At 45.8% G+C, this 66,927-nt stretch overlaps 2 protein-coding genes across 7 annotated transcripts; both read left to right on the top strand.

The window, feature by feature from the left end:
• Positions 1 to 16,580: 16,580 nt before the first annotated feature.
• On the top strand, positions 16,581 to 20,784 carry ITPRIPL1 (ITPRIP like 1). 4 transcript variants are annotated; one of them, XM_036302226.1, is made up of 3 exons: positions 16,590 to 16,717; positions 17,480 to 17,632; positions 17,757 to 20,784. In XM_036302226.1, the coding sequence occupies exons 2-3, from the start codon at positions 17,530 to 17,532 to the stop codon at positions 19,427 to 19,429; spliced, it is 1,776 nt and encodes a 591-aa protein (XP_036158119.1). In that variant the 5' UTR covers positions 16,590 to 16,717; positions 17,480 to 17,529; the 3' UTR covers positions 19,430 to 20,784. The 4 variants fall into 4 exon arrangements, with proteins under 4 accessions (XP_036158120.1, XP_036158119.1, XP_036158121.1 ...); XM_036302227.1 differs by lacking the exon at positions 17,480 to 17,632 and having other exon boundaries at positions 16,581 to 16,717; XM_036302228.1 differs by lacking the exon at positions 17,480 to 17,632 and having other exon boundaries at positions 16,639 to 16,777.
• NCAPH (non-SMC condensin I complex subunit H) lies at positions 16,609 to 64,803 on the top strand. 3 transcript variants are annotated; one of them, XM_036302223.1, is made up of 18 exons: positions 16,609 to 16,717; positions 32,302 to 32,518; positions 32,676 to 32,766; positions 33,432 to 33,524; positions 33,901 to 34,039; positions 34,376 to 34,500; positions 37,815 to 38,004; positions 39,006 to 39,097; positions 39,828 to 40,033; positions 44,977 to 45,125; positions 45,731 to 45,837; positions 46,172 to 46,294; positions 53,533 to 53,643; positions 57,119 to 57,301; positions 58,339 to 58,449; positions 60,541 to 60,632; positions 61,010 to 61,085; positions 64,294 to 64,353. In XM_036302223.1, exons 2-18 carry the CDS (start codon positions 32,352 to 32,354, stop codon positions 64,351 to 64,353), a joined length of 2,115 nt encoding a protein of 704 aa, XP_036158116.1. In that variant the 5' UTR covers positions 16,609 to 16,717; positions 32,302 to 32,351. The 3 variants fall into 3 exon arrangements, with proteins under 3 accessions (XP_036158116.1, XP_036158117.1, XP_036158115.1); XM_036302222.1 differs by lacking the exon at positions 16,609 to 16,717 and adding an exon at positions 26,165 to 26,183 and having other exon boundaries at positions 64,294 to 64,803; XM_036302224.1 differs by lacking the exons at positions 16,609 to 16,717; positions 53,533 to 53,643 and adding an exon at positions 26,067 to 26,183 and having other exon boundaries at positions 64,294 to 64,803.
• Positions 64,804 to 66,927: the final 2,124 nt, after the last annotated feature.

The raw sequence follows: 66,927 nt of genomic DNA, 5'->3' as shown, positions 1-66,927 counted from the left end.
TGGTACTCTAGGGAATGAAGGAATGAAGGTGGTGTTTAGGGAAAGGTAAAATGAAGAGAGAAAGTCTAGGTCATAGAAGACAAGACCCAGAGCTGAGAATTCAGTGAAAGCAAGAATTTGATACAAGAGGTAATGGAGGGACACACAGGGGTGGGCAAAAGTAGGCTAAATTACCAGTCATCATTACCTAAAAGATAAATCACAAGTTAGGACACAAAACAATAACAACAATAAGAAGACAAATAATACAATAATTAATAAATACATAATAATACAAGAATAAGCTCTGTTTCACATACCCACCCTGTATGTCCCGGAGAATTCCCAGACTTCTGACAGTGGAGAGATGTTGTCCTCATAACATGGAGAATGAAGTTTGAGCCAATTTATTGTAAGATTAAGAGATAAACAGCCCTCACCAGTGTGGCTCAGTGGATAGAGAGTTGGCCTGTGAGCAGAAGGGTCCCAGGTTCAATTCTGGTCAAGGGCACATACCTCGGTTGCAGGCTCGATCCCTGGCACGTGCAGGAGGTAACCAACTGATGTGTCTCTCTGTCCCTCTCCCTTCCACTCTCTCTGAAAATCAATGGAAAAATATACTAGGTGAGGATTAACAACAAAAGAGATAAGTCAATGGAATAGAATTGAGAGTCCAGAAATAAACCCATACATTTATGAGGAAATGATTTTTTAAATTGACTTGTAGAGAGAAAGTAAGAGAGAGAGAAACATCAATGTGAGAGGGAAACATCAACTGGTTACCAGGGACTCGAACCCACAACCTACGTATGTACCCTGACTGGGAATTGAACCCAAAACCTTTTGGTGTACCGGACAATGCTCCAACCAACTGAACCACCCAGCCAGGGGTGGGCAAATGATTTTTGACAAGGATACCAAGACAATGCAATGGGTAAAGAAAAGGGTTTTGTTTTGTTTTTGTCTTTTTGTTAATTCTTACTTGAGGATATTTTTTCCATTGCTTTTCAGAGAGAGTGCAAAAGAGGGAGGGAGGGGGAGAGAGAGAGAAACATTGTTGTGAGAGAGACACATCGATTGGTTGCCTCCCTCATCCATCTTTCAGGATGGGAAATGAACCCGAAACTCAGGTACATGCCCCGACTGAAAACAGAACCCTCAACCCTTTGGTGCAAGGGCCAGTGCTCTAACCACTGAGCAACACTGGCCAGGGCAAGAAGAGGTTTTTGTTTTGTATTTACCAAAAGGTTTTGGGACAACTGGATATTCACATGCAAAAGGATAAATCTACACCCCTACCACATACCATTCACAAAAATTAACTCAAAATGGATAATAAGCTTAATGTAAGAGATAAAATTGTAGAATTCTTATGAGAAGATGTAGGGGTTTAATCTTCACGACCTTGGGTTAGGCAATGGTTTCTTAGATATGAAACCAAAAGCACAAACAAAAGAAAAAATAGATAAATTAGGCTTCATCAAAATTTAAAATAGTTGTGTTTTAAAAAGCACCATCAGGAAAGTGAAAAGATTGATAAGAGACTAGTATCCAGAATATATAAAGAACTCTTACAGCTTAATAATAAGACATATAACCCAATTCTAAAATGGGCAAAGGATTTTAATAGTCCGCCAAAGGAAATACACAAATGGTCAATAAGCACATGAAAAGATGCTCAACATCATTAGTCATTGGGGAAATGCAAATCAAAACCACAATGAAACTCTACTTCACACCCACTAAGATTGCTACAATAAATATGGACAATAACAGTGTTGGCAGGGATATGGAGAAACTGGAACTCTCATACATTGCTCATGGGAATATAAATGGTACAGCCACCTTGGAAAATAATTTGGTAGCTCCTTCAAAAAGTTAAATATAGAGTTATCTGACCCAACAATTCCACTCCTAAGTGTTAGGTCTGATCCAATAATTGAATCAATACCCCATCCCCTGGGAATGGACCTTTAGGCCACTTAACAATGGACATTCCACTTGCTAAGACCATTATCTCTCCCCTCCAGAGTTTCCCAGAATCCCGACCCACCCAGAGAATTCTCCGCCCAGAAAAAGCCCGCTTAGAGTCCTTTAAAAACCTCTGACTTCCCGTCTTTGGGGGCTGGTGCCATTTTGAGGCTTAGCCCATCCAGGTTTCCAGATGACCTAGTAAATTCATAATTCTATACCCCCTGTGGCCTCGTGCATTCCTCCTTCGGCGACCCTAACACTAAGTATCTACCCATAGAATTGAATATATGTGTAACCATAAACTTGCACACTAATGTCCATTGAAGCACTATTCATTTTTTTTTCTTTTTTTTTATTTTTTAATTAAATCTTTATTGTTCAGATTATTACATTTGTTCCTCTTTTTTTCCCCCCATAACTCCCCTCATCCCAGTTCCCGCCCCACCCTCCGCCCTCACTCCCCACCCATTGTCCACATCCATAGGTGCACGATTTTTGTCCAGTCTCTTCCCGCATCTCCCACACCCCTTTTCCCCCCAGGAATAGTAAGTCCATTCCCTTTCTATGTCCCTGATTCTATTATAATCAACAGTTCATTCTGCTCATCAGATTATTTATTCACTTGATTCTTAGATTCACTTGTTGATAGATGCATATTTGTTGTTCATAATTTGTATCTTTACCTTTTTCTTCCTCTTCCTCTTCCTCTTCTTAAAGGATACCTTTCAGCATTTCATATAATCCTGGTTTGGTGGTGATGAACTCCTTTAGCTTTTCCTTATCTGTGAAGCTCCTTATCTGACCTTCAATTCTGAATGATAGCTTTGCTGGATAAAGTAATCTTGGTTGTAGGTTCTTGGTATTCATCACTTTGAATATTTCTTGCCACTCCCTTCTGGCCTGCAAAGTTTCTGTTGAGAAATCAGCTGACAGTCGTATGGGTATTCCCTTGTAGGTAACTGAGTTTCTTTCTCTTGCTGTTTTTAAGATTCTCTCTTTATCTTTTGCTCTTGGCATTTTAATGATGATGTGTCTTGGTGTGGTCCTCTTTGGATTCCTTTTGTTTGGGGTTCTCCGCGCTTCTTGGACCTGTAAGTCCATTTCTTGCACCAGGTGGGGGAAGTTTTCTGTCATTATTTCTTCAAATAGGTTTTCAATATCTTGCTCTCTCTCATCTTCTGGCACCCCTATAATTCTGATGTTGGTACACTTGAAGCTGTCCCAGAGGCTCCTTACACTATCCTCGCATTTTTGGATTCTTTTTTCATTTTGCTTTTCCGGTTGGGTGTTTTTTGCTTCCTCGCATTTCAAATCATTGACTTGATTCTTGCGCTCCTCTGGTCTGCTGTCGGGAGTCTGTATAATATTCGTTTTTTCAGTCCGTGTATGCTTAATTTCTAGTTGGTTCCCCAATATAACATCGAGGGTCTCATTAGTTTTCTTGTAGATCTCATGAAGTTTATCGGCGGCTTCTAAACAGTTCTTGAGAGACCTTAAAAGTGTGGTTCTGAACTCTATATCTTCCATTGACAATTTTGTCCTGTTTCTTTGTCTCCGCATTTTGTTATGCTTCCTTGGTGCACCCCCTAGTGGTCTTTGTGCGCAGTCTTATAGTTAAACCTTGATTGTTGGAGCTAATACCAGGGAGGGTTTGACCTCCAGGCCAAGTGGCTATGAGAATCAGCTGTGTCAGCAGTGAGAGAACTTCTGTCCTCTAGGGAGGTGCTAATCTAGCCTTTGCCTGAGGCTATCCGGCAAATGCCTGTGTGCAGGGCTTGGGCGGGCGGGTCGCACAGGATCAACAGGGTGGGCCGGAGAGAGCAGTTATGGCGGCTCTCAGTCCTGTCCCCAGGGGCTCTGCCTCTCTGAGTCCCAGCACCCGCTGCAAAGCTCAGAGAGAAAGCTGCACTCGCTCTGACCGAAGCCAGACAGTCCCGCTTCTCCCATTTGAGCCTGGGTCCCTAAAGACTCGCCCGGATCTGGAGCTCAGATTCTGCGACTCCCTCCCGATTGAAAACGCCAACCGCGCCCTCCGCCGCCAGCCCGCTCCGAGCACTCCGCACCTCAGAATTTGACTTCAGCACTGCGCCTCCTCTGAGTGTCCGTATGCGTTTCTCTTTCCTCCTAGTTGTAGGACTTCCACTCAGCCAGCGTTCCTGTGGTTCTGGGTGATGTCCGTTCCGTTTTTTGGTTTCACTTTTGAAGTAGTTGTTCAAAGCAGCAAACTCCGGCGTTAACCTATGCCGCCATCTTGGTTCTCCTCTCCATTTTTTAAAAATATTTTTTTTTATTGATTTCAGAGAGGAAGGGAGGGAAAGATAGAAATATCAATAATGAGAGAATCATTGATCGGCTGCCTCCTGCACACAGCCTACTGGAGATTGAGCCCACAACCCAGGCATGTGCCCTTGACCAGAATCGAACCCAGGATCTTTCAGTCCCCAGTCCTCTAGCCACTGAGCCAAACTGGCTAGGGCACTATTCATTTTTAAAAATATATATTTTTATTGATTTCAAAAAGGAAGGGAGAGGGAGAGAGATAGAAACATCAATGATGACAGAGAATAATAGATCGACTGCCTCCTGCACCCCCCACACTGGGGATAAAGCCCTCAACCCAGGCATATACCCTGACTGGGAATCGAAACATGACCTCCTGATACATAGGTCGATGCTTAATCACTGAGCCACACCTGCCGGACTGAAGCACTATTCATAATAGCCAAAAAGTGGAAACTACCCAAATTTCCATGAACTGATGAATGGATCACAAATTGTGGCACTTTAGATTTATATAATGGAACCAGGGTCCCAGTGCACAAATTCGTGCACTTTGAAAGGAACTGTGGGCCATGAGGCTGCAGTGGGCACAAGGGTGGGTCTCGGCCCATCCTCCGCACCCCTGCCTGGCCCCTCCTGCTATGGCCCCTGATCCCCTGTCTACCGGGAGCCCTGCTCCCACCGCCACCACTGCTCCCACGTGCTGACGGCTCGGCCCTGCTTGCACCTGCTGACGGCGTAGAGCGATTGGCAGAACAACCCGCCATTCAGTTATGCCCCGGTCGCCCCTCAGGAGCAGGGGGTGGTGGAGAAGCCCTCAGGGGCAATCGGGGCCAGCACCTTCGCAGGCAGTGGTGTGGGTGCAAGTGGCGGCTCCAACACTAGCAGCAAGTGCGAGAAGGGCCATCACCGGCAGTGGATGGGGGAGGCAGCTGCTGGCCCCGATAGCTCCTCGGGAGCAGGGGGAGGTGAAGAAGCCCTGAAGGGCAATTGGGGCTGCTTGCACCCTCTGACAGCGCTGAGTGATCGGGACCAGCGCCAGGCGCCGGCAGCGGGTGCAAGTAGGGCCAACACCAGCTGCAGGTGCGAGCACCTGGCAGGAACGTGGTGCACAGGAGGAAAGAATTTTCAGTAACCACCAGAGGCTCGCCCCGATGACAGTGACCAGTGCCCCACCTTGGTCGGGCATCCCCACTCACCTGTTCCACCATCCTGCCTGCTGCCGACGCCCGCCATGTTCCCCCACATGCCCCCTGGTGGTCAACACATGTCATAGTGACTAGTTGTTCTGTTGTTCAGCTGTTCAGTCTATTTGCATATTAGGGTTTTATAGAGAGATTATTCAGCCTCCAAAACCAGTGAAGTACTGATACATGCTACAACACAGATGAATCTCAAAAATACATTGTGTTAAAAGATAAAATGAGGCATATTGCATTTTTATATAAGTGTATTTGAGTAAAAGCAGATTCAAATTGGGCGGAACCAAACCATAAGTGGTTAGGAGTGCTCCACCTACAGGAGCTAGGAGAAAGACTTTTGTAGAGAAGATGAGGAAGCAAAGCAAGGAAATTATTTAATATGTAACTTACACTTTTGCCTTACTTGGAAAAGCTGTTTGATTGGCTCTTTAATTGGTTGTTGTTAGGTTTTGATTTTTTAATGTGCTTGAGGCATTTCAGGATTAGGTTTGGTTTGCTTACGTCGGCTGCTGAGCTATTAGAACCATCTCAGTTTAGGCCTCCTTGTTTGATTAATTTAACAAGTGAAAGAAGTCAAAGAAGTCAGTCACAAAAGAACATATATTTCATTATTTCATTTATATGAAATGTCAAAAATAGGCAAATCTATAGAGACAGAAAGTAGATTAGCAGTTGAAGGGGTGGTGTGGGGAGAGGAGAGATGGGGAGTGACTACAAATGGGAACAAGCTTTCTTGTTGGGGTGATGAAAATGTTCTAAAATTAGACTCTGGCGATTGGTGCACAATTATGAACGCAGACTAAAAATAATTGAACTGTAGATTTTAAATGGAAGAATCATATGATAGTCGAGGCCGCGTGGCTCAGTGGTTGAGTGTCGACTTATGAATCAAGAGGTCACGGTTCGATTCCCGGTCAGGCATATGCCTGGGTTGCCGGCTCGGTCCCCAGTTTGGGGTGTGCAGGAGGCAGCCGATCAATGATCTCTCTCATCATTGTCTCTCTCCCTCTCCCTTCCTCTCTGAAATCATAAAAATAAAAATTTTTTTAAAGAATCATATGGTATAAAAATTATATATTAAAAAAATAAACCAGCCTAAACCGGTTTGGCTCAGTAGATAGGGCGTCGGCCTGCGGACTGAAGGGTCCCGGGATCGATTCCGGTCAGGGGCATGTGCCTGGGTTGCGGGCACTTCCCCAGTGGGGGATGTGCAGGAGGCAGCTGATCGATGTTTCTAACTCTCTATCTCCCTCCCTTCCTCTCTGTAAAAAATCAATAAAATATATTTAAAAAAATAAAAATAAAAATAAACCAACAGGATCATCCCCAAGAAGCTGAAGAACCTGGGAGCACCCCAACAGAGGGAATATTAGTTACCAAATTGGGCTCAGATTTAGCTGTGTTCCAGTGTGCCCCATTGTGCTGTCTCTCTGCAAAGATGACCTTTAGAATTCACTACTCCCTAGCCCAGTGATGGCGAACCTATGAACTCATTTTTTTGGTTGATCTTTTTTTGTTAAATGGCATTTAAATATCCTATATAATAAAAGGCTAATATGCAAATAGACCGAATGGCGGAACAACCAGAACAACTAAACAACCGAACAACTGGACAACCAGTCACTATTACATGCGCTGACCACCAGGGGGGTTGTGCACGGAACATGGCGGGTGTTGGCTGCAGTGGGATGGTGGAGCAGGTGAGTGGAGGCGCCAGACCAAGGTGGGGCAGCAGTCACTGTCATCGGGGCAAGCCTCTGGTGGTTATTGAAAATTCTTTGCTCCGCATGCCACAATCCCACCTGGTGCTCACACCTGCTGCTGGTGCTGGCCCCGCTCACAGCCACAGCCAGCACTGGGCACTGGTCAGTGGAGAAGCCCTGAGGGGTGATTGGGGCCAGCAGCCACCGCTTGCACCCACTGATGGCACCAAGCAATCGGGACTGATGCCGGGTGCCGGCAGTGGGTGTGAGCAGGGCTGGCGCCATCAGCATGTGGGACCAGCAACAGTGGGATCAGGGCTGGTGGCAGAGAGGGGACCGGGAGTCACGGTGGGAGGGGCCGGGCGGAGGGCCGAGGATGGGCCGAGACCCACCCCTGTGCCCACTGCAGCTTCACAGCCCATAGTTCCTTTCCAGCTGCACGAATTCGTGCACTGGGCCCCTAGTATAAAATAAATATCAAAAATATAAGTCTTTGTTTTACTATGGTTGCAAATATCAAAAAATTTCTATATGTGACATGGCACCAGAGTTAAGTTAAGGTTTTTCAAAATGCTGACATGCTGCGCTCAAATGGTTTGCCATCACTGCCCTAGCCCCAAACTGACACAGGGTTGCCCAGAGTCTGGGCCTTGCATTTCTGTACCTGAAGACTTGTCACTTCATTTAGTTACCTCTCAAATATTTATCTGTGCACTAAACTCTGTGAGCACTTTTAGGGACTCGGAGAAACAAGGTGCAATTAGAACCCTTGAGAAGTTTCAGTCTTGTAGAAGAAATAAAACATACAAATAACTACAGTTAAAAAGCAGGATGCAGCCAGTGCCACAAGGGGGCATTGTGGGAGATCAGAGAAGTCACTTCGGATTTCGGAACCAGAGCGAAGCTTTGCAGATGTGTTATAAAGGCTGGCTAAGATTTTAGTAGAGGTGAAAATTTCAGGGGGATACAGAAAAACAAAAGTGTGAAGTTGGGAAGACAGACATATCTCAAGAACTGTTAAGAGCTCAATTCAGCTGAGTGTGGGGCAATGAGAAGAAAGGAATCATGGGATATAATTTAGAATCTCTCTCTTTTCTGTTTTTTAAATCCTCACCTGTGGATATTTTTAGAGAAAGGGAAAGACAGGAAAAAACATCGATGTGTGAGAAACACATCGATTGGTTGCCCCCTGTACCTGACCTGACCAGGGCCCGGGCAGGGAGGAGCCTGCAACCACAGTATGTGGCCTTGACTAGAATCGAACCCAGAATCCTTTGGGCCACATGCCAACACTCTATCCACTGAGCCAAACCAGCTAGGGCAATTTAGAATCTGTTGAAAAAATGACCCTAACCGATTTGGCTCAGTGGATAGAGCATAGCCTGCAGACTGAAGGGTCCCGGGTTCAATTCCAGTCAAGGGCATGTACCTTGGTTACGGGCACATCCCCAGTAGGGGGTGTGCTGGAGGCAGCTGATTGATGTTTCTCTCTCATCGATGTTTCTAACTCTCTATCCCTCTCCCTTCATCTCTGTAAAAAAATCAATAAAATATATTTTAAAAAATTAAATATGGAACTGCCATTTGACCGAGTATTCCCACTTCTAGGAATATATCCTAAGAAACCCGAAACACCAATCAGAAAGGATATATGCACCTCTATGTTCATAGCAGCACAATTTCCCTATGTTCATAACAGCACAATTTACAATAGCTAAGATCTGGAAACAGCCCAAGTGTCCATCAGTAGAGGAGTGGATAAACAAGCTGTGGTACATTTATACCATGGAATACTATGCAGCAGTAAAAAAGAAGAATCTCTCACCCTTTGAGACAGCGTGGAGAGACCTGGAGAGTATTATACTATGTGAAATAAGTCAGTCAGAAAAAGGCAAGTGTTACATGAACTCACTCATATGTGGAATCTAAGAAACAAACTGATGAAAGGAGTAGATCCAGAGACATGGGAGCGTGGAACAGAGTGTGGAATCTGGGAGGAAGGCAGGAGAGGGTGGGTGGGTGGGAGGTAACAAACCAAAGACCTTGTATGCATATATGCATAACCCATGGACACAGACAGTAGGGTGGTGTGGGTGGGGGTGGTGGGCGGCAGGGGGCAGGCTGTAGGGGGTTAATGGGGGGGGGGAATGGGACAATATGTAATACTTCCAACAATAAAGAATTATTAAATAAATAAAAGTTATTAATGAGGCAAAAAAGAATGTTTGTTTACAGTTCTGTTTGTTCTCCCCCCTATTTAACATGTTTTTGTTTTATTCATTTTTTTAAAAAAATTACCGAAGTAGAAATGAACATTGTAGCCAGTGAAGCAAGACAGAATATAAAAAGAAAAAAATAAAGTAAAAACATTTCTTCCTTCTCCCCATCTGGCCTCCATTACACCCTTTCACACCTTCCACTTTTCCAAGTCAGCTGAGATTGTGTGACCTTGGGCACAACATTTGTCGGGCTGGATCAACCATTTGTCCTTTTGAAATAAAATTTACATATAATGAACACACGAACCTTGAGTGTAAAATTCTCAGAGCTTTGATGAACTCATATATCTGTGTAAACTCAACACCTACTGCTGCAGAACATTATAGTTACCCCAGAAGTTTCCCTCCAGGCCCTTCTTAATCTCTGTACCTACGGCTAATCACTGTTCTGATGTTTTTCTACCATAGATTAGTTTTTCCTATTACAATATTTCAATTTTTTTTAAATAAGAGAAAAAATGTAATGTGCATATTGCCAGGCATTGTTCTAGGTGCTTTATAAATATTAACCTCCTCACTCTTCATGTCAACCTTTCAGCATGGTAGTATCTTTCCTCCGTTTTGCAGATGGAGAAATGAGACAGAAAGTGGCCAAACAGCCTGCCAAGGCCTCACAACTGAAGAGAGTGGGGCTGGGCTGCACAGCCCACTGTTACCCACTCTTCGGCATCTTTCTGACCTAAGTACACTCCAAAATGCCAGCAGCAGTTATCTTTGGGTAGCGGGGCTGTGATTATTTTTGTTTTCTTCCTTTATCTGTATTCATATGATCGGTCACTTCAGCAAAGAGCATGAAAGCATCCAGTGTCACATGGGTCCATGTCTGTTAGTTGACAGATCTCAACGTAGGCAGATGAAAGGCAGGAAGTGACTATTTCTCCATGGGTTTCTGAATGTTTACTCCTCTTGAAATCACCATAGACTTTGTCTAAAGTGTAACATGTTTGCTCTGTATTTTGAAACTAATGGAGTACTTTAAGGTGTTAATAAAGATAAAATTCCTTTTTCTTTTTTAAAATTTTATTTTGGCCCTGACTGGTTTGGCTCAGTGGATAGAGCATTAGCCTTCGGACTAAAGAGTCCCGGGTTCGATTCCAGTCAAGGGCATGTACCTTGGTTGCGGGCACATCCCCAGTGGGGGGGGTGCAGAAGGCAGCTGATATATGTTTCTCTCTCATCAATGTTTCTATCTCTCTATCCCTCTCCCTTCCTCTCTGTAAAAAATCAATAAAATATATTTTTAAAATCATTTTGAAGTAATTTCAAACTTATATGTACCCTTTATCCACATTCACCAATTATAGACATTTTGCCACATGTTTTTACCATTCTCTATTTCTCTAATGTTTTTTTCTGAAATAGTTTAAAGTTGTTATATACCATGCCTCTTTATTCCTTAATACTACCATGTGAATTTTTAAAGAATAAGGACATTTTCTTACCTAACAGTAACACTATTTCCACATTCTAAATTTTAACATTTATCTCAATGTCTTTTATAGAATTTTTAAATTGTCTTATGTCTTTACCTTTTTATTTATTTCAGAGAGAAAAAAAACACATCAATTTGTTGTTCCATTTATTTATGTACTTATTAGTTGCTTCTTTTTAAAAAAAAAAACTTTTTAATAATTTCAGAGAGAAAGGGAAAGGGAAAGAGAGATAAAAACATCAATGATGAGAATCATTGATTGACTGCCTCTTGCAGGCCCCACACAGGGGATCGAGCCCGCAACCTAGCCATGTGCCCCAAATGAGAATTTAACCATGACCTTCTGGTTCATAGGTCAACATTAACCATTGAGCAATGCCAGCCAGGCATTAGCTTCTTCTTATATGTTCCATGACCAGGGATGGAACCTGCAACCATGGTGTATCAGGACGATGTCCCAACCAACTGAGCTACCAGGCCAGGGCTTGTACTGTGTTTTCAGTCTCCTTATATCTGGAGCTATTCCTTCCCTACTCTACTTTTTTTTTGTCTTCTTTGTCACTGTCATTTTGAAGGGTATACACCAGTTGTTTTGTAAAATGTAATTTGTGAGAAGATAGAATGCCTTTATTACCATGTATTTATTTGATAAGTATGTTTATGCATTTTTGAATGTTTACTTTATTCAAAGGCTTAAATATTTAAGAAATATGTAAATAGCTAGGAATCTGTATAAGAATTCTAAAAACCTTTGGAAGAAAATGGTATTAACACATAAGGAGAACAAGTAAATAGACCAGAGTATGGAAAGGAAAATCCATAAGGATGAAGAACAGAACATTAAGAAGAGAGAAGAATGTTAGCAAACTGAGAACAAGAGAGGAGAAAAAAATAGGGGGAATGTGTGTTTAGTACTGTGATCCCTGTCAAGAATTTTGACCCTGTCCTCATACCTCTCATTATCTTGGTCCAAATATACCTTTCATGGTTATAAAAATGCTCAAATAAATATTTGTGCATAAACGAACAATTTGTCACAAGAGAATCTGCTTATATTTTTCAAGTATATATTTAATCATAAGCATCTATCGTTGTCCTACCCACAGTACAACTGCTAAGACTGAGAAGAAAGAAGCTATTAATTGTTTCTAAGAAGTATATGAGAAGTAAAGATGCTATTCAGATTTGGTGCATTCTGTGCACAGGTAGCAGCTCTTCTGTCATTAATCCTCCACAAAGCTCCTCTGGGTGATCGAGAACAATGTAACAATTTTCTACTTCCAAACAACTTTGACCGTACTTCCAAAAATATCGGCAAATGAAAAGTGTATTAAGCAGCTTGATATTACTTGTGATTTAAGGTTAGTTGTTGATATGATATCACAGTATAAATTTCACACATAAATGCCATTTTGCCCTGTGATTTTTAGGTTGAATTCATTAAGAAACAGTATTAAGTTTGCAAGAAAAGTTAATTTCTAAAGTCATTCAGTGTTTGAGCATAGTAGTTGAAGGCAGTTCTCATTTAGAAAAAAATTTTTGAAGTATGTTTTTTATTAATTTTTAGAGAGAAAAAGGGAGAGGCCTAGAGATAGAAACATCAATAAGAAAGAAACATCGTTGATTGGTTGCCTCTTGTACTCCCCCTACTGGGGATCGAGCCCAAAACCTGGGCATGTGCCTGACCAGGAACCATTGAGCCACACCAGCTGGGCTCATTTAGAAAAAATGTAATTTCAGCTCCAAGATAAAAAATTGCAATAAGACTTCACTGTCCCCAAGCCACCAAACTGATGTGTGGAAGGGCAAGTCGGGATATTGAGCTTCTATTTCTGATCCAAACTCACCAAACTAATGACTTAGAAAATTTTTTATGGATTATAGAGAGAGGAAGGTAGAGAGAAACACAGATCAGTTGCCTCCTACACATGTCCAGCTGGATCAAACCTGCAACCTGGATATGTTCCCTGACCAGGAATCAAATCTGCCACTTTTTAATGTGCAGGACAATGCTCCAACCAACTGAGCCACACCAGCCAGGGCTGAACTGATGAGTTTTAAGTCCATGAGAGTGAACAAAGTTCACTATTGACATTTGTTCACTAATACATATGGATTCAAATATTTTCCACAAAGTATCTGTTGATGATTAATACAATGAATAACCACAGGTTTTAATCATCTTACATTTTCACAGGCTTTGTAAACTTGTCTACCTCAACTTTTTTCTTTTTCACATATTTTTACCACCATTGGTTGCAACACATGTGCAGCTTTGTTGCAGGTTCCATTCAAGGTTGTACTGAATTAGTGATTTCTCAACTCCTTTGAAATATTCTTGCCTGTGGTTGTTTCATGCAAATTATTCATAAGTCTAATTCTTCAGTAACTACAAAGTCTACACTGGCTTCTGGAACAGCAATAACTGAGCTGTATCAGTAACTTCTGCCAATTCATCAAGAACCAAGGAAAACTACTGGAAATCACTTGCCTTTAAAAAAAAAATTGATTACTGATGTTTCTCCCAACATTCTCAAGTCTTTGAACAACCGTCCTCACCAAGAGGCTAATATAATACAGTGGGGCCTTGACTTACGAGTGTCCCGACCAACGAGTTTTTCGAGATACGAGCTGCCTCTTGGCCCACTTTTTGCTTTGAGTTGCGAGCTAAAATTTGGGTTACGAGCCAGCTTCAGATACCCCACCGCCAGTTGGTGCAGCGAACGCCACAGTGAACGCCACATCAGCCCAGCATCACGTGTCTCACTTGTTCACGATTGATTTGACATACGAGTAATTTGAGTTACGAGCTCCGTCACGGAACGAATTAAAATCGTAAGTCAAGGCCCCACTGTAGTCTTAAGCAAAGTTTAAGTGCTGTGGGCCAAGGCAGAATTGAGTAGATTATATAAGTACTTTCTATGTCCTTTATAATGTACTTTTTTAAATGATAAAAAACTATTTGGGTGGAAAACTACATGTTTCATTGCTTGACGAAGGTAAGTTCCACCACAGTGAGGTCTAACCACTGCTACAATTTACTCATACGTCATTTGTGCACAATAATCAATTAACATGACTGACAAGGTGACCCAATGACTTGATTTCCTATTAGTCCCATTGACTAAACCAACAGTCATATCACATCATGCTGAAGAAGAAAAAGCACCAAAAATACATGCTAACAAATGTCCAGTCTTTGAGGTTTTTTTGTGATTGAAATGTTTAATAGTTCTCTAGCTTGTGGTCTCTAATTCTGTTTAACAACTAACTTCATTTCCCGCCAAAACCGGTTTGGCTCAGTGGATAGAGTGTTGGCCTGTGGACTGAAAGGTCCCAGGTTCGGTTCCGGTCAAGGGCATGTACCTGGGTTGCGGGCATATCCCCAGTAGGAGATGTGCGGGAGGCAGCTGATCGATGTTTCTCTCTCATCGATGTTTCTAACTCTCTATCTCTCTCCCTTCCTCTCTGTAAAAAATCAATAAAATATATTTAAAAAAAACAAAAAAAAAACTAACTTCATTTCTGAATGAAGTTATTGCTGTTCCAGAAGCCAGTGTAGACTTTGTAGTTACTGAAGAATTAGACTTATGAATAATTTGCATGAAACAACCACAGGCAAGAATATTTCAAAGGAGTTGAGAAATCACTAATTCAGTACAACCTTAAATGGAACCTGCAACAACTAACTTCATTTGCAGATCACGAACTAGCAAATGTCTTCTAACCCCAAATACTTTTAAAACAAACCTGTATTTGACCACTTGGCTTTTAAAACCATTGGTTTGCACACTCTGAAATGTATTTTTTTCATTCCGACATTGTCATGTCATAAATTTTAAAATAATGGAGAATTTCATTATCATCACTTGAATGCTTAGTAGCAGCCTGTGGTCTGTTACTTTGCATTGCAAATTTATAAAGAGGGACTTTGGAACCTCAGTCATGGTCAGCCAGAAGGTAGTCTTTCCCTCCCTTGATTAAGCCAATGTTTTTGGAAGTAAGTCAAAGTTGTTTGGGGCCCCTTCTTCACTGCCACTGGGTAAGGAGGCCTGAAACTTGTTCTTTCAGCCAAAGAACTTCAGTTACTATCAAGAGATCACCCTTTCCTTTTCTCGTTGGGTGGTTGCCACAGGACAGAAGGCTGGGGCTCTTCCTGATATCTGAACATCCTTTTCAGGGAAATCCATTCTGTTGGTGTTTCTTTTTTGTTGTTGTTTCTTTAAAAAACAAAATTTATTGATTTCAGAGAGGAAGGGAAAGGGAGAGAGAGAAACATCAATGAGAGACGATCATTGATCGGCTGCCTCCTGCATGTCCCCTCCAGGGACTCACAACCCGGGCATGTGCCCTTGTCCGGGAATCAAACTGTGACCTCCTGGTTCACTGAGCCACACTGGCAGGGCCTATTGGTGTTTCTTAATGTTAATCCTAAGGCTTGTCCTACCTCCACGCTTTATAAATTTCTCTCTTATACACCCACCTCATAAGCAGAGCTACCATAGGTTTAGAATTCTTTTTTAAAAAAATATGTTTTTATTGATCTTAGGGAGAGGAGAAGGGAGAGGGATAGAGAGATAAAACATGGACTGCCTCCTGGAGCCCCCAACCGGGGCATGTGCCCTGACCTGGAATCAAATGGGTGACCTCTTGGTTCATGGGTCCACACTCAACCACTGAACCACCAGGCCAGAGGGGTTAGAATTCTTATTCCCAAAAGGGGAGGTGGGGGGGGGGGCGCGGAGAGCATGGGGGAGGAGGGGTTGGAAGAGGTTTTTTGGGAAAAAATTGGAGGACCTATGTAATACTTTCAACACTAAAGATCGAAAAGAATTATTATTCCCACATGGCTAGTGAGTGGCAAGCAAGGCCTCAAGCCAGGTCTTTGGGTGCTGTGTGGCGGGTCCAACATGAGAGCCAGGAGGAGCCGAGGAGAAGCTCCTGAGACTAGGGGTGGGCTGGGAGCGATGCTGACAACACACCTCATGTACCCTTCTGGGCAGGCCCCAAGTGGAAAGGAAGTTCCCCGCGTCGATTCCACCATCACCCTTACACCCTTACACCTCAATTCCTATGTTCTCCACGGAACCGAGCTGAGTGAAGCAGAGCCCCCTGGCGCCAGCTCAGGGGGCTGAGCAGCTGCGGCGTGAGCGCCCCTTAGTTATGGGTCTGGGGCCGCAGCTCTGCGCTCTGCGAGCAAATACTTGGCAGACGGGGCCCCGACAGAGGATGCGTGTGCGCTACGAAGGTCACCGCGGCCCCAAGGTGGGCTCAGGTGCACGCTCCGCGGCCAGGGTTGGTGGGCGAGGCTGGGCGGGGCGGGGCGGGGTCTGGAGGGAGCTGGCCTGAGCCGAGACGGCGCTGGGCGGGGCCTGCACGACGGGGCGGGGCGGGGCCTGAGGGGGCTGGACTGAGCCTAGACGGGGCGGGCTGGGCTGGGCCTAGAGGGCGCGGGGCGGAGCCTGGACGGCTGGGCGGAGCGAGGCGGGGCCTGAAGGGGGCTGGACTGAGCCTAGACGGGGTGGTACTGGGCTGGGCCTAGAGGGCGCGGGGCGGGGCCTAGGCGGCGGGAGTTGCTGGGCGGGGCCTGGGCGGCGGGAGTTGCTGGGCGGGGCCTGGGCGGCGGGAGTTGCTGGGCGGGGCTGGCGCCCTCGGAACCGCGCGCAGCACCTTGGGGTCTCAGCGGCTGGCTGCGCACAGACTCCCGGACACTCGGACAGACATGCTGGGCTCCCCGGGAGAAGGACATGGGGCCACTCCCGCGGGCGGACCCGGCGAGGAGCCAGGAGCCTCCACGCTGCCGGGAAGTAGGCGGGAGCGGTCAGGCCGCGCTGTCTCTTTGAGACCGTGTTCCCGCTGACACCGACGGTGAGGAACCCAGCCCCAGGTCCCGGGAAAACCCCAGAGGATGGGCATTTGAGTATTCAGGTCTCTGGGCGTGGGATTTTGGGAGGTTATGAATGGGCGGGGGGGCACCCTGCTTTGCGTGAAAGCCGCAGGTACCTTGTAAATTTTAACAGGGCTCAGGTGAGTCCGAGCAGGGCCAAGTTCCAAAGGGAGGAGAGGACCCCGTCCTCTCAGGGCCCACCCGGGGCTTGTCCTTCATGATCTTGGTAAGCCCAGCCAGCTTGTGAACTAGTGGGTGAATACAGGAAGCTCCAGGCCTCGGTGGTGGGTGGGGAGGCAGAGGAACCAACTACTGTCAGCTGTTCACGGTTTCCTGAGCTGCTGAGAGGTGCAGCCTTGCCTGCCTATGGGCCCCAATGAGGCAGCAGCACCCACCTTAGGACCTCAGAGCACAGCAGCAGGCAGTGGAGAGGTGGCTGAGCACTGTGCCTCCCTGGTACCCACTGGGAGTTGGGCCACTGGCACCAGGGAGAAGAGGCTGGGTTGTTTGATGACAGTGGGGGCAGAATTGAGGATTGTGAAGTCATAGTGTAATGGGATGCTACAGGTGGGGCCTGGGGCGGACTGCCTGGCAAGAGGAAAGGTACTGCCCAGGCAGGCCATTGCTTCTGCTGGTGGAAGGGAGCCTCTGGGATCAGCAGGGCACACCTGGTTCCCATGGTGGACTGATGAATTGGGTAAGGCCACCCTACCACAAAGATCCCTCTCCCCATCCTTACACAGGCAGGAAAGCAGTCCCATGCCAGTCTGGAAGCCTAAATACCACCCACGCCATGGGGAGGAAAGCAGTAGAGAGACTGAGTGGCATATCCTGCTGCCCCTTTCTCCCAAACCTCCTCCTGGGCAGACCCCCAGGCTCTGCCCAACCCCAGCTCTGTGAGTGTTCTGTTTGTCCTGGGTAGTTGGCTTCCAGGACTTAGGGTTCCAGGGCTCTGAGAATATGCAGTGGGGAGCAGATGAGTCCTGAGGATTACCACTGACCCCACCCCTACTTCTCCAGATGCAGAGGCCTCCATGGCTGTGCTAAGCCTTCTGTTCTTGGCAGTGATGTATGTTGTTCACCACCCCCTGATGGTCAGTGACCGGATGGACCTGGACACACTAGCCAGAAGTCGGCAGCTGGAGAAGCGCATGAGTGAGGAGATGCGCCAGTTAGAGATAGAGTTTGAAGAGAGAAAGCGAGTCGCTGACCAGAAGCAGAAGGCAGAGAACTTCTGGAGAGGAGACACATCCAGTGACCAGTTAGTGCTGGGAAGGAAGGACATGGGGTGGCCGTTTCAAGACGAGGGCCAGGAGGGACCGCTGAGCTGGATGCTGGGAAACCTGTGGAATGCTGGCCTCTTTTGCCTTTTTCTCATCTTCGAGCTTCTGCGACAGAACATGCAGCACGAGCCGGCCTTTGATTCCAGCAGTGATGAGGAAGAGGAGGAAGTCCGGGTGGTGCCTGTCACCTCCTACAACTGGCTTACCGACTTCCCTTCACAGGAGGCCCTGGAATCCTTTTACAAACACTATGTCCAGAATGTCATCCGTGACCTGCCCTGCACCTGCGAATTTGTGGAGAGCTTTGTGGACGACCTCATTGAAGCCTGTCGGGCACTCAACCGCCAGGTGGTCAGCCCCCAGGAGGCTCGCCCACAGCTGGAGGACTGCCTGGGCATTGGGGCTGCCTTTGAGAAATGGGGAACCCTCCATGAGACCCAGAAATTTGATATCCTGGTGCCCATTGTTCCGCCCCAGGGCTCCACGTTTGTGCTGGAGATGAGGGATCCATCCTTAGGCCGCCGCTGTGGCAATGTGCTGGTGGAGTCAGAATGTGTGTGCAAACGCGAGAAGCTTCTGGGCGATGTGCTGTGCCTGGTGCATCACCACAATGACCACTCGGCCCTCTTGGGCAAGTGCAACAGCTCCATCAAAGCAACCCTCTGTACCGGCTCCCACCTGGATGTGTGCAAGACCGTACAGTGGTTCCGGAACATGGTGGGCAACGCCTGGGCCCTCGTGGCCCACAAGTATGACTTTCAGCTCAGCCTCCCACCGTCCACCACATCCTGCAAGCTCAGGCTGGACTATCGCTCAGGCCGCTTTCTCTCAATCCGCTTGGTCCTGGGGGTGCAACGGGAAGACACTTTGGTCTACCTGGTGAGTCGGGCCCCTGACCAGGAACAGCTCACTAGTGTGGACTGGCCCGAGTCCTTTGCAGCCTGTGAGCACTTGTTCTTGAAGCTGGTTGGGCGTTTTGCCCCAGAGAACACCTGCCACCTCAAGTGCCTCCAGATCATTTTAAGTCTCCAGGACCTTCAGAGCTCACCCCAGGGAGCGTCCCGTCCCATCCTTACCTCTTACCACTTCAAAACAGCCCTCATGCACCTGTTGCTGTGGCTGCCCCTCACGGACTGGCAGCAGAGCATGCTCTCCCAGCGGCTCCAGGACATCCTCTGGTTCTTGGGCCGTGGCCTCCAGCAGAGGTCCCTCCATCATTTCCTCATTGGTAACAACTTCCTGCCCCTGACCATCCCGATTCCTAAGAAATTTCGGAATGCCGAGCCTGTCAATCTCTTCCAACACCTGGTGCTAAACCCCATGGCACACTCACAGGCACTGGAAGAGTTCCACAATCTTCTGACCCGAGTGAAAGCTCTGCCTTGTGCTCCGTTGGCCGGGGCACATTAATGTAAAGGCCATTAATAAAGGGGAGAAGGTATTTGTGATTCAGGCTGCAAAAGAGTATATTTTTCAGATACATCAGTGGCATATATGACTTTACCTTGTGAGTAGGGGTTATGATAGATTAAGGCATTTTAAGGAGTGTGTGAAGTGGTCACAAAGATGGGGTCCCAGGGGGTCTTCTGAGTTTTTCTTCTCCTGACTTAACTTGCATCATGACCCACAGAGAGACCAGGGAAACAGATGTTGTGGGAGAATCTTGCTGCTAAAGAGTTAGATCCAGAGGTGGCTTGGGAAGCCGTGTTTTGTATCAACACTGGAAGTGAAAGAATACCTCCATTCCAGCTTACTCCTCATATTTTAGGAACTAATTTTTCAGACTTTCACTATTTGAAGATACAACCAAGATGTTTATTTTCTGTTTTCTTAATTTAGCCCAATCTTTATATGTCAGTATAGTTATTTTTACGCATCTGAGAAAATTCCAATACTACTCAAATAATTTATTAGCATTGATTCACAAATATTAAGTCAGTAGTGACCTGTCCCATAATTGAGGTAATGTGTTTACTTAAAGAGCAACATCTGATGACCTCAATGCCTGGACACAACATTATAAAACCTTTAACAAGGATGATCTTTTGGGGGCTCTGAGATGAATAATTGTTGTTTCTGTAGGGAGCCACTTGTTTGATGAATGGAAAGAAGTCCTAGCTACCATGTGTAGCTCTGCTTTTTCCCAGTCTGGTAATGCCTTTGTATTATCTTTTCAAAGATCAGAGGCATTATTTGAACTATATTTGCGGTTTTGCAAAACAAGGTCATAACAATTGACCACTGGCAGGGCTGGACTGGAAGGACTATGAAGCAGTCCAACTCAAATAAAGTCGAGATTCCAGAGATGTGATCGATGTATTTTTCTGTGGGCATCCTGAGGAGGAGTGTTAAGAAATGTGAAAATAGCTGTGGGTGTGGTTGTTTTGGAATTCCAATGCTGTACCTTCCTTGAAAGCCTGGGAGATCTGCTCAGAGGAGGACCTGGCCCCACGTTTAACTTGACCTCGGTGGGGTTAAGATGTTGGCCTTATGGGCTTTGGTTGTAGAATCCACACCCTCCACCAAGCAGAAATAAATTACAGGTGTCCCAGAAACTGATGCCAGTCAATATCTGGGGCTCCCTCTGCTCAGTAGCTACTGTTGTCTGCTGGTATCTGCCAGGTACTGCTTTCAGGTTAAGATGCAGTGGTGGTTGGTTCCATGCTGGTGGGATTTTGATGTTTTAAAATATCCATATGCTTTTTGTTTAGAAAATAATTTACTGGTGTTTCCTTCTAAATCAATAAATGAGGCTATTTTCTGTATCTGTTGGAATCTGTGCAATAACACATATAGCAGATCAGCATTCTCCTAGCCTGTTCCCAAGAAGTTCATGTTACCCTGATGGCTCATCCAGCACACCCTGGTGTTTCTCAGCATACCTGGAACCAGTCTGCCCTGTGGTTTCCCAGTGGCCTGGCCAGTAGCCAGGAAATAATAGTTCAGAATGTTAAGGAATACCTAAGTCATTCATTTTCATGGGGCCCAAACCAAAATATCAGCCAAATTGAAAGATCTTAGTGGCTACAAACAACGTAAGTTCTAGAGGGCATAAGTCTGTCAGGTAGTGAGAAGTTGGTATAAAGTTGTAGCACTGGGGTTTCCAGTGTAGTAAGAGGCGAGAAAGAAAACAAAGTTATGAACAGGCAGAAGACCACAAAGGGAACAGCACAACTTGGGTGGGGCAGTAGATGTAAGAGAGAGTATAGCAAAAACAAGTAGTGGGAAGAATGGAGCTATAGTGCTTTGGGAATATTCACAGTGAAAGGGGAAACCAGATATTTAGGAAGCTGAGCTTCTAAAACAATACTGGCTGGCACCCAGGATAAAACAGCAGTCACAGTAGTGAAAATAGTAGCATTCACTGAGCATTGCCAATGTTCTAAATGCACTGTTCTAAACACTTCACATCTGGTAACTCATTTAATCCTCACACGAACACCCCATGAAGCTGGTGCTTTATCTTCTCCGTTTTACCAATGAGATAACAGGCTCAGAAAGAGCACACAACTTCCCCAGGTCACAGCTGGTAAACAGCAGAGCCTGGAGGGAAGTACCTGTCCCAGCAACTTCCCAGCAGGAATCCAACAACACGTAGGACTTAAAGTTATTTGAAAAGCAAAAGGCACTGTATTAATTTTAAGCCAAAGGGTGGTATGTTGTTTGGAAATTCCAGAAGACAGAAACTGTTGGTTCTTAGCCCAATCTTTAGGAGGTCAGGAATTTTATATCACATACAAAATTAAAGGCATTTGCTCAGAGGCCAAAATGAACGTAAAGCCATTTTAACTATGTGTCCTTTGAGCCCCAGTGACAATATATCTTATATTATAAGCCAACTGCAAGCTGGAAGGTCAGGGCAAATTTGAAGCCAAAAAATTGCTTGTTCAGGTAACTAATTGATAACACTATTGTTCCTCACCTAAACTGAGGCTGTTTGCTTTTATTCGGGGGAAGCCGAATCTCAGTGAGGAGTGAAATGAGGAAGACCAATGGCCTCAACTTTGCTTTTCTGCTGAGAAGGAATGGGGGAGGGGACCCACTACTTTACTTTTGTACAGACAGGGTAATTGAGTTTTGCACACCATTGACACCACTGATAAATCATTCAGTCTTTTTGCACCCTCTGTACTCCTAATCCCCCAAAACAAAAGATGGGCTGGGAGTGGGCTGTGAATGAGCTGCCTGCACTCATACAGAGCAGGATGTGGAGCTGGCCCCTTCCTCCCAACACATGGCACCCCAAGCCATCAGCTCAGGAGGCTCCATTATAACCACAGAACAGATGCAAGCCTCACCTAATGGGTCACCTAGTAGCCTTCCTTTGCCAGGAGATCCAAGCCAGTTCTTCAGAGGCTCCTGATTCTGTGCCACCTATCACCCAGCAACACCCAATGCTCTTAGTTGGTGCAGACATGGAATCCAGAGGCTCACGCTCCTGGACCCTAGTGCATACTGACCCCATATGCTCACTCATGGGAGTTTAATCTGTTACTAATTCCTCATAAACCCCAGTGAAATGGGGTATTCTCATCACTGTTTTATTTTTATTATTATTAATATTTATTTATATTGATTTCAGAGAGGAAGGGAGAGGGAGAGAGAAACATCAATGATGAAAGAGGATCATTGATCAGCTGCCTCCTGTACGCCCCCTACTGAGGACAGAGCCTGAAACCCAGACATGTGCCTTTGACCAGAATCAAACCCGGAACCCTCCAGTCCTCAGGTGGATGCTCTATCCACTGAGCCAAACTGGCTAGGGCTATTTTTTTTTTAAACATGTTTTTATTGATTTCAGAGAGGAAGGGAGAGGAAGAGAGAGATACAAATATCGACGAGATAATCATTGATCAGCTGTTTCCTGCACACCCTCCAACTGGGGATGGCGCTCGCAATCTGGTCATGTGCCCTAACCGGGAATTGAACTGTGACCTCCAGGTTCATAGGTCAATGCTCAACCATTGAGCCACACCAGCCAGCCAGCTGGGCTCATCACTGTTTTATAAATGGGGAAGAAAATGGGGCCCAGAGAGGTTAAGATGCCCAATTTAGGATTTAAACTTATCTTCCAATGTCCCTCATCCAATACGTATTTAAGTGCTTGCTGTGCCCAGGGCTAGCACCAGGCCCTGGGAAAACAAAGGTGAGCAAGGACCAGCTTCCTCTTCCTGGAATTGAGTCTAGGGAGGGGATTGACATGAACTAGTCACCCCAGCAGATGTAAAATTTCACAGGTGACAAGTTCTGCTAAAGCCTCCAGTACAGACACCTGAGTATATCAGGGAAGGTCTCCCTGGAGAAGTGATGTGACCTCATTGGGTGAAGATGGGATGGAGAGGATCTTATGTGGAGGACATGGCATGCGCAGAGGTGCTGTGCTGAAAGTGGGCATGGTGAGGGCCAGTCTGAAAGAAGGCCCAAGTGACTGGAGGGCAGGGAGCAAAGGGAGGCAAGATGAGGCTGGAGAGGCTGCAGGGATGGGACCCTGCAAGACCTTGTAGACCACTTTAAAAGTTCCCAGAGCAGCCAAAACCGGTTTGGCTCGGTGGATAGAGCGTCGGCCTGTGGACTGAAGGGTCCTAGGCTCGATTCCGGTCAAGGGCATGTACCTGGGTTGCGGGCACATCCCCAGTAGGGGATGTGCAGGAGGCAGCTGATCGATGTTTCTCTCTCATCGATGTTTCTAACTCTGTCTCTCTCCCTTCCTCTCTGTGAAGAATCAATAAAATATATTAAAAAAAAAAAAAAGTTCCCAGAGCAGTGGAATTTTTTAGTGTGCAGGGACTAAAAAAAATTAATACTTTCCCTCCCACCTTCTAAGTCCTTCTAACTAGGCTAGTAATCAAATGAACAGAGACAGATTAACAGAGAAAAATGTTTAATACATGTTCCTGGGGAATTCACACAAGCATGAAAAGTTCAAAGACACCGTTGAGGCAACATTCAATATATATGACATTTTTGGACAAAGGAGAAAAGGGGTTGGTGAATGGGTAAAACGGGCGACTTACAGGTGGTTGAGAAGAGTGGATTATACGAGGCAGGAAAATTCTTGCCAGGCAATTCAGAAACAATGGGACGTGGGGTATCTAGCTAACAGGCCTGGAGTCTTCCTGACTAGAGCTAGGGTGAAGATTTTTAAGATGATTAAGCCAAGACTCCCTTCCTAAAGCAGATCTTTCTGTCTGAATTTCTTAGGCAGCAAAGGAGTGAGGGTCAAAGGTTCTGAGTCTTGTTTCTCAATTAACAGCTTAAAATCAATATCCCAAAAAGACAGCTTAAGGGTGGCAAAAATTTAGTCCCCTTCAAACGGTTTTAGACTTTGGGGGAAAAGTAACAGGTCAGATTTGTACTTAGCAACCACCACCCTGGACCCAAAGGAAGCGGGGTCAGCAGGTGTGGGGTTGCTGCAGACCTGCCAGGTGGGACAAGGAGAGACACACCACTGAAGAGATGTTTAGGGGAAAAGAGAACTCAGTGGATTGTCCCTGGAGTGAGAGGGAGGCGCCAGGATGGCTCCTGGGTGGCTGGTTTCATTTGTGGAGACGAAGAAGCGAAGAAGCGTACTGTAAAAATGTTTTCTCTCCTCTCTCCCCCATTGCCTTAGGCGAAAGATTTGGTGGGCACTGAGAGAACAAGTTCATGCAAAAAAAAAAAAAAAAAAAAAAAAAAAATATATATATATATATATATATATATATATATATATATATATATACATAGATATATATATTGGCTTAAAAAGTAGTTTTCAACCAAGGGTAGCACTTTTTTGGTAGCCAAACTGACTGGGGGGCACTGATGGCGTGTGGCAGGTGTCGGGGTCGCCGAAGGAAGAATGCTTGAGGTCAAAAGGAGTAAAAATTATGAATTTATTATGCCGACACCAGATGGGCTGACCCCCAACATGGCGCCAGCCCCCAGGGGCGGGGAGGGAGAGGTTTTAAAGGACTGGAGGCCGGCTTTTCCCGGCGGAGAATTCTCTGGGCTCTCTGGGCGGGTCTGGACGCTAGGAAGGCCGGAGGGGACGGACAATGGTCTTAGCAAGTGGAATGGGACATGGAATGTGGTCTCGGTGAAAGGGAATGACCTTGCGAAGTGGCCTAAAGGTCAGTTCCCAGGGGAGGGGTATCCATTTCGTTATTGGATCACCGTTCCCAGCAGGCAAACGGGGTCAGGGTGCGGAAGAGCTGTACACAGAGGGCCGGACCCCACACCAGGAACTGTCCCGGCCTGAGGCCGAGGGCGCCGAGGGGGAAACACTGTGCAAGGCCAGCTGCGTGGGAGGAACGCGGGAGGCCCGGGGGCACTCGGAGGCGCCCGGCCTTTCCTCCGCTGATCTAGGCCTCGGGTGAGGCAGAGCCAAGGGAGCGGCCGCACAGTGCATCCGCCTCACGTTCCTTTAGTTAATCCCCACCCCAGGATATTTTCCCATTAATTTTTAGAGAAGGTGGGAGGAAGGGAGGGAGGGAGGGAGGGAGGGAGACACACGCATCCATTGGTTGCCTCCCCCACGTGCCTGGACCAGGGCAAACCGGCTAGGACCCGCCTCGCTTTCGACACCAACTTTTTTTTTAAAGGGGGTTGGAGGGAGAGAGCCAGGAAGCTTTTCACGAGAATTTGAACAAAAACGATGGCCTTCATTTAAAGAATGTGTATAAAACATTGTGCATCTGTCCTCCCCGCCGGGAAGGCTCGCTGCGGGCCGGCTCCCTCTCACCTCCGGCCCGCGCCCGTCTGCCCCCGCCCCGCCCCGGGCCGCTGCCCTCAGCACAGGGACAGGCACCTCGCTCCTGGGAATCCGCTCTCCCCTCAGTGAATCCCGGGAAAGCAGAGCCTTCGCCCGCCTGCTCCACGCCGGGGCCCCCGCGCCCGGTGCTCGAAAGGAGGGCGTTCACACTGTCCCGGGGGAGTCCACGGACCCCTCAGTCAGCCCCCGGGACCGAGCCTAGACACCGCCTCCCTGGGCTGGTCCCACCCGCGCCTCCCGAGTGCGGCTCCCGCCCCGCCCCCCGCGGCGGACCGGGCGGTCTGCGCAGGCGCGCCTCCGCCCCGCCCACCGGTGACGTCAGCGCGCCGTTAACGGCCCTCAGTCGTGTCGGCGCGCGATTTAAAAGCAGTTGCGGATCCGCGACGGGCAGGATGGGACCTCCGTGCCCAGGTGAGGCCGGGCGTGCGGAGGCGCCGCGGGGATGCCCCGGCGCGAGCGAGGGTCCCGCGGGCAGGGTCGGGGTCCGGCCTGAGCGGGACTGCTGTGCTCTTGGCCCAGTCGGTGCCTCAGCTCTCCGTCGACCGCGGGGCCAGGCGAACGGGGCGGGGAGCGGGAGGAGGGAGCGCGGGCCAGAGCGCTCCGCCAATCAGGACGCGGCCTCGGGACGTCCGCTCAGTTCGCGGGCGGAAACCCTGCTGCCCCGGGTGCCTCCACGGTGCTGGCGTCTCCGCTTCCCAAAGGCCTTTTTCTTGGAAGGCGCCTTAGAAGCGTCTTGGCTACCGCTGCATGCTTAACACGCTTGTATTCAATTTTACCTTCATTCCTCAAGTATTGAGTGTTCCTTGTGGGCCAGACGCAGAGACACAGTAAAGAACAAAATAAGATTCCAGGCTATTTATTCTAGTTGGGGAGACAAAAACTAATTTACAGGTGAGACCGAGACCGAGTGCTGTGATTGAGGATAGCGGGGGGAGGGGGGCGCTTTAGATTAGGATTGAGCCCTTAGCAAGGGACTGGGAAACGTATTTCAGGCAGAGGAGCAAGTGCAAAAAAAGAAAAGAAAGGAAAAGGAGCTAGCAGGAACGAGCCTGGCTTGACCGAGGACGGGACATGGTGACGAAACAGTGAGCAGGTCTGTCAGGTGAGCAGGGCCTCTGTCGGTCTTGGTAAGACATTTGAGAATTTGGAGTCATGTTTTAGACCTGACAAATGACTTAGCCCAGAGGTGGTCTGTTGGAGGGAAGGGGTCGGTAAACACTTGGATAGGAGGTTGCCATTCGGGGGAAGTGATAGGGCCACTCAGGGAAGTGATGGCCTGAGGAATAAGTTCGGGTATCATCATCATAGATCGTAAAACCGTGGGAACAGGTGAAGAGCCTGTAGAGGAAACTACAGGCCGACATTTAGGAGCTGGATAGAAGGAAGAAAGTTACAGAGGCCCAAAGTGTTTCAAGAAACGGGGTTGCCAGCTGCTTCAAATGCTGCTGAATCTCAAGAGTGATGAGGCCTGAAAAGTGCTGGACTTGGTGACCTGACAGTTGTGGGTGATCAGTAGTAGTTTTCATAAGGTGATGGGGGCCAGACTAGAGGGAGCTGAACACGAGTAGGAGGTGAGGAAGGGGATGCAGAAAGTGTTCTTTGAGCTCAGTAACCCTGATGCATGATGTCAAAAGCGGTGCGAGAATCAGAGAATGTTCAAAAACTGAAGTGTGCCTCTAGTCCCTATCCTGAGTCTCCCTCTTAGACAAATTCCTTCTTCAGTGCTTCCTATTTCTGTTCTCTTCTCCCAAGGTCCTGCTCCTTCCTACCTTGCAGTGCCCACATCTAAATAGTCACAAGCCCTCTTGATTCAGTCTCTAGAAATGTCTCTTACCTCCTTCCTTCCTGTTTTTACTTTCTTTTTCTTTTGTTTTGATCTCAGCTGAGAGTTATGTTAATCACTCTTCAGCTTGTGGGAAGCTATCAGGGAACATGTGAAGTTCTTCTTGTGTGTTTCCTTTTTAAATTTCTAATCACCACTCCGTTTTCCTTCCCCTTACATGGGCAAACCATTCAGTGATTATTGTGTATCAATTTTAATGTGTTCCTATAAAATATGTTATAATGTACATATGGATTTTTTAATATCATGAATTCTGAACCATCTGAGATACTCATTCTCATCTAGAGGATGAAGAAGCAAATGCTTAAGGCATGTACTTGTTTAGAATTTTTCCAGCTGGTAAGTGATGGAGCTGGGGTTTGAAAGCAAGCCTTCTGTTTCTTACATTTGGAAACATTCTTCCAAGATCTCTGTTTCCTCATCTCTCCCTTCCAGTGATCTTGCTTCTCCCAATCATAATAGGCCTCAGCACTCACTACCATAGTCACACCTTAGACCTTGTCATTATCACTAGCTGCAGTACTCTACAATCTCAATTTTAAGACCCCATTTCTCAATACCACTCCTATCTTTCCAACTCACTCCCTCTTGTTCCCCGACTCCAACAATCTTTTGATGACCCAGCAGACCCAATATTCACTTCACTGTCCCTCACTTCCCTCATGACCTTGTTCCCTCCTTACTTAGCTTACATTCCACGGTCAGTCTGTAATCACTCCCTTTCATACACCTGCAACTCCTTGCCCCCTTCTTGCTTTCTTACACTTGCTTGACTAAATCACAACCCTGGTTAATTCCAACTTTGCCTACTCTGCCCAGTGCACCGGATGGCCAAGGGGACCCCAAGGCTACTCAGCAGTCATGCTTTATTTTCTGATTCACCCACTCCTCTCCTAGATCAATGGTCAGCAAACTCATTAGTCAACAGTGCCAAATATCAACAGTACAACGATTGAAATTTCTTTTGAGAGCCAAATTTTTTGAACTTAAACTATATAGGTAGGTACATTGTTATTAACTTAATTAGGGTACTCCGAAGGCTTAGGAAGAGCCACACTCAAGGGGCCAAAGAGCTGCATGTGGCTCGCGTTTGCCGACCACTGTGATTATTTCATTCCTTCCTTTTTCTTCTGAAATCTCTTCCCCAACCCTTACACTTAACTGTGGAGTTTCCGGTTTTCGCTTGCTTCCTATTTTTATAAGAAAAGAAAAGCAATTAGAAGAGATGATCCAGCCCAAGACAGTTTTGCTCAGTGGTTAAAGGCTCAGCTTGCGGGCCAGAGGGTCTCGGGTTTGATTCCAGTCAGGGGCACATACCTCCTTCCCCTTCCATTCTCTCTAAAATTCAATAGAAAAATATCCTTGGGTGAGGATTAAAAAAAAAGAGAGAGAGAACATCCAAAGTCCAACATGGAATCTGCTCCCCTGTCCGCAGTTGTGCCTGTGCTCTCCACCCTCCTGTTGCTGTGGATGGGTTCTATGTGCTCAGCAGAGGAACCTCTTTAACTGCTTGGGTACTTTGGTCAGCAACTTTTACTCCTCCTTCTGCATGATCCCTGTGAATAATGTCCCCCACCCCCCAAGGCATCTGGAACCTGTGAATGTGTTACCTTACATGTAAAAGGACTTTGTAGATTAAGGATCCTGAGATGGGAAGATTATCCTGGACTCTCTGAATGGGCCCAATGTAATCACAATGATTCTTTTTATTTTTTTTAATATATTTTATTGATTTTCCACAGAGAGGAAGGGAGAGGGACAGAGAGTTAGAAACATCGATGAGAGAAACATCGATCAGCTGCCCCCTGCACACCCCCCACCGGGGATGCGCCCACAACCCAGGCACACGCCCTTGACCGGAATCGAACCCGGGACCCCCCAGTCCGCAGGCCGACGCTCTATCCACTGAGCCAAACCGGCTTCGGCCACAATGATTCTTACTAGTACAAGAAGGAAACAAGAGGTTGGAGTGATGGGAGGGAAGGGACCCCCAAGCTAAGGAATGTAGGTGCTCTCCAGAAGCTGAAAAGGCGCAGAAACAGATTCTTCCTAAAGCCTCCAAAATGAATGCAACCCTGCTGACATCTGGATTTTATACTTGAGTCTAGAATTGCAAGAGAATACATTTGTGTCATTTTTAAACCACCAAGTCTGTGGTAATTTGTTATAGCAGCAGTAGGAAACTAATACAATCTTTTTGTTTTATTCTTTCAACCAACTTGGAATTTTTCCCCCCTATCTTAAATTAAAATTACTTTCTTGACCTCACTTGCCTTTAAACTTATCTAATTTGACCTAGCTATGGTGCATTTGACATAGCCATCACTCCTTCTTCCCTCCTGAAATGTTTCTTACCTGACTTGTGGAACACCACATTTCCCTGGTTTTCTCCCTGCCTCATTAGTTGCATATTCCCCATCTCTTTTGCTGGTTCCTCATTCTTTCCTTCTCTTTAAACTTTTGAAATATTCTAGGACTGAGCCTTCTGCTCTTCTCTATTTGTACTCATTTAATTGAATCCCTCATCTAGTCTTATGGCTTTTAATACCCTATATATGATTATGATATCCAAATCTATGTATCTAGCTCAGAACTTCTCCCTAAACTCTAGACTTAAATATCTGCTCTCTATCCCAGTAGATGACTAATAAGCATCTAAGCCAGGGGTGGGCAAACTTTTTGACTCGAGGGCCACAATGGGTTCTTAAACTGGACTGGAGGGCCGGAACAAAAGCATGGATGGAGTGTTTGTGTGAACTAATATAAGTTCAAAGTAAACATCATTACATAAAAGGGTACGGTCTTTTTTTTTTTTTTTTTTAGTTTTATTCATTTCAAATGGGCCGGATCCGGCACGTGGGCCGTAGTTTGCCCACGGCTGATCTAAGCCCAGCATGTCCAGAACTGAGCCCTGATCTTGTCTCTTTCCCCACAAATATGCTTCTCCTATAGCCTTTCTTTTTTTCAGTCGTGGCAACTCTGTTGCATCCGTTGTTCAGGTAACTGTAGAATTATCCTTGATTCTTCTGTTTTCTCTCATGCCCACATTTAATCCATCAGGAGATCATGTTGGCTGTCTTGAGACTATATTCAGTGTCTGACTACTTCTTACCACTTCCATGCCACCTCCCTGGTCTGAGCTGCCGCCATTTCTCTCGTGGGGTGAACAGAGACATGGTGAGAAAGGGAATAAAGAGGTGGTATATAACGACACAAATGTATTCTCTTGCAGTTCTGGACTCAAGTCTAAAATCAAGGTGTTAGTAGGGTTGCATTCATTCTGGAGGCTTTAGGGGAAAATCTGTTTCTGTGCCTTTTCAACTTTTGGAGGCTGCCTACATTCCTTGGCTTGGGGTTCCTCCCTCCCACAGTCTTGCTTCTGTCCTCACATCTCTGATTCGGGCCCTCCTGTTTCCCTCTATAGGGACAGTTGTGATTACACTGGGAGATGAGGATTGCATCATACCCAGTTATTGGTGGTTGCCCCCTGATCTGTCTTTCTGCTTGTCAATTCTCCCTTTTCAGTCAGTTTTCATCACAACAGCCATTGTGATCTTCTTGAAGCAGAAGTTAGATCACTTTATTTCTCTTCTCACCATTGTCCAATCACTTCCCTTCTCATTCCACCTGAAAGCCACAATCTTTACAGTGGCCTGTGAATAAGGCTCTATACCCCTGCCAGCTGTCCTTCCCTTATCCTGACTTGGTGTCTCTGCTCTACCAGGCCCTGGAGGATCTGACCCCATCCTCTCTCACTCCACTTCAACCACATGGCCCCTCAGACATGCCAGGCATGTTCCAGCCTCTGTGCTTGCAGTTCCCTCTGCCTCGGTGTAGCTTCCCCCAAATATCTCTGTGGTCTTGATTCTGAGGCTTCCTTAGTGAAGCCTCTCCTAACAGGCTTCTACCTCCATTCCCACGTCCTTCTTCCAGGCTTTACTTTTCTCCACACAATTTTCGTCATGCAGCATGCCATCTGTTTTCTGACTTCTTGAATGAAAATGTTTAAAACACAGGGACATTGAAAGGCCAAGACAATGAACAGATTATACTCATATTTTGTTTCATCAGGAGATGAGACAGTCAAGCTGTCTCATTTTTAGAGAGGCTACATTGATTGTTTGGTTAATGTGGAGACTGCTAGATCTTTTGTTGTTAGAACCATCTTTCCCTTTGCAGGTAGTGAGCAATCTGTGGTAATTCTTTGGCATGTTATATTTATTTTACACATTTGTGTTGTTTATTCTCTGGGTCCTATTGGGATTAGAACCTAGCTTATATCTGACTTGATAGCCCATATCTCACTCTTATCTCGGCATCTGTTTCTCTCGCTTAGGAGTATGCTTATATGTGTCTGTTGTTCTGTTAGTTTGTGAGCTTATCAGAGGCAGCAACTTTCTCTTAACCCACCTTTATATCCCTATTAGTGCTGTAGGTTCACATAGTGGATATTTGTCCCATAGGGAAGGAAGCATCAGGAACCCCTCATCCCCCAAGAAACCTAAACTATAGAGGTTCTAGCCATAGACTCTTAGAGTTGGCAGCGATCTTCACGGGCAGTGTGCAGTGAACTTCTACCTTGTGATGAGCCCCAAGCCCCCTTTAGACCTAGGAAACATTCTGTTGAAGGTTCTTGAGCAAGTGTTTTGTTCCATCACTGAACCACAATGAATCACTGTTCTTCAGAGACCCGTGGACCCTCCCTCAATGCCTCACCGTCAAAACGTGGGTTCTCAATGCCCCCACCTAAGAAGGCCCCTCTCAACACTCCTGGCACTCCAGTTCTTGAAGACTTCCCTCAGAATGACGATGAAAAGGAGCGTCTGCAGCGGAGGCGCTCCCGGGCCTTTGAGCTACAGTTCAGCATAGATTCGCCCCGTCTGCTGGCCTCTCCCTCCAGTCGGTGAGTGTGTTCTGGGATGTCTCCTGGGGTGGCCTACCACCCTGACATGGGTGCGTGGGCCTGGCATCTCCACACTACCTGCTGCATTCTGGGTCTTGATTTTAAAAAGTTACATCATGATCCTCACCAGAGTTTTTTATTTTTGTTTTTCATTTAGGAATATTGACTTTTCAGCTACAATTCCAAAGTTTACAAACACACAGATTACAGAGCATTATTCCACCTGTATCAAACTATCCACTGAAAACGTGAGTATCTGCTGGGGTTTACCAGCGAAGCTTCTGCAGCTTGAGCACTGGGGAAATCTAGCCTTGATTCTATAGAGAGTGCATGATCCATAATAACTGTATTTCTATTCTCCAGCGACTCTTCTTAGTGTTGGTGCTTTCATTATGGTTTTACTGTTTCTTATATACCTTTGGTGCACCTTCTGACAGGTTGCCTGTCACCTGTGGTATATCAGCATGGCTTAGGGGATAGTAGTCTGGGCTCTGGAGCAGATAGTAGAGTTGTGGAGCTAATTGTGAGTTTTAGAGCTCACTTGAATTGGAATCCTGTCTCTGCCACTTATAAGCTGTGTGGCCTTGGCAAGTCACTCAACCATTTTGCTGCAGGGTCCTCTGTAAAATGAGAACGAGTATAGTGCCTGCTCATGGGGTCCCTTTGTGTGCAGTATTTAGAACAGGTCCTGCACACAATGAGCACTCGGGAGTCATGTGCTGTGACTCTCTAGGACTTGAGATTGAGGAGGGACACACATGTATTAGCTGTGTCCCAAGTGTTTGTGGCAATTGATATCTGTGGCGAGATGTGGGATATCCCTGTTTAAAAACTTAGCCACCTCTTAGGGTAGCATTATTTATGTGAACCTCTGCTATAAATAACAAATTTTTCTGCAATTTTCTCCTTCTAGAAAATCACTACCAAGAATGCTTTTGGCTTGCACTTGATTGATTTTATGTCAGAAATTCTTAAACAGAAAGACACTGAACTGACCAACTTTAAAGTAAGAAAGATATCTACCTTCTCTTGCATCTGAATTAATGATGAGTATTTCTGATACTTAGTATAGCACAATCATTAAATTCTACAAACACATGAGATTCTCCCTTGTTAAGACATATTATTAACTACTTTACCTTCTTTTCCTAAACTGACAAATGTAGAAAAGCTATCTTTCTGTTATGTTGTCTAATCCCTGTCAGTCTTAGAAATCTTTGTCACTTTTTTTCATAAGGACAAGTAAATATTTTATGAAGCTTGCTGTGTTTTGCCTATTCAGCACACCCTTTTTATGTATGCGAAGGAACCGCTGAGCTAAAGCCAGCCCCGCACACCCTTTTTATGTATCCCCACGAGTACAGCTCTGCTTGTCTGATTAGGTGGCTGCGGGCACTCTGGATGCCAGCACCAAGATCTATGCTGTGCGTGTGGATGCTGTCCACGCTGACGTGTACAGAGTCCTTGGGGGGCTGGGCAAAGATGCACCATCCCCGGAAGAGGCAGAGAGCCATGATGCAGGTATGTGTGTGGGGGTCTGGATTTAAGGTAAGGGCTACTTAAAGGGTGTAGCAGATTGTGAGTAATATACTGGAATGAAGTCACAAGAAATCAGTTATCTCATCTTGTGAAGACACGGACATTTTCCTATATGTCTGTGAGAACTGGAAATTGACTTGTCTTAGAAACTTAATTGAGTAGTTTGGTTTCTTCTTCAGCTGCAGATCAGATGTACCTGTTGCTGTGAGAGAATGGCATGTGTTTGTCACAGTCACTCTTTAGAGTTTTGAGGAACTTGAAGTTCAGTTTCACCCTCCAAAGCAGTCCTTGCAGTACACGGTCTTATTCCTTCTTTAGATGGAAGTGTGACTGAAACAGGAACTACTAAAAAGGCTCCAAAGCCCAAGAAGAAGCACTCGCACAAAACCATCGAGCAGAATATAAACAACCTCAACGTCTCCGAGGCAGATCGGAAGTGTGAGGTGAGCCGTGTGCACCGTGTGGTCTCTGACTCATATGAGACGTGGGTGCTGAGCCTGCCTTGCTGGTTTGTGCTTGTTTAGGTCTCAAGGGGGTACAATATTCAACTGGTCTTTTCAGTGTCATCCTTTAGCTTTTCAGTAAGACTGCTGGGCAAGTCCCTGCTTTCCCTCAGTGTTTCAGAATGACTGAGTAGAAAAAGATGGCAAATTACTGAGAAATCTGATTAAAACATTTCTTTCTTAGTACATGCAGCAATGCTGGCATTAGTGAACATTTATTCTGTACTTGCTAGGCACATTGTGCTGCCTTGAGCATGTGACTAGCATTAACTCATTCAATCCTTATAACATCCTTGCTACATTTCATGAAGAGGTGATTGAGGTGCAGGGCTGTTAAGTAACTTGCCCAAGATGGCACAGCTAGTCTGTAAGCTTGGATGGGAAGCTAAGTGGTCTGCTCCAGAGTTCTTGCTCTAAGTAGCCAATACAATTCAGCAAACTTCAGGAATCTTCTGCTTACAGGAATGGTGTTGGAGCTTCATTTATAATTATCACAGTTAATTTGAAGCAAACAAGTGTTGCCAGAATTTTTTTAAAATTTTACTACTAAAAACAATACCTCTATGAACATTTTTGTACATATCATCTTTGCACTCTTCTGGGAGTATATGTATAAGAAAATTCTGAGAGGGAATTTCCACTGCCCTCAAAAAAAGTTTGTACCAACTTACTCTCCCACCAACAATGGACTAGATTACTTCTTTGTTATCTCCATGACGTTCATAAATGGTAATTAAGGTCACAAGACTGGACTTGATCATCAAGGGGATGTGTGCATGTGAAAGAAGGACTGAACCCTGGGATGCCCCAATTTTAAGAGTTCAGTAATCTGAAGGGAAAACATCCAGTAGGTAGGAGGAAAGCCAGGAGAGTGTGGTATCCAAATGAGGGAGCATGGGAGTTTCAGGGAGGTGGGAATGATGAGCCATGTTAAATCTGGCAACCTGAAGCTTCTGGTGAGCTTGGAGGGGGAACTGAAGTTCCTGTAGAACTGAAGCTCAAGCCTCCAAGAAAGGGATGCTTCTTGGCTGTGCTGGTGGCCCTGAATTTGGAAGAAGGGCTCGTGGGCCAAGGATCCAAAGGGCATGCTGGTTGGTGCTGGTGTCTCTGAGGCACACAGTGAGGCTGGTTCTGTGAGTGAGAAAAAGTAGATTGAATGCAGCTACTGTTACAGGTAGGACCTCTCACATCTGGAATGAAGAAGCACTGCTGGGTGACAGAAATAGGAGGCCTGCATAAAGAAGGAAGTCCCTTCTCCTTGTAGCCCTGCAATCTCTCTCTAGTGCCCCCTATTGGTGGATCCCAACAGCAAGCTGCTGGCAAAGCCAGAATGTGGCCACAGACCCAGCATCGGAGAGAATAGAAGGTAGTTTTGGAGTTGAGAGGCAGTAGTAGCTTAATAACTGGCAGAGAAGTAGAGTGTCATGATCTCTACTTTCAAAAAAGTTCTGTTGTGGGCGGGGAGGGGGGAAGAGAAAGGCAATATGCAAAATGTTACCCATTGGGGAATATAGGTAAAAGTTAAGTGGAAGTTCATATTACTTTTTCAGCATTCTTATAGGCTGAAATTTTTCATAATAAATGGGGGAAAATAAATAGGAAGAAGCAGATATAGCCTGTTGTTTTAAAGAGTAATGGATAGGCAAATGGAGGGGAAAGTAAGATCTGGAAGTTTTGTATTTTTTTTAAACGGGAGAATTAACAGCATGTTTGCTTGTTGATGGCAACAATCTAGTGGAGAAGGAATTATGACAATGCAGAAAAGAACAGAGAAATGCTAGCATGGCATCCTTGAACGTGTGAGAAGGGGAGGGGATGGACAACATTGATGGGCCTGGGCCGAGGAGCCCCACAGTGATGGGAGATGGGACATTCTCTTCTGGTTGAGTGTTCGTCTCCTCCCCCAACCCCAGTTGAAATAGGAAGCCAGGTCATCAACTGACAGAGAGTGTGGAGGAAGAAAGTGTTAAGAGGTTTGAGGAGAGAAAAAGGTAGGAAGGAAAGAGTCATCTGGGGGTGGTGGTAAGAAAATGGACTAGGGAAATATAGCTTGCTTGCCAGACAATACTTAGGGTCCATTTGATGGATTTGAAGTGAGGTCAGTCAGAATGCTTTGTTTCTTCATCATGATTATCTGTGTGGGTGTAAGCATGGAGTAGCAGAAAATTGTATTTAGCAAAGGATTGTGTTTAGCTGAGTGAATGTGACACAGAAAGAGGCTGAAGTTAAGAGCAAGTGCAGGGGATTGGTCACAGTCATTGCTTATGGAATTTTAGCTGGGAAGGTAGGTAGTGAGCATAAAGTAATTTGATCAGTAGTTGTAGGGCCTGGTGGGATCAGACTTGTTGGAGACATCACCTGTAGGCTACACAGGTGGGAGGTGGTTGTCATAGAGAGGCACTTAGAATTAAGGGAATGGAGCCTGGCCATCGTCGTAGCTCAGTGGTTGAGCGCCGATCTATGAATGAGGAGGTAACGGTTCGATTCTTGGTCATGGCACATGCCAGGTTGCAGGCTCCATCCCTAGTGTGGGGCGTGTAGGAGGCAGCCGATCAATGATTCTCTCTCATTATTGATGTTTCTATCTCTCTCTATCTCTCTGTTCCTCTCTGAAATCAATAAAAATATATTTTAAAAAAACATTAAAAATGGTGTGTTAGGGAAAGAGACCAAAAGAAGGTTTCTGTTCAGGTTTTAACAAATGTGTTCATTGACATGTTATAAGCTTGTGATCACGTGCTATGTACTTGACTGGCATCTATTTATCTGACTACATACAGCCTTTCTTTTGAACTGGTATCGGTTGGGATGGGCCTTTGCCTGATCAGTTAGAAAGCCCCATTCACTTTTTTTTGTTAAATTATTTTATTATGTATCTTTTTTCAACAATTTTTTTTTTTTAAATCCTCACCTGAGGGTATTTTTCCATTGATTTTTTAGAGAGTGGAAGAGAGAGGGAAAGACGGAGAGAAACATTGATGTGAGAGAAACATCGATTGGTTGCCTCCTGCACGTGCCCTGGAGCCTGCACCTGAGGTGCGTGCCCCTGACCAGAATTGAACCCCGGACCCTTCAGTCCGCAGGCCTATACTCCATCCACTGAACCAAACCGGCTAGGGCCCCATCCACTTTTGATTATGTGCAGAGACATTTCAGTCCAGTGTGTGCAGCCGTGATGAGCAGGCCCAGTGAATGAATTTGGTATTTTCTTTGGCTCCTTTCCATAACCTTGGCTTCCCTGTGTTTGTGCTCAGATTGATCCCCTGTTTCAGAAGACTGCAGCCTCGTTTGATGAGTGCAGCACAGCAGGGGTGTTCCTCTCCACCCTCCACTGCCACGACTACAGAAGCGAGCTGCTTTTCCCTTCGGATGTCCAGACCCTCTCCAGTGCAGGGCCCCCTGAGATGCCAGATTTAGATTGGGTAGAAATGACAGATTTAAAAGGTAAGCCCACACAATGCCTTTCACCAAGCTGTCAGTCATTAGAGATGATTCTTATAACCCTGGGGGGTGGAAAGCGATGGTGCTCTCCAGAAGGTTCTTCTGGAGTGCCAAATTGGGCACCATGTTGGGTGGGACTGTTCCTACTTTCTGAAGCATGGAGTCTGAAATAGTAGTAGCTAGTGCTCTCCTGTTCTCGGCCTGGATGTGCCAGTCCCTCAGGTGCCCCCCTAGCAGCCAGTTCTCAAGTCACATATTGGAGCCAACAGCTAACCTGGAGTGTCAGAGTTTGGGCTTAGGAAACGGGCTTTGAGAGACTTGTCGAGCCAGAGGGGTCTCGTTCTTATTTGTTACCAATTGGGCCGGGGGGGGGGGGGGGGGGGTGGGCGGGAACGGACCTACGAAGAAGGGGGCATTGGGAACTGCTCACAGATGGCTCTGTGGTGGTCTGAGAACAGACCTGCCCTGTTGTCAGCCTCTTATGCTGGTTGGCAAGGATTTTAACCCCCATCCCGTCCTCTCCCTGCACGCTCCCCGCCCAGTACTTTCTCCTCTTTCAGTCTTCTCTCAGATTTGTTAAGTAGAACAATTTTGTACTAACAATCTGTTTTCAAAGTTTATGTGCTCAGCTGGTGCTCTAGTCCTGGGAGGCAGGTAATCTAGTTTGGGACTGAATTGACATGATCGGGGCTGTGCACTGAGCACGCTCTAAGAGAGGGGTTTTCATTTCCCGACTATAGCGAAAGGCATGGGATCTGTTTCATAGTCACCTGTATGTGCTTCAGGTTTCTGCTCAAGGGTTTTACTAATCGTTGGAATGCTTGTGAGCAGCCTGCCTTCAGTGGGGGTGCCTGCGTATCTGCCCCTCCCAGAGAGCAGCCATTCTCTCTGCTCGGGGACCCGAGGTGACTGTGCCTCCCTCGACATTCTGCTGCTCTGACCCTTCAGGGAGTGGGGAGCGGGCTCTGCTCACCTCTGACCTGTGCTCTCCCTGTCCTCGCCAGCACTCCTAGAGCAGTGTACGGAGGACCGCCAGATCTGCCCTTCCCTGGCCGGCTTCCAGTTCACAAAATGGGACAGCGAGACACATAATGAGGTGTGGACCTTTGGACTTTTCAAGGCTTTGGGAATTTCTCCAGCACCTTGTGGTTTCAGTGAGACAGTCTGAGATTAGTTCTGCCCAATAGGAAACTGTGGCATCATTTTTATTTAGCCACAAGTAGAGAAAACATTTCCTTTGGCACTTTTGTAGGGACTAAAACCTGGGAACATCGGGGGGAGCTAGGAGTGGGGTTGTGATATCCAGCCAGACCAGTGGACAGGTGGGTGAATTCTGGGACCAGCTTTGTGCTCCCCTTGCACGAGGCAGCCCTGCCACTCCTGGGTGCACATTTCTATCAGATTTACTCTTGAATATGGTTATGCCGTGGCCATTGGTCTCTTGGGCTGCTGTCAAGCTCGAGGAATTTCCTGCTCTTTGAGATTGAGTCCCTTGGCACAGAGTTTCCTGAGAAATTGTCACGTGTAAAGCTTTCCTCTGTGTATTTTTAGCCTGGCCCCTTTAGCCTACTTACTACAACTTCCAAAACAAATGGTCTCCATGGACAACTCTTTTCTCTAAACATGTAGCTAATGATGTGGAGTCCTGTTTCACATTTTACCAAAGACAGTACAGCTCCATTCTGTACTGCATAATATAAACTTCCTCCATGCTTTTCTGTTATGAGAACATTGGCTCTGGGGAGGGGGGAGGCATATCCAGCAAGGCCATTCCTCCAGCAGTGACCGTGGTCACCAGAATGAGAACTCTCTCTCTGTTCCTCCAGTCTGTATCAGCCCTGGTAGACAAGTTCAAGAAGAATGATCAGGTATTTGACATCAACGCTGAGATAGAGGACAGTGATGGCGAGGACATCCCTGATGGGCCTCTGGAGGATGACTTTGATGCCAACGACGAACCGGACCACACCGCCTCTGGGGATCATGCAGAGTTCAGGAGCTGGAGGGACCCCTGCCGTAGTCAAAGCTGCCAGTAAGGCTCTCAGGGCCTTGGAGAATGTTCCCATGGGGGTTTCCCCAGATTTCCTGCTGGCGCAGTCTCATTCCATCTCTGTAGATAGCTGGACTGCTGGGCCATGTTGTCCACACAGGTGGAGCCACCCAACTCACAATGGAATCATACCTGCCTTTGAATGTCAGCTCAGCTACTTAATTGGTTATAAAACTGACATTGCAGTCTTGGCCAGGTGGCTCAGTTGGTTTGTGCATCATCCCATACACCAAAAGGTTGCAGGTTCCATTCCCAGTCACGGCACGTACCTTGGTTGCAGGTTTGATCCCTAGTCAGAGCAGGCAACTGATCGCTGTTTCTCTCTCTGTCCTTTATTCTCTCTAAAATCAGTAAACATCCTCAGGTGAGGATTAAAAAAAACAACAAACCTGACATCACAGGAGTTTGTAAGGCTAGAACTAAAATAGGTAAAGTGCTGAGGGAAAGTAGCTGGAATATAGTAGCTACTTCAGTGGTGGCTATTGGTAGCACTTGCATTTGGTAGCATGGAGGGTGCCCCCTTTCTGCACACTGCAGCTGGACCAGCTTTTGGCTAAATTGCTCCCTATTGTTATAGACGGAAACAGGCTGATGTGTTGCTTACAAAAAAAATGTGGTCCCTGCCTGAAGGATCAGGCAAAGTGGGGCTGGGCAGTGTTGGGTTACCAGGGACAAGCAGAGCAGAGAAAACTCAATAGGCAGATATCATTGAGCATATGGGGTCGGGAAAACTAGTAAAATTGGTCTGTAGTCATTTATTTAGTGACCGTCTAAGAAAATCAGAACTTTCTTGGCCTATATTATATGTACTTAACAGATTAGTATTATTTAAACTTTGAATATAATTTGGAAGCAGGATCTCATAAAATCCTATAGTGCTGAGGGCCCCTAAAGGTCTTGAATGGGTCTGTGTGTAGAGCAGACGCTATGGATTGGGGACAACTGAGGTGGTTGAGTATGTATAAAACCTTAGAAGTCATCCAGTAAAATTTCCCACGGAGGCAAGAATCCCTTCAAGAGCATTGCTTTAATGTTTCCAGGGTAAGAGACTGCTTTCTTGAGCTCATTTTGTCTGCCCATGTGGGAAATGATTCTACTGATTAATGTCTTCAAGTTGGAGTGGACATCAAGGGGCTGAGCATTTGGTACCTTGAGACACAGCATCTGGCCCTTTAGCACCCTCCTTGCCTGATTTGTGCTGTTGACCTGTGATTTGATCCCTGTACCCATCCTGTCTTCTAAGAAGTGAGAAATGGCAGGCAGCTTAGTGGGAGATTTTCAAATGTCAGAGAAGAGCTGTCACTCTTCCTGAACACTGAGGTGGCATCTGAGGAACTGACGATAGCAAAATCTCTTTCATTTGGTTATTTTGTTAGGAGCATAGATACTTGGTTTGAGCAAGTGTCTCCATTTCTCTCCCTAGCTCCAGAGAGAGAAAACTCTTAGACTCCATCCTAGTGAGTGCAGTAGGGGTGGGGTGGGGGCTTAGGTTCTAGTTAGGGTTTTGTCCATCTTGGCGTCCCATACCCTCACATGGTGCTGGCCTGTTTTGGGAACTCAGTAAATGAACTGAATTGGACCTGACCCTGCCATGGAAGCTGTGAGGTGTGGGGTAGGAGGCATCACCTCTTTATTTTTTTAGAATATGTTTTTATTGATTATTTACTTAATTTATTTTTTAGAGAGAGAGGAAGGGAGAGGGATAGAAAGATAGAAATATTGATGAGAGAAACATCATTGATCAGCTGCCTCCTGCATGCTCCTTATTGTGGATCGAGCCCGCAACCCATGCATGTGTCTTGACCAGGAATCAAACCTGTGACCTTTTGGTTCCTGGGTCGATGCTCAACCACTGATCCACACTGGCTGGGCTGACATCACCTTTTAGGCTCTTTCTTTTCTGGAAGGGTTGAGACTTGATGATTATAGTGATATCTGATATTTATTGAGCTCCTCATTCTGGCTTTGAGCCAGATACTATGCTAGGACCCTTACCTGCATTGTTTTATATAATCTGTATAATATGTAAAATGTAATCACTTAAACCTCACAACAGTCCTATAATTAGCTTCTGTTTGCCCTATTTACATGTGGAAACAGGCTCAGAGAGGTTATGTAATCCTGGTTGCACGTAATGAGCTATGAATGACAGCCTCCATCCAGAGCACTTAGCTGGATGTCTGTGAGGCCAGCCATGTGTTGCCATTTTCCCAGACCTCCCTGGGTGACCATCCTGTGCACTAGGTCTTCAGGGTGGGGTAGGGTCGATGCTGGATTAAATCCCTGTGTGTGTAGCCTGCCCACGTTACCTGTACCTAGGTGGCATCACTGTCAGCTGTGCACAGGGTAAAAGGTGTGTGTATGTTAACAAGGACACGGCTGAGAAAGTGCTTGGTGTTTAGGAGCAGGTCTGTGCGTTCCCTCTTCCTGGTCTCTCTGCGGTGCAGGCATTACTTTGTGAGGTGCTCGCTGGCCAAGGTCCAGGCCCAAACCACAGCCTGCCCAATGCCTGCAAGAGTGAGGTGTGTGCTAGGAACCAGATGGGAGGAGACCTTTAACCCGAAGATATTAGTGACTTAACTGTTGCTAAGCTGAAGGAAGGGGGGGACGGTATAGAAGAAATAGAATTCCTCTAGGGCAGTGGTTGGCAAACTCAGTCAACAGAGCCAAATATCAACAGTACAACGATTGAAATTTTGAGAGCCAAATTTTTTAAACTTAAACTATATAGGTAGGTACATTGTTATTAACTTAATTAGGGTACTCCTGAGGCTTAGGAAGAGCCACACTCAAGGGGCCAAAGAGCCGCATGTGGCTCGCTAGCCGCAGTTTGCCGACCACAGCTCTAGGGGATTAGAGATGGTCAGTGGAGGGGCAAGCTTTGAAAATGACTGTGGTTAGGTTAGCTGTTGAGTGGGGATCAGTTGGCTGCCTCCACACAGCACTGTAAGTATTATTAAATGGCTATAGTTCAAGCCTCCAGGTCCTCAGTCCAGCCCTGGCCCACAGACTCACTTTTTAAAAAAATACATTTTTATCAATTTCATAGAGGAAGGGTGAAGGGGAAAGATAGAGAGAGAAACATCAATGATGACAGAATCATTGATCAGCTGCCTTCTGCATGCCCCTCACTGGGGATTGAGTCTGTAATCCAGGCATGTGCCCTGACCGGGAATTGAACCATGACCTCCTGGTTCATAGTTTGATGCTCAATGACTGAGCCACGCCGGCTGGGCCAGGCTCATTCTTTATATCTTTGCCTTTCAGTTCCTAATGATTCCCACCATGACTGCCTAAGATTTATCAGAAGAATACAGTGGGGCCTTGACTTACGAGTTTAATTCGTTCTGTAACGGAGCTCGTAACTCAAATTACTCGTATGTCAAATCACTGTGACGTTCGCTGCACCAACTAGCAGTGGGGTATCTGAAGCTGGCTCATAACCCGAATTTTAGCTCGCAACTCAACTCAAAGCAAAAAATTGGCCGAGAGACAGCTCGTATCTTGAAAAACTCGTTAGTCGGGACACTCGTAAGTCAAGGCCCCACTGTATTCATGAGAATTGTGTGGGGATGCTACCGGAGCCATCTTTCTCCGTCTGGAGTTCACAGTGCATACAGTTACATAATAACATAGGCCAGGCATTTCGCAGGCTAGAAGTGTGCATTTTTTAGTACATTTTATTCTTTAAAATTAATATTTAATTACACAATAAATATATAAATACAGCCCTAACCAGTTTGGCTCAGTGGATAGAGCGTTGGCCTGCGGACTGAAGGGTCCCAGGTTCGATTCCGGTCAAGGGCATGTACCTTGGTTGCAGGCACATCCCCGGTGGGGGGGTGTGCAGGAGGCGGCTGATCGATGTTTCTAACTCTCTATCTATCTCCCTTCCTCTCTGTAAAAAATCAATAAAATATATTAAAAAAAAAAAAAAAAAATATATATATATATATATATATATATGGGTTTTAAAAAAAGATTCTGTAGATAAAGGCAAAATCCCCTTTTAAAACGTTTTTCGCTTATTCCATAATGCTTGATATAAAGGATTTATATCACGACAGGTAAAAAGCCTCTCCTTGTTAACCTTCCTTGTAGCAGGCAGTAGAGTAGTACTCACACACTTGATGATGTCAGAGACCTTTTGGAGAAAGCTACCTCACACAGGCTAGTAATTCACAGAAAGGGTGAACAATCAAACCCAAGCTGCCATGCTTGACTGTCCAGTTAGACACTTCACACACAGCAAAGAATGAAGCTAGATGGTCTGAGACTTAGTTTATAAAGGGGACCCCCCCCAGCATTTGCAGGACATAAATTACAATAGCATCCTCACTTTTTTTTTTTTAATATATATTTTATTGATTTTTTTCAGAGAAGAAGGGAGAGGGATAGAGAGTTGGAAACATCGATGAGAGAGAAACATCGATCAGCTGCCTCCTGCACACTCCCCACTGGGGACGTGCCCGCAACCAAGATACATGCCCTTGACCGGAATCGAACCTGGGACCTTTGAGTCCGCAGGCAGACGATCTATCCACTGAGCCAAACCGGTTAGGGCAACATCTTCACTTTTAGTAGGAACGACAATGGTTTTTGGAGCCCTCCTTTATGGAAGGATGATGAGGAAAGGATGAGAGACTACCAGCTTGTGAAGCACTTTGGAATGTCCAAAGTACTTGTGTAGATTTGATCATGTTGTTATAATATTAAGAGAAGTAAAACACTTTGATGAAGTAAAAACTAAGGGTTGTTGATGTGCAATATTTATATTGGACTTAGAAATGTTGTTCATTTGTGGAAAAGTGGGTAGGTAGAGCCTTCAACTGCATCACATGCTGCTTTACATGTAAGTACATGGTTGTCTATGTCAACATGGACATGATTGTATGTGTAAAAACATTATTTGATGTGTGTTACAGGGAAGAAACGATTCCCCTTGGGGATGGAGACATTAGGACCATGTGCCCCTTTCTATCCATGAGACCTGGAGAATATTCCTATTTCAGTCCCCGCACCATGTCGATGTGGGCTGGACCGGAGCATTGGCGCTTCAGACCCCGACACAAACGTATGTACTTCCAGGTAGTACCTCTTAGGAAAAGAGATAGTGTAGGTGACCAGCAGTCAGCAGGTCGGCCTAGGAAGGGAAATGCCAGTTGCTGTTCTATTGAGCCTTTTAGTCAGCTGCAGACCCACATAGACAGGCCAGCCTCTCACTTGGACAGTCAGTTGGCCTGGCCTGGCCTGGGATGAGGGATAAGTTAAGACTGAGGCCTCTGAGTGGGAAGAGTCAGGAGAGCTGGGCTCCTGACCTCGTACTGCCCTCTAGTATCCACGTGGCTTCAAACAATGGCTGCAGGTGGGAATGACCAGGCCCTGGGGCCCATGTGAGTTACTGCACCATGCAGCTCTTGGCAGGATTCTGAAGGGGGTTATGCCAGCATTGTGTGTTTTTCATTCCCTCTTTGAAAAGGAGATATTAATTTGCATACATTTTTGTGTTTGGTAGCAAAACCACAAATTATAAACTAATGATGAAAATCAGACATATGATTTGCCATTCCCAGTGCTTTTATGCTGCAGTTGGTAAGACCGCCAGTGTGTCCTGTGAGATGCGGACATATTGTAGGCCCCAGAAGTGAGCAGTGTTGCTTTCTGTGTTCATTTCTGCAGAAGATGCTGCCTTGAAATCAGAGAACAGAAAGAAGAGCACAAAGAAAGACTTTGAAATAGACTTCGACGATGACATTGACTTTGATGTGTATTTTGGAAAAGCAAAGGTTTGTGCTGGATTTATTACTATTTGTGCTTTCTTAAATTACTCTTTGTACTCCTTTCCCTTTCAGATGTGATTTTTAAAAATTAATTATAAATTTAACTCTTAAACAGATGGCTTCATTGTCCCTCGATTCTTAGAGGAATTGATAAACAGTCCCAAATTCAGTGGCAGAGAGGATAAAGTTTAGAATATGCATAATGTCTAGCAAAGTTGTTGGGTACTCTGGATGGCAGACTAGTGCTGCCTATGCCCAAGCTCCTTCTAAAAAAGAATAGGTGTTGACCATTTTAATTAAAGATGCCTAGGAAGCACTTTTTTCTTTTTTTAATTAATAGGCTGCTACTATTCTGACCAAGTCTACTTTGGAGAACCAGAACTGGAGAGCCACCACCCTTCCTACAGACTTCCACTATGAGGCTGATCATCTGGCTCAGCTGCACCTGAAACCGGGCACCAGGGTAAGGCTGGTTTTTGTTTCCTCAAGGCTGCTGTTGAGCCTGTTTATAGCATCAGAGGCATCCAGTGGCTGGTATTGTTGACTGTCAGGCTGTGCCTTCAAGGAAAAGGTGGGAGAGCATGAGCAGGAATGTGTGTTAGCCAAAAGAAGTTACCTGAAGATCCAGAAGGGGGTGAGGCAGAGCTGAAGGGAAAAGCTCATAGGGAGATGATGGACACTAATGTTTAGGAAATGGCTCTCCTGGTTGGAAGACTATACACAGGCCTGCATATTGAAATGCTAGGGGGGATAAGCAAAATCTTTTGTTGAGGTTTGTACACGATGTGAGTTGTTTCTGGATTCTCTCATGTTCTCATTGATGTTGTGGATTCACTAGCTGGATGCTTTCCCCAGCCCATGTGCCTCCCCACAATCAAGGTGTAGACGGGAGCTGCCTGTGACCCATTGGGTAATGGAGGTGCAAAGCATCTGACTGTCCTTCAGCAGTCCTTCAAGAGTTTGCTAGAACTGCACAAGTGGCCCAGGTTCCTTCTATCACTGTCAGGATGAACATCTGGTGCTGTACCCTGGTTACTGTTCACTTCCTTTGCTTGTGGTTCTTCTGGTAATGCTAGGAGCAAGTGCATGTCCCTGTCTCCAGGGTGACCAGACTGGTTCATGCCAAGTTCCATTTGATCGGAGCCCTCTGCTCATTTGCATTCTGGTTGTTTTATTTAGTCTTTGGTATCAAATGTGTAGTAGTCAGTTTCTCTTCCTTTTTTGCCAGTTCCTTGACAGGGTCTGTTTTTTCTTTTTTTCTTCTTAAATCTTTATTGTTGAAAATATTACATACATCCCTTTTCCCCTCCATTGACCCCTTCTAGTCCGCCCCATCTCCCACCCCAGGCCTTCACTATCCTATTGTCTGTGTCCATGGGTTATGCACATATGTATATAAGTTCTTTGGTTGATCTCTTCCCACCCACCCACACAACCCCCACCTTCCATCTGAGATGCTTCCATGTCTCTGGATCAATTTTGTTCATCAGTTTATTTTGTTCGTTAGATTCCACATATGAATGAGATCATGTTATACTTGTCTTGCTCTGACTGGCTTACTTCGCTTAGCATAATACTTTCCAGGTCTCTCCATGCTGTCTCAAAGGGTGAGAGATTCTTTTTTTTAACTGTTACTTAGTATTCCATGGTATAAATGTACCAAAACTTTTTTATTCTCTCATCTACTGATGGGTACTTGGGCTGTTTCCAGATCTTAGCTATTGTAAATTGCACTGCTATGAACATAGGAGTGCATACATTCTTTCTGATTGTTTTTTTGGTTCTCTTAGGACCGTGGTTGGCAAACTGCACCTCGCGAGCCACATGCGGCTCTTTGGCCCCTTGAGTGTTGCTCTTCCACAAAATACCACATGCGGGTGTGCACGTGCAGTGCGATTGAAACTTCGTGGCCCATGCGCAGAAGTCAGTATTTTGTGGAAGAGCCGGTATTTTGTGGAAGAGCCACACTCAAGGAGCCGAAGAGCCGCATGTGGCTTGTGAGCTGTGGTTTGCCAAGCTGCAGTTTGCCGACCACTGACCTAGGATATATTGCTAGAAGTGGGATCACTGGGTCAAATGACAGTTCCATATTTAATTTTTTGAGGAAACACCATACTTTATTCCATAATAGGTGCACCCTACTAGCAGTGTACTAGGGTTCCCTTTTCTCTACATCCTTACCAGCACTTGTCACTTAATTGATTTGTTGATAGTAGCCATTCTGACAGGTGTGAGGTGATACCTCATTGTCGTTTTAATTCACATCTGTCTGATGATCAGTGACTGAGCTTTTTTTCACGTCTCTTGGCCATTCGTATATCTGCTTTGAAGAAGTGTCTAAGTTCTTTGCCCATTTTTAAATTGGAGTGTTTGTTAAGTTGTATGAGTTCCTTATATAGTTTGGAAATTAACCCTTTATTAGATGTATCTTGTCAAATATGTTCTCCCATACAGTGGACTCCCTTTTCATTTTGTTGATGGTTTCTTTTGCTGTGCAGAAGCTTTTTATTTTGTTGTAGTCCCATTTGTTTATTTTCCCTTTAGTTTCCTGTGCCCTAGGGATAGGTAAACATATTGCTACCAGAGATGTCTGAGATTTTGCTGTCTCTGGTTTCTTCTAAGATAGTTATGGTTTCACGACTTACACAAGTCTTTTATCCATTTTGAGTTTATTCTTTTTTTTTAAATATATTTTATTGATTTTTTACAGAGAGGAAGGGAGATGGATAGAGAGTTAGAAACATCGATGAGAGAGAAATATCAATCAGCTGCCTCCTGCACATCTCCTACTGGGGATGTGCCCGCAACCAAGGCACATGCCCTTGACCGGAATCGAACCTGGGACCCTTCAGTCCGCAGGCCGACGCTCCATCCACTGAGCCAGACCAGTTTCGGCTTGAGTTTATTCTTGTGTATGCTATAAGTTGGTGGTCTAGTGTCATTTTTTTGCATGTATCTGTTCAATTTTCCCAACACCACTTTTTAAAAAATATACATTTTATTGATTTCTTAAAGAGAGGAAAGGAGAGGGATAGAAAGTTAGAAACATCGATCAGCTGCCTCTTGCACACCTCCTATTGGGGATGTGCCCGCAACCAAGGTACATGCCCTTGACCGGAATCGAACCTGGGACCTTTCAGTCTGCAGGCCAATGCTCTATCCACTGAGCCAAACCGATTAGGGCCCAACACCACTTATTGAAGAGACTATCTTGACTCCACTGTATGTTCTTGCCTCCTTGTTCAAGTATTAATTGACCATAATGTCTTGGGTCAATTCCTCGGGTCTCTGTTCTATTTCATTGATCTATATGTCTGTTCTTGTACCACTACCAAGCTATTTTGATTACAGTGGCTTTGTAGTATAACTTGATATCTGGTATTCTGATCCCTCCAACTTTGTTGTTCTTTCTCAAGATTGCTGTGGCTACTGGGGGTCTTTTTTGGTTCCATATACATTTTTGGAGGATTTATTCTAGATCTGTGAAATATGCCTTTTGGTATTTTTTTTTAAATAAATCTTGATTGTTCAGATTATTACAGTTGTTCCTCTCCCCCACCCCATAACTCCCCTCCACCCAGTTCCCACCCCACCCTCTGCCCTTACCCGCTCCTACTGTCCTCATCCATAGGTGTACGATTTTTGTCCAGTCTCTTCCGCCACCCCCACACCCCTTTCCCCACCAGGAATAGTGAGTTCATTCCCTTTCTATATCCCTGATTCTATTATAATCACCAGTTCATTCTGTTCATCAGATTATTTATTCACTTGATTCTTAGATTCACTTGTTGATAGATGCATATTTGTTGTTCATAATTAGTATCTTTACCTTTTTCTTCTTCTTCCTCTTCTTAAAGAATACCTTTCAGCATTTCATATAATGCTGGTTTGGTGGTGATGAACTCCTTTAACTTTTTCTTATCTGTGAAGCTCTATATCTGACCTTCAATTCTGAATGATAGCTTTGCTGGATAAAGTAATCTTGGTTGTAGGTTCTTGGCATTCATCACTTTGGATATTTCTTGCCACTCCATTCTGGCCTGCAAAGTTTCTGTTGAGAAATCAGCTGACAGTCGTATGGGTATTGCCTTGTAGGTAACTGACTGTCTTTCTCTTGCTGCTTTTAAGATTCTCTCTTTGTCTTTTGCTTTTGGCATTTTAATTATGATGTGTCTTGGTGTGGTCCTCTTTGGATTCCTTTTGTTTGGGGTTCTCTGCGCTTCCTAGACTTGTAAGCCTATTTCTTTCACCAGGTAGGGGAAGTTTTCTGCCATTATTTCTTCAAATAGGTTTTCAATATCTTGCTCTCTCTCTTGTTCTGGCACCCCTATAATTCTGATGTTGGTACACTTGAAGCTGTCCCAGAGGCTCCTTACACTATCCTCGCATTTTCGGATTCTTTTTTCATTTTGCTTTTCTGGTTGGGTGTTTTTTGCTTCTTCGCATTTCAAATCTTTGCCTTGATTCTTGCGCTCCTTTGGTCTGCTGTTGGGAGTCTGTATAATATTCGTTATTTCAGTCCGTGTATGCTTAATTTCTAGTTGGTTCTTTATCACAACATCGAGGGTCTCATTAGATTTCTTGAGGATCTCAATAACTTTATTTGCGGCTTCTAGACAGTTCTTGAGAGACCTTAAAAGTGTGGTTCTGAACTCAATATCCTCCATTGACAGTTTTGTCCTGTTTCTTTGTCTCCGCATTTTTTATGCTTTCTTGGTGCACCTCCCTAGTGGTCTTTGTGCGCAGTCTTGTTGTAGTTAAGCCTTGATTGTTGTAGTTAATACTAGGGGGATTTGACCTCCAGGCCAACTGGCTGTGAGAATCAGCTGTGTCTGCAGTGGGAAAACTTCTGTCCTCTAGGGAGGTGCTAATCTAGCCTTTGCCTGAGGCTATCTGGGAAATGGCTCTGCTCAGGGCTTGGGCGGCGCGGGTCGCACGGGATCAACAGAGCAGGTGGAGGGAGCAGTTATGGCTGCTCTCGGTCCTGTCCCCAGAGGCTCTGCCTCTCAGAGTCCCAGCAACCGCTGCAAACCTCAGAGAGAAAGCTGCCCTTGCGTTCCGACCGATGCCAGACAGTCCCGCTTCTCCCGTTTGAGTCTGGGTCCCTAGAGACTCACCCAGAACTGGAGCTCAGAATCTGAGACTCCCTCCCAATTGAAAACGACAACCGCGCCCTCAGCTACCAGCCCGCTCCGCGCGCGTACCTCCGCACCTTTGTATTTTCCACACTGCGCCCCCTCTGAGTCTCATATGCTGTTCTCTTTTCTTCTAGTTGAAGAATTTCCTCTCAGCCAGTCTTCCTGTGGTTCTGGGCGATGTCCGTTTCCTCTTTTAGTTGTATTTGTGAAGTGGTTGTTCGAGGCAGCTAACTCCGGTGTTTACCTATGCCGCCATCTTGGTTTTCCCCTTATGGTTTTCTTTCTTTCTTTTTTTTTTTTAATATATTTTATTGATTTTTCACAGAGAGGAAGGGAGAGAGACAGAGAGTTAGAAACATTGATGAGAGAGAAACATCGATCAGCTGCCTCCTGCACATCTCCCACTGGGGATATGCCCGCAACCCAGGTACATGCCCTTGACCGGAATTGAACCTGGGACCTTTCAGTCTGCAGGCTGACGCTCTATCCACTGAGCCAAACCGGTTTCGGCTCCTTATGGTTTTCTTAATATCATTTTCTTTTCCCTAGCTTACGTTATTCTATCTCTCCTTCTCCCTTCCTGTCTGAAATCAAATAAAATATATATTTAAAAAAAAAAAATTTCCAGAGTAAGTAGAAAGAAGGAAATACTAAAGATTAGAGCAGAAATAAATGACATAGGGGCTAAAAAAAATGCCAAAATATATCAATGAAACCATGAGCTGTTTCTTTGAAAAGATAAACAAGATTGATGAACTGTTAGCCAGACTCATCAAGAAACAAAGAGAGAGGACGCAAATAATCAGAAAGGAAAGCGGTGAAGTAACAACTGACACCACAGAAATACAAAGGGTTGTAAGAAAACACTATCAACAACTATATGCCAACAAAGTGGACAACCTGTACGAAATGGACACATTCCGAAAAAAAATACAATCTTCCAAAACTGAATCAGGAAGAATCAGAAAACTTAAATAGGCCAATAATAACTGATGAAATAGAAGCAGTAATCAACAAACTCCCAGCAAACAAAAGCCCAGGTCCAGATGGCTTCACAGGGAAGTTTTACCAAACACTCAAAGAAGAACTAACACCCATCCTTCTCAAACTATTCCAAAAAATCCAAGACGAAGGAACACTTCCAAGCATATTAGCCTATATATATATATGATTCCTGTTTTTTAAAAAGAAAGAAGTGCAGAAAGATACAAAGTTGCAGCGATGGTAGCAACTATGGCTACTGTGCATATTGGTTAGATGCCAGCACCAAGTTCCCCACTCAGAAAATAGCCCTGAGGTAGAGCCAGGCTGCTGAGAGCCGAAGGAAGATGGTAGCCACGAGGCCTGGCTCAGCCTTGAATTTCTTGTGATTATCCACAGGAACAAATTTCCCCATGTCTCCAGGGCCGCAGTCACAGGGGCTGTGTATCCCCTCACCCTTCCAGCAGCACTACACTAGGAAAACGACTTTCAACACTGCAAAGTGAATGCTGGAATAATAAATGCTCTACTTACCTAGAGATTCCACAGATCAACTAGCCATCCAGTTTAATATCTTAATGGGTGATTCTAAAAGCAGTCAGCCAATACATGAGGAGTTGTGTACCCTTTTTGTTTAATATTATTTTGGAATTTGTATTACAAGAACATTGAGTTGTGGGCACTGCTTTCGGAGTATTTAATTACATTAAAATACTCATTGTGGTTTTGTAAACTGTACACAGCTTTAGTACCATTTTTTTAGCCCAAAGACACACACCCCAGGTAAAAATCACTGATTTAAGGGCCTGCAAATATCTGAAGGGCTGTGGTTAGCAGGCACTCCCCAAAGAGGCAGCCCTGACCAGTGTGTTCAGTGGTTAGAGCGTCATCCTGCACACCGAAGGGTCTCAGGTTCAATTCCTGGTAAAGGGAACATACCTGTTTTAGGTTAGCACCCTGACCCCATTCAGGGCATGTGCAGGATGCAGCCAGTCATGTGTCTCTCACATCAATATTTCTCTCCCTCCCTCCCTCCCTTCCTTTCTCCCTTCTACTCTATGAAAAGCATTGAAAAAAATATCCTCAGGTGAGGATTAACAACAAAGGGGGGGAGGCAGACCTGACTTGTGAGGCTCTGGAAGGCGGGACAAGGACCCTGGATGTAATGACCAGGAGAAGAGCTGACGTTTCTCCCTGTAGGTCTGTGGAGAACAGCCATTACCTCATTAAAAGAGTGAGTGAGTGAGTTTTCTATCAGAATTGTGCAAGCAGCAAAAAGTTGACTTCTTTTCAGATAGCTATAGGCAGTCTTGATTTTAGTGAAGAAACCCTTTTTCAAATAAAGTTGTGTACAGACCTCATTGCAAACCAGCTGCTCTGTTTTATTTGGGATTGATGGAGGCTCTGAGCCCTACTAGCTAGGCTTGCTCTAGATTGGAGTTGTGCAATTGGAAAGTTGGTTGTATTAGATGACTTCTGAGGGCCCTCATGACTAAATTCTAGGAGATTGAACATAGGGATCCAGTTGAGTGGTTGCTTTTCTAGAAATTGCTTTCTGCAGTTTTTCTTTTCTGCATTATAGATACTTGCGATCGCCCGAGGCCAGAAGACGGGGACTCAGCATTATGAGGAAATTGGAGACTATGACTATAATAACCCTAATGACACATCCAACTTCTGCCCTGGATTACAGGTAAAGGCAAAGAGCTGTCCTCCCTTCCAAGCACCATAGTATGTGTTTCCTGCTCCCATCACCCCTGCCATGTGTTGGAGCTGTAGGGTTTTAATCAGGTGGAAGTTTTCAGATGCCTGCCCTGCCCCAGGCATCAGGGAACTGAGCAGAGCTGAGGACACAGCCAGAACTCAGCCTGCCTTACTGTTAGCCCTGTTTGCAGAAAAGTGGACACGCTTCAGTAACCCAGTCAACATGTGCATGGAGTTGTTGGCATGTGCAAAGTACTTGCATTAGCTATTTTGGGATTACTTAAAGAAAACACACTCTGGGAGAAACCAAGATGGCGGCATAGGTAAACACCAGAAATTGCTGCCTTGCACAACCACTTCAAAAATACAACTAAAAGATAAAACAGACATCATCCAGAACCACAGGAAGGCTGGCTGAGTGGAAATTCTACAACTAGAAGGAAAGAGAAAAGCATACCGAGACTCAGAGGAGGTGCGGTGTGGAAGTAAAGTCCAGAGGTACGGAGCGCACGCGGAAAGGGCTGGCGGCTGAGGACACGGTTGTCTTTTTCAATCGGGAGGGAGTCTCAAGCTCCCAACTGCTCTGAACTCCAGTTCCGGGTGAGTCTCTGGGGACCCAGACTCATACGGGGAGAGGCTAGACTGTATGGCATCGGTCGGACCTTGAGGGCAGCTTTCTCTCAGAGGTGCTTGCAGTGATTACCGGGACACTGAGAAGTGGGGCCTCTTAGGGCAGGACTGAGGAGCAGCCATAGCTGCTTGCTCCACCCTGTTGATCCCCTGGGACCCCGCTCCACCCAAGTTGTGCACAGAGGCTTTTACATATGAAAGGCCTGGTCCTTTGCAATCTGAGAATTACCTAACCAACTGCAGGTGGCCCAAGGCCCCACAGCAGCTTACATTCCTTCACAGCTGAGCTCCTGCTGGGTAGCCTCAGGCAGAGGCTAAATTAGCACCTCCTTACAGATCCAAGAGCCAGTGTACCCAGTGGTCAGAGTGGGACCATCCAGATTACAACTCCTCAGATCCATAAAGGACACACTCAGGGCGCAGACTCAGTGAGTACCAAAGCCCCACTGAAGCAAGTCTTGCCCCAGAAGGGTGTCTCCAGCACAGAAGTTCTCCCACTGCAGACACAGCTGATTCTCACAGACAATTGGCCTGGAGGTCAATCCCTCCTAGTGTTACCTACAACAGTCAAGGCTTAACTACAGCAAGACTGTGCACAAAGCCCACAAGGGGGTGCACCAAGAGTGTCCATCTCAAGTAATTGGGGAGGCTGAGCCACTGGGCCCTATAGGACACCTAGCACAGAAAGCCACTCCTTCAACACAGGGAAGCATAAAAAATGCGGAGACAAAGAAACAGGACACAAATGACAGAAATGGAGGAAAGCAAACTATTGGATATAGAGTTCAAAACCACACTTTTAAGGTTTTTCAAGAATTTTCTAGAAATCGCCTATAAACTTAGTGAGACACTCAAGAAATCTAGACCACCAATAAATTTAATGAGATCCTCAATAAGTCTAGTGAGACCCTCAAGGTTGTGAAAAAGGACCAACTAGAAATTAAGCATACACTGACTGAAATAAAGAATATTATACAGACTTCCAACAGCAGACTAGAGGATCGCAAGAATCAAGTCAACGATCTGAAATACGAAGAAGTAAAAAACACCCAACCAGAAAAGCAAAAAGCAAAAAGAATCCAAAAATATGAAGATAGTGTAAGGAGCCTCTGGGACAGCTTCAAGCATACCAACATCAGAATTATAGGGGTGCCAGAACAAGAGAGAGAGCAAGATATTGAAAACCTATTTGAAGAAATAATGACAGAAAACTTCTCCCACCTGGTGAAAGAAATAGACTTACAAGTCCAGGAAGCGCAGAGAACCCCAAACAAAAGGAATCCAAAGAGGACCACACCAAGACACATCATAATTAAAATGCCAAGAGCAAAAGACAAAGAGAGAATCTTAAAAGCAGCAAGAGAAAGACAGTCAGTTACCTACAAGGCAATACCCATACGACTGTCAGCTGATTTCTCAACAGAAACTTTGCAGGCCAGAATGGAGTGGCAAGAAATATTCAAAGTGATGAATAGCAAGAACCTACAACCAAGATTACTTTATCCAGCAAAGCTATCATTCAGAATTGAAGGTCAGATAAAGAGCTTCACAGATAAGAAAAAAGCTAAAGAAGTTCATCACCACCAAACCAGTATTATATGAAATGCTGAAAGGTATCCTTTAAGAAGAGGAAGAAGAAGGAAAAGGTACAGATACAAATTATGAACAGCAAATACACATCTATCAACAAGTGAATCTAAAAATCAAGTGAATAAATCTGATGAACAGAATAAACTGGTGATTTTAATAGAACCAGGGGCATAGAAAGGGAGTGGACTGACTGTTCTCGGGAGGGTGGGGTAGGGGTGTGGGGGTGCGGGAAGAGACTAGACAAAAATCGTACACCTATGGATGAGGACAGTGTGAGGGGTAAGGGCAGAGGGTGGGGTGGGAACTGGGTGGAGGGGAGCTATGGGGGGAAAAAAGAGGAACAACTATAATAATCTGAACAATAAAGATATAATTAAAAAATAAAAATTACAAAAAGAAAAGAAAACACACTCTGTTCTTAGAAGCTGATATTTTGGTCAGGGAGATGAAATTTTGGACATGAGAAGATGCTGGGTGCTAACGGACAAAAGTTCACAGGTGGGTCTCAGGAGACCAGGCTGTAGCTCTAATGTTGGTTCTCACTGTTGGTTCTGTATAAGCTGCTTCTGTCTGTAGGTCTGTGGACTAGATAGTGTCAGGGTTCTTCCGGTGAGTCTGCTGCTTAGACACAAGTGGAAATGACTGCAAGGGGAGACACCAGGCTGCATGTGGGAGAGGGAAAAGAATTGGAAGGATAGTTTATTCACCTTGTTTTCTTACTTGGATGAAAGTTGGGTTTTTATATTCTGGTGGAAATTCAGATTGACCTCTTGACCAGTGTTTCTCCAACTTTCATTATGCTTAAAAGTCCCACGGAGAGCTAATTAAACCATTCCTGGGCCCCATCCAGAGAGATGATCTATTGCTGCTGGGCTCGGCCAGCATTGACTTTCTCACTGGCTCCCAGCAGGACCCTTGCTCTGGCTTCCTGACAGGTCACCCATTTCAGGAATGCTTTCTGTAAAATGAAACCCTAAATCTGTTAGAAGTCAAGGGGACCCTGTAGCTGTTGTGATGACTGTATTCCTTTTAACTCTCATTCCACAGTCGTGTTATTAGCATGTCTCCCTAGTAGGGTTTATGTACCACGGGAGGATAACTAGAAGTACCTTGAAGTTCACCTCGGCTGACTTAGCATAATGAACCCTCTGCTCTTGCTGTATAAACACGGACTCTCTTTCAGGGATATGTCTAAGCCCCTCCCACAGCTTCTGCCAAACTTAAAGAGTTGTTTCCTTGTGCAGGCTGCTGATAGTGATTATGAAGAGTCGGGTGACTTGTTTGTGGGACCAGTTGGGACCTCTGACCTCTCAGCGTATCCTTGCCATTCGCCTAAGACAGCACAAGAGGATGATGACCCGCCTGACATCCAAGGATCAGACATCACTCGCTACGGAGAGTCAAACCTGGTAGCTGAGCCTCAGAAGGTAAAGATGGAACATGAATTCTGTTTCCTGGTGTTCTCCTGAGATCTGTGTCGTTTGCTTCCTGAATGAGAGTCACGTTGGTCTGAGCTTGAGTTTTTTCTTTTTGATTTTAAGCCATTGCTATCCAAGTGGCTGATTCTTAATTAGGACAGTGGGGATGAACTGGCACTCATTGGATTTGCTGAACAAGCCATCTCTCTAAAGTTGTGATAAACTGCATGTGGCAAACCAGTCGCATGAAGTGTGTGAACGAAGGCTGTGGGCAGAGAGAGTAGGTTTCTGTGCCAATTGGCTGAGGCTAGCTGTTCGGCTCTGGAAAATCTTGGCCAGGTTCAGTTCATATTAAAATACCTGCATTAAGCATTTGTCTGTTTCATAGCAGATGATAGGCTCATCTATAGGGTGTCCCCCAAATATGATAACTTAATTTTCACTCCTTTTCAGGTTTAACTAATTTGAAATAATGGGTGAAGCCAGACTAAGCTTTGAACAAAGTGCCACTAGACTTTTTTTTGTATGGGATACATAAAAAAGTTTACGGCACCAAACCGGCAACAGTGGATGATTAAAGGCACACAAATACCAAACGAAATGATTCTTGATGTTTATGATTCCATTGCTTCACATTAGCAGCAGTGCCAGGACCAGAATGGTCATCAGTTTGAAAACAGGCATTGACAAAAACAAAACCAATCATTCATTTCTGTAGATTCTTTTAAATTTTGAAAATGAAGTGTATGTTAGTAAACACTTGATAATCATTAAAAGTGTGTACATATTATTTTGGAACATGTTGTTTATGAGATTCACCCTCTCTTTTACACTGGAGTTCCAGGTTGGCCAAGGTAAGATTTGAGCAAGAATAATTAGGTTGAAGTGAAGGACTCCATTTTAATATGTCCAAAGAAAGCTCTTTAACTCTGTAGTTTAAACGTGATTCTTCTTTACTTGACTCCCTGACTCTCATTTTACAGTATGTTGATGGTAAATGCCTCTTTCTTCTGCTCAGTTTTACTTTTGTCACATACTTATTTCAGGTAAATAAAATTGAAATTCATTATGCCAAAACTGCCAAAAAGATGGACATGAAGAAGTTGAAGCAGAGCATGTGGAGTTTGCTGACAGACTTCACACAAGTGGACGCGGAGGTTAGCAGGCATGGAGGTGCTGGGGGTGAAGGGCTCCACTACTCCTCTAAGCGCCCGGCAGGGTGGTGGGTGGGTAGCTGCCGGTATCCATGGCTCCAGGATCTAGAGTGCCAACACAGAATGCGTCACTCAAACACACCAGGATGGCATCACACCTGAGAGAAGTGAACCGAGGGTGTGAACAGGTCACACACAAGGTGATAGAGATAGTAACGTGGACATTTCTCAGCCTTGCCGCTGATCAAAACGCCAAGCAACGAAAGGATGTTTACCTTGCTTTCAAATAGCAGCTTGGCAGTGAAATGGATTCACTGCTGGTACAATTTAAGTTGATAAATGTCCCTTCTGGAGAGCAAATTCTGTCATCTCAGGTGCCATAAAGTTTTAAGCCCTTTGATCTAATAATTCTGGTTTGGGAAATGTATTCTAAGTAACAAAGTAAAAAAAAAAAAATTATGTTGTCAAATAGTTTATTTCTCCTGAGCAAGGTGAAACCTTGATTACCACGCTCTAACTGAATGGAACTCTCCACTAACTAGAACCTTCCGTCTCCCCTTTCAGACCTCTCTGCTCAGGGGTGTTCTGAGCTTTCCAAAGTCCGCCCATCTCTTGTATTTCTCTGCTGGCTGAGAAGTGAAAATTATGCTTTGATTGAGGACCCTGAGCTGTGTAGTCTTGGATATCAGATAAAGCTTCTGTCGTGTTTATGAAGTTGTATCAACTAAAATGGAATGGGATGTGAACATCAGAGAAATGTGCTTTCTGACAAGTAGGAAGGGGCGACCCTGGCCAGCGTGGCAAAGTGGTTAGAGCATTGGCCTGTGAACAGAAGGATCGTGGGTTCAATTCCAATTAAGGGCACCCACCTGGGTTGCAGGTTCCTCGCCCCAGTTGTGGCTTGTGTGGGAGGCAACAAATTAATGTGCCTCTCACATCGATGTTTCTCTCTCATCTCTCCTCTTTCCCCATCCCCCTCCCTCTCTGTAAAATCAATGGAAAAATTACCCTCCAGTGAAGATTAACAAACGAACAAAAAAGTAAGAAGGGGGTTCTTCTTTAACCTTTGAGTCTCAATGACTCATACTACCCTGTCCTCCAGGGATTCTGGTTAATTAAAGATTTGTTGTTTTTTTTAAAAACACAACACACCTTTTATTATAGAAATATTCAAACAGATTTAAAAATAGAGCGAAAATAGAAAGTTCAGTGAATGTTCGCTTCTAAAAATTATTAATATTTTACCTATATTCACTCTGTCCCCCCCACCCCCCCACCCCCCACCACCTCATCGTGCACAGATTCTGAGGGATTGTTGTTGTTGTTAATCCTCGCCTGAGGATATTTTTCCATTGATTTTTATTTTATTTTATTTATTTTTTTCCATTGATTTTTAAAAAGAGTAGAAGGGAAGTAGAAAGACTGAACGAGAGAAACATTGATATGAGAGAGACACATTGATTGGTTGCCTTCCACACATGCCCTGACTGGGGTCAGGGATCGGGCCTGTAACCCAGATACGTAGCCTTGACCAGAATTGAAACCGTAACCCTTCAGTCTGTGGGCAATGCTCTAATCACTAGCAAACCGGCTAGAGCCATATTCTGAGTTTTTTAATGCAAATACCAGCCATAATATCCTTTTATAGCTGCTTGCCTGCTAGTAAGGAGGCAGCTGTGCGTGTGTGTGTGTGTGTGTGTGTGTGTGTGTGTGTGTGTGTTCTGTGTGTGTTTTAAGTGGAAAGCTTAAGTCTACTTTTTAGATAATGGATTCTGTGTTGCCCTTGACTATGTGGTCCAATTGAAGCTATAAATGATCATGGCTTTTTGTTATTTTATTATTTTTTTCTTACTTTCTTTGCAGTTTTTCCTTTCCTGATTTCCACTGGCAATCAACATCACATTTACCAAAAAATGTCTAGGGCTGAGGCACTGGATTCCTTTATGGGTTCTTTCCCTTGAAAATGTGACTAAGAAATTGTTTCGGTTTTGTTCAGACTTTCTTTTTGGAGATAGAACTTTGTAAATTTATGTTACTCCCTCAAAAGTGAACCTGGCCCAGGTGGCTGATCTGTGAATATCCTTCTTCTCTTAGACAAACCACAGTGAGACTGGGAAAGAAGGGGACCTGGTGGAGGTGGCTGACAAGAAGATGCTCAGCAGGCTCACATGGGACTTGCAGAAGAGGTGCGTGCCAGCCCTCGGGGGCTGGCGTCTCTGAGCTTTGCTCCTGCCCAAACTGTTAAGTGTGACAGACCCTCCACACACGATCTACTGTTCTAACACTCTAGCCGATATTTTTCTCTGCTTTGATAAGTGAGTTAATATAGACCAACTTTCAAAAGGCATTTTTCTGCACTAGTGATTGGAATGAAACAGGAGATAAATTTTATTTCCAGATTTAAAAAACAAACAAACTGGAAAAACCTGCTTATAAAATGCATCTGAAATATTTCTTTGTTTCTCGTTAGCTTATTCATTGGACATGTGTATTCATGTAGATGAAAGAGCCTTTGTTCCTAGAGTTGCAGTGACCCAGATAAATGCTGCCCTTTGTTTCACAGCCTGCCGCCCCTCATGGCTCAGAACCTCTCCATACCCCTGGCCTTTGCCTGTCTCCTGCATCTAGCCAATGAAAAGGTAGGTGGCTCTGGTAAGCATGGGTGTGTTCTCTATTTGTGTCCACCTGCTTGAACTTTCTATCAGATCTTCTTGGGCTCCCTCATAGGATGGGAGTCTTCTGTACAGTGACCTGTGTGGTACCCTCAGCCCAGAGGACTGACCAGGCACCAAGAAAGAACTTAGAAAAAGGCCATCAGGTGTGATTAGCAATAAAAAGAATGAGGAAGACCCAAATGGGAAAATATTAGATGTGTGTGTTTCTAACTTGAAAACATAAAGTACTTTTACATCATTGCATGTCAAAGGCTTCAAAGGCCTAATACTGTCAGAGCCAAAGTCAAGACATATGGGAAACATGATGGAGAAGAGGGGAGAGCAGAGCGTAGCAGGAAGTCAGATGCTCAGGGAGAAAGAAAGGGAGGAATGGAGGCAGTGGCCAGCCAGGTGGGGCCACCAAGAACAGTGAGGAAAGTCTTGGGAATGGAGATATCTGTCATAAGCACGGAGACAGCAGAGATGCCACCTGTGACAGTGTGCCAGGCTCCTCACTGCTGTGCTGGCCAGCAGAGCTGAGCAGCTGTGGGATGGTTATTGAAAGAGCAGGTGGAGACCCACCCTCTCAGGAGCCTGATATGCTGCAGGGGGTGGGGGGCACCCTGTACGTGCGGTGCTGCTGGAGACTTGCTGTCCGTGGGTCTCCCCAGGCTGGTCCCTAATGCAGACTTCTGTTCTTGGAGTAGCAGGCCATGGGCTGGGCGCGGGCTGTATCACCGGGGTTAGGGATGCCTAACTGCCATCACTGGCTGCTCAACCTTTTCTAGGGCAGGTGTTCTGCCCTGGAGGGAGAGGGGAGAGGCGCATGACATCTGAAGTGTGGTTTGAGAAGATTGGTAAGGTTGGATTGGAATGGTAGCAAAAATGGGGTGTTGGGAGCAGTGCCCGAGATTACTATGGGCCAGTGTCTGACCTCTGACCTCTTAATGACATCGGGAGCAGTGATGACTGGCTTAGTTTCCCAGGCCTGCCTTTGCTTTGGACTGACTGTCAGGCCCCAAGGAGGGAATGTGCCCTATAGGGCAGCCTGTGTAGCACAGCCTCCAGCCAATCCCAGTGAACCTACCCCTGGGAATCAGGGACCACTTCTCTTGCCACCTTGTAAGCTCATGACCTCAGCAAAGATGACACAGTTCATTTGGTAGAAGCTAGGTCTGATTTTGGGTTGGGAATTGATGTAAAAGAGCCATGGAGACAGAGCCTCGTGCTGCATGTGTCCATCTATGGGGTGACCACTGGGCCTGTAACCTCCAGGCTGGGCAACACCTGAGCCAGAACAGAATAAGCCCACCTTGCTCCTGAGAGTGAGCAGTTGTGCATCAAAGCCAACTTTATTATTATTATTTTTTAAATATATTTCTTTATTGGTTTCAGAGAGAAAGGGAGAAGAAGAGAGAGATAGAAACATGGATGATGAGAGAGAATCATTGATTGGCTGCCTCCTGCACGCACCCCACTGGAGATTGAGCCCGCAATCCAGGCATGTGCCCTTGACTGGAATAGAACCTGGGACCCTTCAGTCTGCAGACTGACTATCCACTGAGCCAAACAGGCGTTGACCCAGGAGTACAGCTCACAGCTGCTGTAGTGTCCTGCTCAGAGTCAGGAAGGTATGGGAGCCAGGTTTCCTAGCGAGAAGGTCTCTGAGTGAGTCCTGACACATCCAAGGTGTCTGAACTCAGAAGCCAACTACAAGAGGAAAGAATGACTAAGAAAAAAAATGAATAAAAAGCTATATCGTTTTCCTGACAAGAAATCCACGAAGGGCTCTGAGGAGAAAGACGCGCCAGCCACCCTCTGTCTGACACTCAGAAGAGTTGCTGCTGAGCTCTCCTGGGGAGGCCTGGGATCTCCCATTATCCTCATGGACAGAGGTGCTGGTCCTAGCACACATGGGCACCTGAAAGGTGGGGCACCTCCAAAGCCCCTGTCCGACAAGCAGAGTGCCCCTGGGCTGTGTACCTCCTCTGAGGCTTGCCTCTTCCCCTGAGAGCAGCTGTGGCCCTCACTCACCTCCCAAGTAGCCTGGGGCCAAGTAGACACTGCTGAGCAGGTCAGCGAGGCCCAGGCTCCAGCACTGTTCTTCCCAGTGGCTGTGCTGGCTTTGTTCCTTTGGTTCTGATAAGTCTCTGTAAGGGGTCCCAGGGCCTCAGCATTTGAAGGATGGGGAGGTAGGCCCACACCATGACCTCTTGGTGAGCACTGAGGCCATAACTGGGGCCTGGCTTTGGGCTATGTGAGATGTGACTGGTAACATTGGCTCTGACAGTAACGGAAAATCTTCAGGGATCCGTGGCGATTCAGCTTGGAGCCATCGAGAAATCTCCCCACATTTTCTGGCCTTCTCTCAGTCTTTCCCTTCAATCTGAACTCTGGTAACGAGCCCCTCATATACAGTGTGATGGGGCTTGGTTTCACCCATGATGGATGCTGGGCCCTCTGCCTTTGTGAATGCCAGCAGTGTGTCACTGATCAGCCATGCCTAAGCAACTTCTGGACCCCAAGCTGCAGACATCATACCAGGGAGGCATGATCTGAGCTCTCCATCGTTAGCAGTCTGGGAGTGTAGGCTAGTGCTAGAATAGGGTGGATACTCAGCGCAACACACCTTATCTCCCTCCAGTGCCGAGTGAGGGAGGGGTGAGTGAGGTTAGGCAAGAAGGATTCTTATAGTGCTTTTGCCCTGGGGGAGTGGTTGCCTAGGGTTGGTGGAGACTTCATGGACTGGGAGAGTGGGGAAGAATTGGGAGGTGGGAAAAGGGCTGCACAGAGATAGGGGAGAGAACAGATGTGTAGCCATCACTAAGGGATGAGGTTTGGGGTAGGGGAGGAGGGCCTGGAGAGGGCACATATGGACAGGTTAGTAAACGCACTGTGACTCCTAGTAGCCTCCCATTTACTTCCCTCCCTCTTTCAGGACAGATAGCCTAGCTCTTGGGCCTGAACACAGATTGTTGTGAGAACCAGAGCTGGAGAAGGCTCTCTCTTTGCTTTTTTCCCCTGCGATTGGCAAGAATTTGGAACCACCTCTCTCATCCAAATTAAATTTGCTGTGATAATTTTACTTATAGTCATGGGACAAACCTCATTCTTTGTTACCTCACTTAGGATTTGCTTTGCGATCCTTTCATTCTTGGTGCATCAGAATCCATGTGTGTTTGTCCTCTTTCAGAATCTAAAGCTAGAAGGAACCGAGGATCTTTCCGATGTTCTCGTGAGGCAAGGGGATTGAGTTCACGGGAGAATTCAACAGGAGGAGGCTCATCACTTCTTCAGTGACCAGGACATCTCCACTGGGTGCCACAGTGTGGGGCTTGGGGCAAGGCCAGAGCCAACTTCCAAGGTGCCCATTTGCCTGTCGCTCTTCCCTCCTGTCCCTCTCAGTCTGGGAACCAGCACCAGAAGCTCGCCCTTGATTAGAGCTTTCTGCCCTGTGACCCCTAGGCGGGAGGAGAGGGTGAGAGTACGTTTCTGAAACCTACATGCATTCTCTGTATTTGTGTATAGGCTTAGTTTCCTAAATGGATCTGTTGTTCTGCTCACTCTTTTACTCTTGTAGAAAAGAATTTCCCAGTAGGCATCTGTGGTCCTTTACCAGCTTCCTAATTCATGTACATAAAATATGTCATGTGCACTTATAAATGTATATATAATGCTTAAAAATAAAATTCTAACAAGCTTGGCAAAATATGTGAGTACCATTAGATAAGTATTGACCTGGTCTTTACACTCAAGGGGGTGCCGTCTTGGTAGCTAGACAGGATACCCATGTGTCAGCGTGAGGCAAGAGCTGCTTAAGGAGGTGCTGCAATGGTGTGTCTCGTGGCGGGGGGGTGGGGGGACCTGAGAAATCACTGGCTGCAGACCCAGATTGTGAGATGGGATCCATGTGGCCTATGACTTCTGCTGCAGAGTGATGGCAGTGACAGTGGCTGGCTCCTAAATACCGTCTGTGGCTTGCTGACTTCATTAGCCTTCTCAGCATCACTGTGAGGAGCATGCTGGTATCACTCCATTTGCTAGAGGAGAAGCAGGACACAACGTTCAAGGAACCTTCATAAGGATGGGCAGCTGACCATCAGGAGCTTGGCTCTGAACCATGAAATTGCTTCTGGGGTCTTCCTTTGTAGCTACTCTGCTATATGCTGCTCAGATCACAGACTCAATACTTGTAGGTGTGGATCCAGGTGGCTCTGTCCTTGGCAGTCCTTGTCTCTGCCAAGCATTCTGTCACCATTCATTGGGCAAACAGGTTTTGGATGCTAGGTCAGAAGCTGTGAAGTCTAATTGGCAAGTACTCTTGATAATAAATAACTTGCTTCTAAGCCATAGTCCACACACAACAAAGAACAGGTAATCCCTTCCACCCAGAAATGGGCTTTCCAGACTGCATCCTAAACACATGGTGGGCAAAAGTAGGTTTACAGTTGTTCATATGGAAAATAATACAATTAATCTTAATACATAAAAACAGGGTCCAGCCGAAACCGGTTTGGCTCAGTGGATAGAGCGTCGGCCTGCGGACTGAAGGGTCCCGGGTTTGATTCCGGTCAAGGGCATGTACCTGGGTTGTGGGCACTTCCCCGGTGGGGGATGTGCAGGAGGCAGCTGATTGATGTTTCTCTCTCATCGATGTTTCTAACTATCTCTCTCTTCCTCTCTGTAAAAAATCAATAAAATATATTTTTAAAAAACAAAAAGAAAAACAAAACAGGGTCCATAATGACTGAAGGCTCGACCGACTGGAAGTCAGTCCTGCAGTCAGTGCTGGGTTGCCGTAGTGACCCAACACTGACTGCTGCTGCTGCAGGCGACCCAGCACTGACTGCCGAGGAGGCTGCGGATCAGGCCCAGAGAGAGGCAGGGTCTGATGTGCAGTCTCTGTGGCAGCTGTTGATCAGCTGTTGCCTCTCTCTCTGGGCTTTGCCAGCAGCTGCACCTGTTTCTTTCTGGGCCTCCGCGGGGGCTGCTGATCAGCCCCACCTCTCTGATGAGGCCCGGAGACGCTGACAGGCATAGAAACCAACCAATCAGAACCAAATCTGGGTGAAGTGTGAGGAGCCAATAGCTGCCTAGGAGGCGGAGCTTTTGACACTGCCTGGCATAGAAACCGACCAATCAGAACCTAGTCTGGGTGATCTGTGAAGGCAGAACCTAAGGTGGGGGCCGAGGAGGGTTTTAAGAGCAACAGCTATTTGGTATAAGGTGTAAGAAAGCGGTTCAGTTTTTTAATGACCGGTTTGGCAGTATAGTGCATATGGCTGGCTATCAGTCCAGATATAGGGATTATGTAAAAATTTTTGTCTTCCAAGAGCATCTCCTGCTGAAAAAAGCTCCTCCCCCCCATTTAAGCAATCCTATCCTATATAATATATCTATAATAATAAAAGGATAATATGCTAATTAGACTGGGTCGACCGGCCATCTTCCAGACGTCTGACTTCCTTCTGGACAAAGCCATGGTGGTTGGGGCTGAGGCGGAGAGGGCAGTTGGGGGGCAAGATCAGGCCGGCAGGGGAGAGCAGTTGGGGGCAAGATCAGGCAGGCAGGCAGACAGGTTAGGGGCAATCAGGCAGGCAGGCAGGTGAGTGGTTAGGAGCTAGCAGTCCCAGATGGCGAGAGGGATGTCTGATTGCCAGTTTAGGCCTAATCCCACTGGCAGTTGGACATCTTCCAAGGAGTTCCCGATTGGAGAGGGTGCAGGCTGGGCTGAGGGAAGCCCTCCCCCCCCCCCCCGAATTTCATGCAATGGGCCACTAGTCCTATATAATAAAAGGGTAATATGCAAATTGACCCTAACAGCAGA

This window comes from Myotis myotis, unplaced genomic scaffold (assembly GCF_014108235.1).
Source record: "Myotis myotis isolate mMyoMyo1 unplaced genomic scaffold, mMyoMyo1.p scaffold_m19_p_30, whole genome shotgun sequence".
In the NCBI taxonomy this organism is placed as follows: domain Eukaryota; kingdom Metazoa; phylum Chordata; class Mammalia; order Chiroptera; family Vespertilionidae; genus Myotis; species Myotis myotis.
This window is presented reverse-complemented; position numbering and strand designations above follow the sequence as displayed.

What these genes read in the sequence shown, in the direction of transcription:
- NCAPH (XM_036302222.1), top strand. An exon ending in CTGGCCTCTCCCTCCAGTCG is followed by an intron (nt 32,519 to 32,675) that starts GTGAGTGTGTTC and finishes TTTTTCATTTAG; the next exon opens with GAATATTGACTTTTCAGCTA. An exon ending in GGCAGAGAGCCATGATGCAG is followed by an intron (nt 34,040 to 34,375) that starts GTATGTGTGTGG and finishes TTCCTTCTTTAG; the next exon opens with ATGGAAGTGTGACTGAAACA.
- ITPRIPL1 (XM_036302225.1), top strand. Translation starts at nt 17,295, where the DNA reads ATGCTACAGGTGGGGCCTGGGGCGGACTGCCTGGCAAGAGGAAAGGTA. An exon ending in ATGGTGGACTGATGAATTGG is followed by an intron (nt 17,434 to 17,756) that starts GTAAGGCCACCC and finishes CTACTTCTCCAG; the next exon opens with ATGCAGAGGCCTCCATGGCT.